This window comes from Malania oleifera, chromosome 3 (assembly GCF_029873635.1).
Source record: "Malania oleifera isolate guangnan ecotype guangnan chromosome 3, ASM2987363v1, whole genome shotgun sequence".
NCBI lineage: Eukaryota > Viridiplantae > Streptophyta > Magnoliopsida > Santalales > Ximeniaceae > Malania > Malania oleifera.
In genome coordinates, this window is record NC_080419.1 from 33,009,582 (window position 1) to 33,081,670 (window position 72,089).

General features: G+C 36.5%; 1 protein-coding gene across 3 annotated transcripts; it reads left to right on the plus strand.

Annotated features, from left to right (window-relative positions):
• The first annotated feature begins 8,474 nt into the window (after positions 1-8,474).
• On the plus strand, positions 8,475-42,490 carry LOC131150700 (PH, RCC1 and FYVE domains-containing protein 1). 3 transcript variants are annotated; one of them, XM_058101579.1, is made up of 10 exons: positions 8,573-8,792; positions 8,895-9,061; positions 15,687-15,773; positions 32,661-32,750; positions 32,906-32,992; positions 33,101-33,205; positions 35,200-37,296; positions 37,398-37,544; positions 40,245-40,699; positions 41,940-42,490. In XM_058101579.1, exons 2-10 carry the CDS (start codon positions 9,014-9,016, stop codon positions 42,097-42,099), a joined length of 3,276 nt encoding a protein of 1,091 aa, XP_057957562.1. In that variant the 5' UTR covers positions 8,573-8,792; positions 8,895-9,013; the 3' UTR covers positions 42,100-42,490. The 3 variants fall into 3 exon arrangements, with proteins under 3 accessions (XP_057957560.1, XP_057957562.1, XP_057957563.1); XM_058101580.1 differs by having other exon boundaries at positions 8,612-8,801; XM_058101577.1 differs by having other exon boundaries at positions 8,475-9,061.
• The last annotated feature ends 29,599 nt before the right edge of the window (positions 42,491-72,089 follow it).

Here is a 72,089-nt window from a genome sequence, read left to right on the forward strand (position 1 = left end):
AATAGAAACGGTAATAGAAGGAGGCAGTCGACTTCGTCAACGAACGCGGAGAGAAAATACCCCAATAATTTAGCAGAGCCTCGTCGATGAAAACAGGGGATTCGTCGACAAGGGTACAACAGGACCTTGTTGACGAGGGCGAGCTTCGTTGACGAGAAAATACCGAGAGATGCTTTGGGGTAGCCTGAAATTCGTCGATGAGGGAGGAAGTTCGTTGATGAAATTCCTTAAAGACTCGTCGACGAGATGACGTGTCTCATCAACGAACCCAGGGCTATAAATTGCCAAAACTCAGATTTTGATGGAAAAATCAGCGCAGAACTCTCCTCTCTCTCTCTCTCTCTCTCTCTCTCTTTCTTCTACGACTCCCTCCCCTTCTCTCTTCGATTTCGAGCCCGTTTTACACCGGATTAACGATCTCAAGCCACCACGACGCTCCTGGCAAAGTTTTTTACAAGTCTACTAAAGCTAATCGTTGGTGGAGTTGGTTTGGATTTCGTCCCAATCTTAGGGTAAGACATTTTATTCAGAATTTGCCTTTCCCTCTGTTATAAGAAATACAATACACAAAAAAATATTGATGTTTTGTTCTGGGGGATTTGATTTTCAGGGTGTTGAGTGGAGAACTCTGCAGGTATAGGGCCATAATTTAGTAGGGGCTTTTTAGAACTAAGGTAAAGGAAATATGCTACGCTAGGAGTTTTAATAATGTTAACAGAGATTTCATAGACACATATTTATACCAGTTTATTATACAGTTTTTACAGAATATGAGTTTAAATGCTTATGTGACCTAAGTAGATTTTTATGTGATAAAGAATTTATACAACTTTTATCATATATCATACTATACTGAATACACAGATGAAGACAGTATATATAGTTTATATAGTTTTTCTTAGTATATGGAATTATACAGAATATACAGACATAGATATATATTTATAGAGATTATATAGAGAAATATACATGTATATACAACTTTTATACGAATAGTTTCATGAAACAGATATATACATACATATATATATATATATATATATATATACACACACATACATATACATGTATATAGTTTTACTCAGATCAGTATATATATTACAGCTTTATACAGAACAGTATGTACAGTGTTATAGCATGCCATGTTTCCTATTACCATAACATACAGAGTATATAGACAGAGTATACAAACAGATATACAGAGGTAGCATCAAAATGCTACAGATATAGTATACAGAGATTATAGTATTTACAGTACAGAAAGATAACGTTATGGTAATTTTGGAAACATGATGAAAATAGTAAAAGAGTATATATGTATATATGTATATAGTATCAGATCCCTGTGGAAAGATTACAGACAAATACAATACAGATATAGAATATAGAGCACGATACCGTTGCTATATACAGATAGAGTGCAACCACATATCTCAAAGTGTGTGGGTACTGTCAACCGTGCTCGGAGAGGTTGCAGCTCCCCAGTTCACTGGGTGGAGGGGGCGGGTTTGACGAGGTAGTAGCTAGTCCCGAGCCTAGGAGTGGATGCAGTTTGGTTGGACTGAGGTAGTGTAGAGTATACTGACTTATCTGGAGGGCCGACTAGATGAAATCCCGCCTACGGGCTGCACAACCTTGTCATGAGGGGTCAAATCATGACATACAGAGTTCTAGGGATAAAGCATAGTTATGTATATGTATATAGTTTTACAGTATATGATGAGTATAGTATGATATTAGCAGTATGAAGAGTAGAAAACATAGATGATACAGTTATATTTTAAATTGTGAAAAGAAAGATATGCTTTATAGATTTACTATTATATTATAGTTCAGTTGTTATTAAAAAAGTATTCCTAACTTAGTTGCCACACACTAGTAATAACATATTTCCACTTACTGAGCATTGACTCACCCCATGACTTTAACATTTTTTAGGTGAGCCAGCTGGGTGAGCAGATTAGGCTCGCAGATAGAGAGTATTTTGATTACCCTGGTTGTAATGACCCTCAATAAAATATAACATAATAAATCAAATGGTCAACTCGAACCCGTGGGTAACGGGGATACATGTCAAACACAGCGGAATTCTACGCAGCAGTAAACATAAAATCCAAACATCCATCCATAAAGCATAATACCAGAGCTTTGTATAACATTATAAAGTCGTACTTCTATACATCCTCATATACATCAAAATATCTCTAGGGTCACATACAAAATAACTCTGACCCTATTACAAAATCTTACCCTCCTCACAAGATAATCTCACTAGCTTAACGACGGCCTTGACCCGCCGGTTTCTCAGGGGCTCCTGAAAAATTAATTAAGTTTGGGGGTGAGACACTTCTCAGTAAGGGAAAATAAACTAAATACAGCTGTGTGGCAACATGAATATTTAATACATTTAAACGTATACAGTACATTTCATATTTCATAATCGTTTATCATATCATACTGAAAAATCACATACTTTCGTATTTTCTAGTAAGTCATTTCATACATAAAACATCTGTTATATTGATAATACTAAAAACATGTACCCAAGATGAATAGCTAGCTGGTGTCATATATTACCCCCCATGACGGGTTGTGCAGCCCGAAGGCGGGACCTGACAATGGCTAGCCGACCACTGCTGAATCAAATATGTCTATAAGTACGATGGGCCCGCCACACCCTGGTCCGGACTGCTAGGTGGACATCCACACTCTACTGAAAGCCACATCGACTATCCATCTCCCATCCCCTCGTGGGATGATTAGCACTAATCTGACGTAGATATCTGATCTATACATATAGCTACGGTACCGAGCCCCTGAACTGAACTAAACTAACATCCTGGTTGTGATAACATATAATACATGATCATATATATAACAACATTATGGCGTCGTGCCGAAAATATAGTAATTACGGCCTCGTGCCGAAAACATAAATATGGCCTTGTGCCGATAACATAAATACATGGTCTCGCACCAATAACATAAATACGGCCTCGTGCCGATAACATAAATACATGGCCTCGCACCAATAATATAAATATGGCCTCGTGCCGATAACATAAATACATGGCCTCGCACCAATAACATAAATACGGCCTCGTGCTGATAACATAAATACATAGCCTCGCGCCAAAATCGTTTTAGGTATATACATTCTGAAAATACATCATATATCATATGATCGTCAAAACCATCACAACATAACTCATCTTTTCATAATACCTGAAAACATGCTTTGTTCATAAAATATTTCAAATCATAATACATTACACGTAAAATAATATTCATGCCACACATGTGCTGTTACAAATCATACTTCATATTCTAAAATCGTGCTTTTATATCATCTCATACATACATATACATTTTAATTATCATAACAGTATTTTCCCAATCGTACATTCCATTCATAATAAATAGTTATAATATAAGCTTTTCTGAAAATAAACTTACTCATAATTAATCATAATTTATATGAAAATTAACTGCTTTAGTTTATTCCCTTACCTGACTACTGAGAAAGCTCCTAGAATATCCTAGCCTAACTCCCGTAGGATTTCCTGCTCAATATCCTAAAACTGAAAATTCCCAGTTTTAAACATCAATACTTTCATGTGTACATCATTTCCTACAACTATCACAAGACCAAATTTGGCTTAAAAAGCCTTACTTCAACTCTAGGATGATTTCCAACTTGCTTTTCCCCATTATCCACTCCTGCAAATTTGTAAAGAACTTCGCCAGGAGCATCGTGATAGCTTCGGATCGTCGATTCGGCGATTGGTGGAGCCGGAATCGAAGAGAGAAGGGAGAGGATTCGTAAAGAGAGAGAGAGAGAGAGAGAGAGAGAGAGAGAGAGAGAGAGAGAGAGAGAGAGAGTGGAGCGTTGAAAACGATTAAAAATCCCGATTTTTTTATATTTATACTGCCAGATTTGTCAACGAGACACGTCACTTTATCGACGAATCCTTCAGTGAATTCGTCGATGAAGCCCTGTGTTCGTCGATAAAATTCAGGTTTCCTCAAGACCACTCTCGGTATTTTCTCGTTAACGAAGCCCTATATTCGTCGACAAAATTCTTAAAGCCTTCGTCGACGAAACCCTGTGTTCGTCGACGAAGCTTGGTAGCTTTCCTTCTGTTCCTTTTTTCCATTTTTTCTCCCTCTTTATTATCTAAATTCCATTTTACTCGGGTCATTACACTGGTTATAGGGTGAGTTTTTGACCGAGTTTTGTATTTTTGGGGTAGATGATGATGGAGGGATTTGTTTTGTATGGCTATGGTCGATATATACTAGATTCTGGTATCGTATAGTATTTACATATATATATATGGTTATGTGATGTGTGTTCCGCTGCTTAGGTATGGATGTAGATATACATATAAAAAAAAAAATGGTAAGAATTTTGAGGATGTTACACAGTCGACTATATATGTAGTTCAAAAGTGCCTCGATCGACCATACTTATCAATATAGCTGACCGAACTTAAAATATAGTCGTCTGAAACTCTTGGGTTGCCAAATTTTTGAACTGTGGTAACTGATGTTAATGAAGGATAAATTGGATTAAAAACTTATTAAACAATTTTAATAATTCCTTCTATGTCCCAATGGTTAATTTTTTGGTAGAGGCTATATATATACCCTCATTTGCAAAGATTAAGCATTTATTAGTGCCTTGATTAAGAAAATTTCTCTCTAAAATTTTTTGAACTACACATTCTTATACAAGCCTATATACCTCACCTTTTACTCATTCCATTGCAAAATCATATTGAATGAGAGTATTTTGAGATTACCTACATTTCCATTGCAAGCTTATACTCTCTTGTTTGTGATTAAGTGTTGATTTTAAAGAGAGTTAAGCCTAAAAGTTTTTCCCCATTGATTTAATCCATAAATTTATTTTGTGGGGAAATTTTTATAAGCTTGTGAGTCTTTACATTTTTTTTGCAAGACTCTTGAACTTGTCTTGTGTTTTCTTTGAAGAAAATATTTTTGACAAGCTTGTGTTCTAAATATCTCTTATGCTTGAATTTCTAGAAATCTTTTTTAGATATTTGATTATACTTTTGAAATCTTTGAAACCCTATTTGTGGTTGATATATTTATATATATATATATATATATATATATATATATATATATATTGTTTCAAAGATATTATCATAGCACACTCTCACACCTTAATTGCCACACTGACATTATGTTGAGAGTGGTAATATTGTCTTTACTGAGCTTATAGATCTTATCATTTTGAAGTGCATTGGTTATACTGGTACAAACCTGCTTATTGGAGAAGCACACATTTTTGTACACGAAAATTGTATTGATTATTTTTTGTATTCTAGGCATGGCCTAAAGAGGTGATAATCTAGTCCTGAAGGATTGTATGTAATGGTTGAGGTCAGCCCTAGTAATTTGACCTGGTTGTAATCGGTGCCGCTCCACCCGTTAAGTGAGTCGTAGTGGAATTCTCGGCCTTGCGAGCCGAGGTAGGGACGTAGGCACATTTGCCGAACCTCGATAACATATCTGGTGTTATCTTTACTTTACTCGTTTTACTATACTGTGCATGCTTGGTTGATTTACTTGTGCAAATTTAATTTAGTTGTATTTATCAATTTATTTTATATATGCTCTAGATTGACCTTAGGTTTGTGAAATACTGTTGCTGGCTATTTGACCTAGGAGAGAAAAACTTTAAAAATCCAATTCACCCCCCTCTTGGGATTACAGTAAAGTCAACATATGGATATATTAAACGATTTACTTATATAGAGGAATCTATTATGATAAAGTATGTTTATAAAGAAAAGCATGTATGTTGCAGAATATATAAGTATATATATGAGCACATATTTTCATGATTTACTAATTAATTATTTAAAGGTTATAAGTTATGCTACACCATAACTCATATTACCATACATTGACGATAATCTATCCCGTCTTACTGAGAGGTGTCTCACCCCTATAATCTTTTAATATTTTAGGAGATCCAGGGAGCCGATTTTAGAAAGCTTCAGGTAGGATTAGTTAGTGGGGTTTGAAGATAGTGTTGGTGAGACACTAGTATGTGTATGTATATGGATACGTTTGGTATTACTTTTGGCTATAGTATTATCCTGGTTTTAAGGAGACATATGTATATATGATATGGTGGTTCTAGAATTCTAGTATTGTATTCGAAATTTATGTATAAGTTTCTGTTGCATGTTTTATTTGAAATATGGATAGGTCAGCCTGGTACCCACTTCGGATTCAGGATATTATAGCATGGTATCAGAGTTTAATATATGGAAAAAAAATAAATAATACAATAGAATTTTTTGGGATCGTGACAAACCTTGCTAGCACATATCATCATAGGCCTCTTAACTTCTTACTCGCACATTTCATCATAGGCATCCTAACTTCTTGCTCATCTCTGTGGGCTTAGATTTGCACCTAACTCTTTGCTCCCCTCTCTATGCGCATATTTGCTCCTAACTCCTTGCTCTCTTCCTTGGACTCAGATTTGCTCTTAAGTCCTTGTTTATCTCTTCGGGCTTGAATATGTTTCTAGCTCCTTACTCCCCTCTCGAGGCTTAGATAAACTCCTAGGCTGCATACCTTCACGTGCACCCGTCCGACCTCAAATTTGTGCACTACCGCAACCACGAATAGCTATGCTTCACCCTACATTATTGCTCCCTAAGTGTCTTATCTTGGTCATTTTTCAGAACTTAATTTCCAAACTCAAGTTGATGTTTTTACCTCCTTGAGTTTGAGGTGTTAGTAAGGTACAATTATGTGTGTAAATGTATACATACCCACCTTATATAAATTTACCCATGTGATATATATATATATATATATATATATATATATATATATATATATATATATCTACCTTGATTAAGTAACATATACGAACTATGTGTGTAAATACCTATCTTTTATGAATTAAATCATGTCATCCAAGTGTCTAATAACGTTGTATAAATTGAACCCTTTAGGGCTAGCAAAAGACACACCAATTGTTCATTCATTCATTCTTTACAAACTATATTTAGATAACAATTTGATAGAGCATATGTTATATGTATATATGCAAAAGAGGCTTGGCCTAAGAATAAACAATGGGTTAGTCGACAGCAATATATAGTACAAGCTAGATCCATGTCCACTATCTTAAATCATCCATCACAAATGGAGAAGAAATATTTACTATTAAAAGATAAATATAAAGAAATGCAATAAAATAGTGAAACTAATAGAAATAATAGCAATCATAAAATAACAGCCGGACATAAATGCAAGATAAGATTTAATATAAAGGATGAAGAAGTTGCATTGGTATGCAGAATGGTTGCCAATGGAGTGAAAATCAAAAGGTAGATGAAGGAGAGGGATGAAGAAATTGCATTGGCCGATATAACCAAGCATGTTAGACAAAGAATGTTGGGTTCATGTTTTTTTTTACTCGCTCCAATTTGGATTCCGGCCACGCTTCAAGCGTTATTCCAATTTCTAGATGACATGGGCTTTAGAAAGTAACTGAATCACATAACAAAATGCATAATGACAAATGGATGCATATCTACATGTGCTTGTATATATATATATATATATATATATAGAGCAATGACTAAAAAGTAAAGAATGACCTAGGTGAAGGAATGAGAAATTATACAAGAAACTTCTCCCTACGCCTATTCGTGTGTTTGTTTTTTTAATGTTAGACAAATTGATTATACATTTATTAATATCAAAGATGACCAATTTTTTTTATCCTCACCGGTATGGCGCGGTGGAAAGACATCAATATGTAAGAAGGAGTATCGGAGGTTCAATTCTAAGTAAATATACTCACGAAACCAACTGTATCTGTGAATGGTGAGAATTTATTCTGTAAGCCAGCGGGAACTATGGATGGTGAGAGTTCACTCTGTGAGTCAGCGGGATTAATGAATGGTGAGAGTTTTCTGTGAGCCAGCGGAGACTGTGAATGGTAATGGATGTGTCCCGGGGGTTGGGTTGACCGAACGTCCAACTGATGAACGGAAGTCGTGTCCGCATTCCGAACTTTGCCTGATTAGCGAGACTTATGGGGAGAACGCTGATCTGTAAGTTTGGTGCCGTCTTAGGGGGTTCGAAAGACTTGTTAGTGGTTGAAATTTCTATGTAATCAAAGAAAATAAAAGAACTAATTTTTAGTAAATATATAATTAGAAAAATAGACACATGAAGACATGAAGGGGAAGGTTACCTATATTTTTTTTTTGAATAAATACATAAATATGTCGGATGTGTAGAAAATGCAGAGAAAAGTGGGATAAATATATTTGACAATTGATTGAAATGAATAATAAAGCAGAAGATGACCTGCTAAAGTCACAGTGTGTTTTTCCTTATTTACATTTATGGTCTCCACAATTCAGTCTTTTGAAAAGGAAGAGTTGATGGAGAAAAATTCCTTCTTTGTAGTATTAAGAGATTGGAGAAACATGCAGCCACTCCCAACTGAGCCACGTGTCAATACATTCGGGACATTTGTAGAAGGTCAAAGAAGCGCACCAAAATCGCCTCCTTCCCTTGGAGCTGCAAACGTTCCTCGTCATTTTGCTTTCCCTCTCTGTCGGTTTTCCTCCTCTCTCTCTCCCTCTCTCTCTCTCTCCATACTCTCTCTAGATCGCGAAACTTGGATATGCATTGCGGTCAACAGATCTCGCTCGATGAAATTTGTCGAACAAATTCTGATTTGCTTGATTTCATGATGATTATTCACAGAAATATTTCAAGTTAAAGCGGTTGATTTTCGTGATTTGAAGAAAGATTACTTATTTGTTGTTCGTTTATGAAACATTGCCTTTAGCTTGAAGAATTGGGAATTTTGATGATAGGCCAAAGTAAAATAGATATACATCTATGAAGACTGGGGCACGGAAGTCGCCGCACCTGATGCAGTTAGTTGAGACGCGGACGCTTCTTCGGCGGTTTCCGTACGATTGTTTCAGATGGAATGGCAGATCCTGTTAGTTATGGGAATTCTGAGCGTGACATCGAGCAAGTATGTTTCTTCCTTTTGCCCCCCAAAAAAATTTAAATTTCTGTATTCGGTGAATTTTGGATGACAAATGCATATAAGAGGTTGGGAATTATGAGCGAGTATATGCGCTGATAAGAATAAATTAAAGCCGTAAATACCGATATATTATTTTAAAAACTGGGAGTTTGGTTATTGTAAAGAGAGAGCTGAAATTGAAAGAAAACCCAGAGTATTTTCTCTCTGAATTGAACAAGAAATTTATTCTTCAAATGTACAAAATGCAGAGAGGGTTGTCATATTTATACTGCATTGAAAAGCATAACATTATAACAGAAAATAATCATAACAACCATAACAGCTAAGTCTTCTTTTCCTCCTTTTCTGTCTTGAACTTTTCTTTCTTGGATTTCAACTCCATATTGTCAATGTGAGAGGCTATACTCCAACACCCCCCTCAAGATGAACATGTATATTAAGGATGTTCATCTTGCGAAGAGTATGATGAAAAGGAAGGGAGCCTAAAGGCTTTGTGAATATATCTGCCAGCTGCAATCTTGAGGGAATGTGAAAAATTTTAATAATGTTTTGCTGCAGTTTCTCTCTAACAAGATGGCAGTCAATTTGTATGTGCTTTGTCCTCTCATGCTGAACTGGATTGGTAGCAATGGATAATGCTGATTTGTTGTCTGTATAGAGTACTGTTGGCTATTGATGGCTGATGTTTAAGTCTTGCAAGGCATAGAGGAGCCACTGGATCTCACATGTTGTTGAAGCAAGCGCTCTGTATTTTGCTTCTGCAGAAGATCTGCTAATGGTGACTGGCTTTTTACTTTTCCATGAGATCAACGAGTTGCCTAGGAAAATAGCAAAACCTGTTACGCTCCTTCTGGTATCAACACACCCTGCCCAGTCACTGTCTGAGAAGGCCTTGAGCTGCAATTCTGATGAAGAAGAGAAAAATAGACCTTGTCCAGGTGTGGCTTTTAGATATATGAGTACTCTCATAGCTGCTTGGTAATGACTAACAGCTGGAATGACAAGGAATTGACTCAGGACTTGAATCGAATATGCAAGGTCAGGTCTAGTGATTGTTAGGTACAATAATCTTCCAACCAGCCTTCTATAAGCTGAAGGATCTTCATAGAGATCAGAATTTGTTGCAGTGAGTTTAAGATTCGACTCCATTGGGAAGGCAGCAGGTTTAACACCAAGAGTTCCACTGTCTTGAAGTATGTCTAAGGCATACTTTCTTTGACAGATTGATATGCCATTTTTAGACCTGGCCACTTCCAAGCCAAGTAAATATTTGAGTTCCCCCAAATCTTTAATTGTGAACTTGTCATGTAAGAAATTTTTAATCAATTCAGTCTCTAGTAAACTGTCACTAGCTAGTAGAACATCATCGACATAAATTAGGAGTGCTATAAAAGAGGATTCAAATTTCTTAATGAACAAAGAACAATCTGAATTTCCTTGGGTAGAGCCATAATCAAGTAGAGCAGTGGACAGTTTTGCAAACCATTGTCTAGAGGTCTGTTATAAACCATAAAGGCTCTTGAGAAGTTTACAAACTTTGTGTTCACCTTTGGCAGCCAATCCAAAGGGCAATTCCATGTAAACCTCTTCATGTAAGTTAAGTTTACAAACTTTGTGTTCACCTTTGGCAGCCAATCCAAAGGGCAATTCCATGTAAACCTCTTCATGTAAGTCACCATGTAAAAAAGCATTATTCACATCTAGTTGGTGAATATGCCAATTTTTAATTGCTGCTATAGCAAGAATCAACCTTATAGATGTGATCTTGGCTACTGGAGAAAATGTGTCAAAGAAATCTAAGCCTTCTTGTTGAGTGTAGCCTTTAGCTACTAATCTAGCTTTGTGTCTTTCTATAGTACCATTTGCCTTGTGCTTAATTCAAAATACCCATTTGCAGCCTATGGTCTATTTGTTTTTGGGAAGAGTAACAAGTTCTTAAGTTTTGTTTAATTCTAAGGCATTTATTTCATTTTGCATAGCAACTTGCCGTTCAAGTATTTTGGCAGCTTGTTTGTAGGTTTTGGGTTCTTGGGAAGCTGAAATAGATGCTAGAAAAGCTTTATGGGATGTGGATAGTCGATTGATAGAGAGAAAATCAGAAATAGGATAGAGATTACCTAAATTAACAAAACAACCAGTAGAAGCAGATGATTGATTTGCACTTGAAACAGTAGAAACATTACCACAATAATAGTTCTACAGAAAAACTGGCGGTTGTTTAATTCTTGAAGATTTTCTTAGTTGCTGTGTGTCTGAGGTAGATTGGTAGGATTGATTATTATTTTAACAATCCTTAGTATTGGGAAAAGAAGATGAATCCGAAGGTAGATTCTGATTTGTCTGAATGGGGGAAGGAGAATTTTGACTATTTTCTCTCTGATCATAAAAGAAATCTGAAATAGAGTTGGTAGGAGGAAATAGAAAAGAGTGTGTCTCAGAATATGAGATAGGTGGAAGAGCTTTAAAAGGAAAAGTGTTTTCATAGAAAACTACATTTCTCGAGATGAATATCTTGTTTGTATTGAGATCCATTAGCTTATAGCCTTTTATATCGGAGGGGTAACCTACGAAAAGACATTTTGTGACTCTTGGATCAAATTTATGTCTATGATTTGTAAGTGTTGAGGCAAAGCAAAGACAGCCAAAAACTTTGAGATGGGAGAGATTAGGTGCTTTGTTAAAAAGCATTTCAAATGGTGTTTTATTTTTGAGAAGGGGAGTGGGAATTCTGTTTATGATGTGTGCAGCAGTCAACACACAATCACTCCAAAAAGTTAAAAGTATATTTGCTTGAAACATTAAGACTCTGGCAATGTTTAACAGGTGTTGATGCTTCCTCTCTATAACTCCATTTTGTTGTGGAGTTTCCACACAACTTCTTTGATATATAATGCCATGATCATTGCGGAATTGAGTTAGAGAAAATTTTGGTCCATTGTCTGACCTTAATGTTTTGATAGGAACATTAAATTGTGTTTCTACCATTTTATAGAAACTTTTAAGTATAGAAGGGACTTCAAACTTTGCTTTGAGCAGGTAAACCCAATTGCATCGTGTGAAGTCATCAACTATAGTGAGAAAGAATCTGTAACTAGAATGTGAAATAATACCAAAAGGACCCCATATGTCGCAATGAATCAAATCAAACATTTTATTAGAAGTAGTTTGAGATACAGGGAAAGAAAGTTTTCTTTGCTTTGCTAAATGACATATATCACAAACATTTGTGGAACCAAGATATATGGATGATTCAAGTTGTTTAATAAAAGGTAATCTCGAGTCAGAAACATGACCCAATCTGTAATGCCAAAGATCTAATTGAGGTTGAGTAATGACTGAAACAAAAGATGAAGAATTAAACTGTGGTTGTTTGCAGGTAGCCTCTTTTGAGGTAGTTTGAGATAAGTGGTGAAGTCCATGCTTCTCAAATGCAATCCCAATCATCTTCTTTGCTTATCGGTCCTATAAAAGGCAATAAGAATCAAAGAAAGATATAGAAAGATTAGATACTTTTGTTAGTTTGGAAATAGATAGCAGATTGAATAAAAAACTTGGAACACATAGCACATTACAGAAATAATGTGTTCGAGAGGCAGACAGTACCAATATGAGTAGTTGGGACGGAGTTGCCATTAGGCAGATTAATGGAAGTATTAATTTTCTTGGGTGTAAAAGAATATAAGAGGGGTAAATGGATCATGTGATCTGTTGCACCAGTATCCAAAATCATAGAAAAATTATGCTGTGAAGTTGAAGAAACTGAATAACAAGAATGTAGTAGTTTACCATAGAATTGAGAAGTAACAAGATTCGCAACTGGTGTAGGGGATGGATTTGAATTTGCAAGTGCTAGTAGTTTAGTAAATTCTTCAGAAGTTAAAAAAAAAACCTTTGATTCTCATTACTATTTTGAATATAGACCTCTCCAATTGAAATGGCAGCATGGGCATTGGAAGGATTTCGCTTTCCTTTAGGTCCTACCCAACCAGGAGGATAACCATGAAGTTGGAAGCATTTTTCCACTATATGTCCATTATATCCATAGTGAGTGCAGTGCAAGGAAGACTTCTTCTACTTATAATTTTGAGAACTTTGATTGAACAGATGGTTGAGTATTCTGCTTGATTGATAAGGCATGTGTTTCATGGCATACAGAATTGGTTAGTTGCCTTTGGCTCTCCTCTTGAAGCAATAAAGAAAAAACTTTAGCTATGCTTGGTAATGGAGAAACAAGAAATAATTGACTCCTGACTGAAGCATAGGAATCATTTAACCCAACCAAGAACTTTAACACATAGTCAGATTGCTGTTGAAGTAGTAAAAAATAAAAAAAGATGACATGTGCATGATGCCATCTTTCCACAGGTACAAGTTGGAAATGGCCTATAGCCAACATACTCATCCCATAAGGTTTTGAAAGCACTGAAGTATTCAGTGATTGATGAAGAACCCTGAGTTATAGAACTTAAAGATTTTTCAAGATGAAAAATCCTTGGGCCATCGCTTCTCAAATATCTTGTTTTAAACTCATTCCAGAGATCTACGGCAGACGCTACATAGAGCAAACTGTTTCTAATATCTTTAGAAATATAATTCATGAGCCAAGAAAGTACCAAATTATTTGCATGGAGCCAAGCAATATGATGAACACGTTGATTAGTAGAAGGAGCAGTAATCGAACCATCAATAAAAGCTACCTTGTTCTTGACAGTTAGATCCATAGTGATCGATCAACTCCAAGCGATGTAGTTGTCTCCTACAAAGATTTCTGAGACTAAGAGAGAACCCGGATTATCACTAGGATGAAGATAATGTGGGCTAGAAGAATCATCTGAAGGATTTGTATCAGAATCATCTGAGAGACGAGAGGATTGTGAAGAATTGAGAGGATTTGCATTAGTCATTTTGCAAGAAACAAAAGACTTTCGAGAAAATCAAGAACAGTAAAATGTAGAGCAGAATTGAAGAAAATTCCAGAGCAGAATTTTAAAGCAAAAAATTCCAGGGGAAAGAAAAAAAAAATGTATACGGAAGCAAGAATCAGAAAGAAGAAGGTAAGGCCAAAAGAGTTTAACAGGGAATTACAGCTTAGAGAAAAATTGAGAGACAACTGACATCCCTTCCATGAAATGGCTGACAACTTCAAATCTTGTCTCACCCATCCATCTCTTCGGCACCTCTAGAGCAACAAAGCAGTAAGGAATCAGATATGCTCTGATACCATGTAAAGAGAGAGCTGAAATTGAAAGAAAAACCAGAGAGTATTTTCTCTCTGAATTGAACAAGAAATTTATTCTTCAAATGTACAAAATACAGAGAGGGTTGTCATATTTATGCTACATTGAAAAGCATAACAATATAACAGAAAATAATCATAACAACCATAACAGCTAAGTCTTCTTTTCCTCCTTTTCTGTCTTGAACTTGTCTTTCTTGGATTTCAACTCCAGATTGTCAATGTGAGAGGCTATACTCCAACAGTTATTTTGGTGGTGATGTAGGAAGTTCTATCATTAGATGGGATATCAAACAATCCTGCTCAGTTCTATAATCAAAGTGATCTTGCATGACTTTAATGTCTATTGAAAAGTTCATTTTAATCAGCATTTGTTTCATTAATCAAGTTATGCAAATTAAAGTGTACAAGTGAGGAAGACGCGCAAGTGTTAGGATTTTGTAGAGTTGATAATGCATTTATTGGATATATTGCCTTTTTTTTTTTTCTTTTTTTTTTTCTTTTTTTGTGGAGAAGATGATGTCTAAGCCTCTAAGGTCCTTCGGATACTTGGCTAATACACCGGAATAGAGGGCCCGCTCCTCTACCTTTCTCCACGTAAATACCAAGGTATTATACATGGAAAGTCATAACCCACAAAACTTGAACCCTGATTATTTAACAGAGTCTTGAGTTTACTACCCGAGCCACTCTTGGGTTAGAAATATTGATTGTAGTTGCAATAGAAAATTTGCCCCGTAAAAATGGCTGGTTAAAAAAAAAAAAATGTAACTTATGCTTTTTATATGCACCTATACTTTGTATTGAGCTTTGGGGAAAATGTATTCTATGCATTAACATCTAGATAAAAAAGTTAGTAAAACACAGATACAAAATGTGGATAAAAAAGAAGATAGTTACAAAAAAGAAGAAAAGGAACCACCAATTGATGCTCCTAAAGAAGAAAATTCAATTATTGAAAGCCATATATTATTCATTTCAACTCCAATGAGGAGCTTGGAGATTACTGAGATCCTAAGATTAGTGTTTATATTAGTATAATTTTACTTAACATTGATCGGAATAAAGCAGGCATGATGAGCATTGATTGTAAAGGTAAGTTGGTAACCATTTACTAATAGATAATTTGTGCTACTTTTGACATGGGAAGCAGATTTACTAGAACTAATTTGGAAGTTGATTTATACCTGATAATTCAAAATATAGTCATGTATTCTTTTGTTGATAAATATATATTTAAAAGTTAGTCCCATTCTCTTTTATTGATGCTGCAATCTTGAACATTAAAAATTTTCTCTTGGTTATTTTTTTGAAGACTATTTTTCTAATTCTTAGTTAGTTTCTTAAATCATGATTTCTCCCTCTATTTTGAAGGCACTTATTGCTTTGAAAAAGGGTACCCAGTTAATAAAGTATAGCAGAAAAGGAAAGCCTAAGTTTTGTCCTTTCAGAATTTCTACGGTAAGTTTGTTGTTGTTGTTGTTATCATTGTTATCATTGTTGTTGTTGTTTATATTGAGATGTTCAATTATTCTGTCTTAATGCATATGATAGGGTTCATCAGCTGCTTATCTTTCTATGTCAACCATAGATGTTATCATGTTACTGCAGTTGCATAACATTTCTCCAGAATGAAGACTTTCTATTATTTAGACATACCTATAAATTTGACACTCCTGTAGGTTTCTATGCATTTGTGTCTTTTGTTTTCTGACTTCTTTTTTTCGGTAATAGTCTTTAGTGCAGGGAAAGGATTCATGAGAAATGCATATGATAGTTTTTGCACTATCATTTATGAAATGAAATTATATATAAATGTGCATAAAGAGAATTTAATCAGTTATGTACACAAATTGCTGAAAAGAGAATAAGGTGAAAATGCAATAACAGATGTTAGCAACTTGTAATTAAATTTGCTCAGATTGACGTATCTTTTGTTTGTTAATCTCTTATTTTGGGGCATTCATATGATTTCTTGTTTGCAACTGTCTTATTGTGATGACTACAACGGCATCTAGAAGATGCATCTTGGTAAACTTCAAGCTTTTTACGTGTTAGATTTCCTTCAAGAGTTTGTAGTCTCTATATTAAGAATTTCGATATTTCAAGTAAGAAATTGAATGTAGTAATATTGGAAAAATTTATCATTCTCGTTTGTATTGCAGATATAAAATCAGGCTTTTTTTTCATTTTTGAATGTGGATATCATCAGTGTAGAATTGCAACCAACATAAAACTTTTGTAGTAATTAGTTGTTAAAATATTTTAAATAAAATTATTAACAAGAACAATTAAATTGCAGCTAAGCAAGGGATAAATCACACTTTCTCAAAGATTATTAGTGGTCCTATTAGTTATATTGGTACAAAACATTAAAGACAAGTCATACCTCTACCATCTCCAAAACACCAACTTGCTAGTAGCTCTCAAGAAGCTGTGGGGTCTCAAGAGACTGAAGATTTATAGTACTATTTCTTTGTCCAAAACTAGAAATAAGAGAAGAAGAAAAAGAGATTTCACCACTAAGATGGAGGAGATTGGAGCATAAGCTCCATTTATAGGCTTGTGATGAGCCCTCAAAATAAACAATAAAAATGAGTATACTAAATAAAAAATTAAGTTTGAAATTGTAGGATAAATTAAATAAAAAATTAAAACCTTAAAAGTAGAAATATTAGACATGTGTATAAAAATAGAAACTGTAATATAGTTGTAATGCATGTGTAACATGGTTGAGCAAAGATCTAGTAAGCTTTTCATAAAGGGGAGCAATACTAGCAAATTGGAATACAAGCCCACTTATACCCCTGTTTCACATCTTCATGGAATTGTAATATTTTAAAGGTACAGCTTCTCAAAAAGAGGGGAACATAATAAAACAAACTCTTACACTCTTGCCAAGGCAATATTGAGCAAATTAAAGGAATAGAGTTTTTATTAAAATATCCAACAATCCCCACTTATTTTAATAAAAAAAAAGAAGGAAATGAGTAAAAATAGAATATCATTCTTACTGAGGGTGGCACTGCCTTTGGATCCCATTTAGTGTTTCAAGCGCTCCTGTGTTAAAATCAAAATGGACTTAGCCTTAATCAACAAGTACTTAGCACATGCAAAGTTTGTTACACAAGTGATACCTTGAATATAAAATAAGATAGACAACATGCATGTTACAACCATGTACTTAGATCCTTGTTTTCATGAATGGTTTAGAGATTAAGCTCCGGTCTCATAGGAAGCAGCCCTACTTCCACACTATTTGGTGTGCCCATCCCAACTGCACGTACATCAATAAGAGCAAATTAAAACACTACAGAAATTTAAAATATTTCCTCATTGGATAAACCACTAGTAAGCATCCAATAATATAAGAAGGAACACAAAATTGAAATTCTTTTAGCTTTCTACCTATACGATCTATGATTCGTCTACCTCTTATTTCAAGTTTCCTCAGGTATTTCAATTTCATTTTTAAGCTTTAGTCACATTCTTCTTGATAGATATATTCTGCATTTTGTCTCTAGTTAGAGTTTTATTATCGGTTATGCAATGTTTTTGTTAGATCTTGCATGTATAATGTTAATAACACATCATCAAAATTAGCACTTATGACTCCATGTTTTATAATCTGTTTTAATATTCCATTATAATATTGACTATACACTCTTCTAATAGCAGCTATAGTATCACAATGTATGAAGATAAGTGGTACAAGTTTATACTAAACTAGTAGAATCAACCCGCACTTTGCGCCAAACATGCATATGTACTTCAATAATTAGTTTTAACAATAATATTAGAGTTTAACACATTATTTTACATTTTTTGTTCAACAGATTGTGAAATATTGATAATTTATATGAGTAATATAATATTTATAAAAATTAAAATATTGATAATTTATATGAGTAATATAATATTTATAAAAATTACATGTAATACATAATATTTAAAAATGTTACAGACATGTACATATGATATAAATTTATTTGCACCATACTAATTTAAATGTCAAACTAATTGAGAAAAATAAAATACAAATATAGACCATACTAATATTGAATGATAATTAAAATATTTTAAACTTGAGTAAAATTTAAATATTTTATTTTATAGCATATGGAAAGTTGAACATTTATTAAATTTACATGTGTTTATGTATTTATATATATATTTATATATAATTGAAATATTTTGTTATTGGAAAGTTTTGGTGGAAAAAGAAAAATTGTATTCTATTGTATATATTATATTGAATATTTTAAAAATAATTCCAATAACTTATTCTAATTTTAATGTATATAGTGTATGTAAACAGGAATGTAACACAATATATATATTTTTATATTTTTTAAAAATATAAATTAAAATTAATTCTATAATTTTAGTGGAGAAAATTTATTGTATTGTATATATTTTATCGAATATTTTAAAAATAATTCCAATAATTTATTCTAATTTTAATGTATATATTGTATATAAAAAAAATGAACATGGTATATGTACTTCTATATTTTTGAATAATATAAATTAAAATTAATCATATAATTTTAGTGGATGTAAAAATAAACCAAAGATAAAGAAAGTAAGAACTTATAATTTAAATTAATTTTATAATAAAAGTATTAAGAAAGAAAATGATGGAAAGTTGTTAAGTTGGGACCAATTTAAAAAAAAAGAGATTATTTTAGTGAAATTCATTGATATTGAGATTTTTTTTAATTTTGTCTCATAAAAGAGAGAGAGTAGTTTAAAAAATAATTAAACAAATTAATGAAGCCACATGGAGAGAGAGAGAGATAGAGGAATTTAAAAAATAATTTTAAAATTTTAGTGGGACTCACATGGGCCAAATAGAGTAGTTAAAAATAAATTTAAAAATTGCAGGGCCTGCATGAGGCCCCCCTGTCTATATTGGAGAGAGGAAAAAAAAATCAGTGTTATAATAAAAAAAAATGTGGGACCTGCGTGGGCCCCTGCCTTTGCCAGGAAAAAATCAAAAATTTGAATTTAAAAGAAATATTGGCAGACCTCGTTCTCTACCCTGAGTGAGAGTAAAGCAAGAGAGAGAGAGAGGGGGAGTGAGGACAAAAGCTTTAAAAAACAAAAGAAAAATTTGGATACAAAAAAGAAAAGGGAAAAAAACCAGTGCCATGTGTCAGTACTGGGGTTGGTGCTATGGTTTAGGTTTCATATATATAGATATAGATAGATAGGCACTTAAAATATTAATTTTTTAACCACACTACCTCTTGATGAAACACAATAACCTTGCATCTAATAATGTCAGTCTCTATAAAATTTTATCCTAATTTCCAATCTCTTTAGGTGGCTATGTTGGATGATAATGCACCATCATGAGTGCCACTCCCCAAAAGAATTGTCATGAGATGTATATAACAAGAAAACCCCCCAAGCAATTCTTGCCAAGAAAACCTCAATTTTTAGCAAACTAATGTAAGTATTTGACAAAAACACTGCGACATAATTCAAATAAAGCAGAGAGCACAAGAAAGTCTAAAGAAACCTACCAACATACCATTTTTGTTCCAAATTCAAATCTTAACCTCCACAATTTAACAATTACATGTTTTATGACTTATTCTAGCCATAGTGCTATTTTGGCACTTCATAATCAAAAGCCTTTAGTCAGCTTTCACAACCTTACTTCATTCTCTTAGACCACCCATTTTACAACAATTAACTGTCATTAATCATTAGCATTTTGAATCTTATAATTACTGGCGCCAACTTCAGAACCTCCAAGGGTAAGCACCTTCACGACCATTTTTAATTCTTACTAACTTCTATGTTATCATTGTTCTTATCCTTATTAAACCTAGCATTACTTGATCTCATTTGGAACGTATTGCAGTTGGCTCCCAAAAAAATTTTGCTCCTACTTATACAAACTTCAACCATATCTTATTCATTCTTAGTAAGAGTTAACAAACAATTTGCAAGACAAAGCACAACCTACTTTCAAAGCCTCCACTTATTGTTTCCTTGAAGTGCTCACACTTATTATTATTATTATTATTATTATTTTGGAAGAATTAAGAACTAATATATTTATGAGAGGAAAAATAGCCAATGAACAAAATTCCCTGTTGGCTAGAGCTAAAAAATTAGGCAAGAAATCAAAACCTTTAAGGCTTGTACATATATTTTTTACATAAAACTAATTTGGCTAGTAATTCTTTCAGTGTTTATAGTCCTCCTCTTAAAAAATAAGCAGATTTCTTGCTTTCCAACAATGTTAGATGCAAGTGATTCAGACAAGCCTACAGAGATCCTCAAAGCAAGTAGTGCATAATGTAGCAATCCAGTTTAAATTACTCTTCCAGCATTGAGAAGCCCCTTGATTGTTGAACTCTGCAGCGACTGCCATATAGATTTTCCCAATATATTGACCATCAAAGAATATCTGACCCCTAGTTTCAGTGGAAACTGAGCAAGCCCTGCAGTTTGAGTCATTTGTTCCACCACCCCCCAAAAAAACCAAAATTTGCAACTCTATCTAGACTCTAGAGTATTAAGCCTTTTAAGAATTGCCAACAAGGAAATAAATGAAAATCTGGGAACACAATGCAGGTAGCCGAACCATACCTCTTGAATTGTTAATTGAACTGAAGTTTTGCTTGCTAGAAAATGCTAACTGAAACCAAACTGCTTAAAACGGTTAACCAAAATTTAGTTAATCGATTTTTAGATCAATATCCAATGGTTAACTGAACCAAACCGTTAACACAATTTAAAATTTTGAAGTCACAAAAAATAATACTTTTTCTATTTTTTTTTCTTTCATAATAATCATGTGAATTTAAAATATTCAGCAGTAAAATTTAAGTACCAATTTTAGAGCAACACAAAATTTTTACTATTAAAATCTATATAATATGTATTATATATATTTATATTAATATAGTTTAGTTCAATTAATTGTGGCTATTGAATGAGCCAAACCAAAACCAAACCGAGAACTGAAAAAATTAAAAATTTCGAATTGAAATCGAACCAAAAAAATGCTTAACCGATTTTTTGGTTCAGTTTTACAATTTGGTTTGATTTCTCAGTTTCTTACCCACCCCTAAATGCAGGTTTCACACCAATTAGTCATCAAAATATCTAAGATATTTGTATTTTTTTTAAATCAATTCCCAAATCCTTAATCCCATAATTTTCTATACTTGAATTTTGAAAATTCAGTCATTTTTCAGACTTTGAGGCGCTGGAATGAAAAGTCAAACCAATAGATAACAATGGTCCTCTATTGTTTTGACCTAACTTTATTGATTCTACAAGGTGGACCATAGGACCATAGTGCACTAAACTGCGAAACCATCCTAAATGAGACTAGTGCTAGAACAATCAATTCAATGCCCGTAATGTTAAGTTGAATTAGTATGGAAGTTATATAATCTCACTATAACATTTATTTTTAGCAATTGTATTATTCGAAATTTCAAATTTTATCCTAACCTTCAATTTTATATGAATGTGTGTGTAGAATTTTTCATCATGTCAACCCTAATTACTATCAGCTTAGCTGCACTCACCCAGAAGAATTTGTTATCTGGGAATCTCCCAAACACCACCTTGCTTTTTATTTATTTATTTATTTATTTTTATTTTTTTGGGTGCTCGGTAAGAAATGGGGAGCAGTGGGCAACCAACATAGCGACCCCTGTGCATTACTATAGGGGCTCTCCCCTGCTACAGAATGTCTGGGTTGAGTCACAGCTACCCGACCCAAGGACCGGGACCGTCACCACAGCCCACTGAAGCTTTAGTGGTTTAAAACCTCTCTGCATGTTCCAAGGTCAGGCACTATCCAGCAAGCAGTTTCGACTTATGACTCAAACCACTGACCTTAGAGACATGGAAGATAAGTCTGTACCAACTAGGCTACCACCTCGGTGCCCAAACCCTGCTATAGTTTCTAAATACTGATACTGCATTAGATTCCAAATTTTCCTTGGATTTCTATTTTATATGAATATACACACAATCTTAGTTTTTTTGTCCTGGCAAACCCAGTTGACCTCATCCTAGCTGCACTTGCCCCAAAAAACATCATTCCATCTCCAACTTCCCTTGCCAAAGAACACGTTAACCTAATTTAGAAAAGTTACAATACCACCTTCTAAATAATAATAAAATTTTCCTAAAATATAATTAAATGATGTAATTGGTAATGTGAGATTATTGGAATATAAAATTCCTTTGTGAACTAAGCATGGGTATATAATCACATTATTGGAATATTATATTCGTAATACACTCACATTCTGTGAACCAAACGCCCCCTCAAGGTTTGGCTACTTCCTCTCCACAGCTCTTAAAACACACTTGAAATTGAAAGCTCCGCAAATATATGCCAGGAAGGAAAGTGGGATGCCTGCACCCGCAGTTTTCATTTTCATAATCAAGAACAAAACAAATAGCGCCATCCTTTCTAGTCAATTTAATACCAATTTGAAGAGATTTTCTTTTAGAGTTACGCGTTGACCCTAACACAAAATCTACCAATCATATTCGACTTCTAGAGATCCTTTGACCTAGGTGAAAGTATGCCTAAATGTTCAGAAATCTAATTTCTCAAATCTAATGTTGATTCTAATCCATACCCTTTTCCATCACTCTTACAAATCAACATCCATATAATTGTTATAGACACAAATCCAAGGACTTGCCTTTGAACAAAAGAGGTGTAGAATGAACCTCACCTCACACCCCGAATAGAAATTGGAACAAACGTCCAATCCCACATGCATTCACTAATCCTATGTTTCGGGAGAGGCCTTGGAATTTGTGTGAATTTAGACAAAATGTAATACAAAATTGTATTGAATCCAATCAAATCCAAATTCAAGGCGTAAAATCTATGCTGCCAAACGAAGCATAAATTGGCTTCAATTCTTGAATATTTGGAGGTTGCAACTTATTCTTCTACTTTGTATATTTTAATAAAATTAGTGGTGAAGTAAAATTATGAATTCAAAATTTTCTGGATTACAGGCTGAGAATGGGGATTGAACTAGAGGGGCTATATATGCATTGGAAATTTTGACATAGTCATAATTAAAACATAGTATGGATTTGAATATTTGTTTCTTTATTAGCAAGAAAGAGTTTGATGTAGGACGGGAATGGTTGACCTATGTCCTATGGTTCTACCCTCACACAAGCACATGCACTCAAAACACTTTAACTTAAGAATTAAATCAACCAAACGTAAACACCATAAATCATGTTTTAGTTCACATGTTGTCGGATTTTGAAAAGGTGTATGACTTGTCCAGCAATTAAGTCCCAATTGGTTCCTTTCATAAAGGAATCAAGTTATATGCTTAAAAGTTTCTATTTCAAAGATTCAAGAATTTATGCTCTATGTTAGCAAACTAATATTCATTCAAGTGATTTAAACTAGCAAGTACCAATGTTCCAATCTATGGATTCAAAAGGGTTATTCTAAGATGTGATTTAATTTACTAGCAAGGATCACAGAATATAACAAGGATTCAAACACAAGTGCTGAAATTACCAAGAGAATTGTTTGGATGACTTGACTTTATTCCACACGTAGTTAGATCACGCCGTAAATCCTTTGTACAAGCTTTGAAACACCAAGACGAACGCAGCTATGGAGTGTCGGGGAAGTGACCGTGTGGGTGTATGTTGGTGGTGGCTGTGTAGTGTTGATGGAGGAGGGGATGATGGAGTCGCTGGATAGATTAGTGGTCTCTCACCACTTGATCTCTGGAGAGAAAGCCGTAGTCTCACACTACTTACTCACAAGGAGAGGAACAAGCTTTACAAGCTCAAGTAAATAAATGTTTCTTCTGTATTCACCTTTAACTTTCTTTATCTTACAATGAGAAGGATATATATAGGCATAGCATGGGAGACAGCATAAAACACTCTCAACAACTCTCACACTAAAAGACAACCTAACAACTAGTATGGGAGACAAAGCATTAAACACTCTCAACCTAACACAATTAAAACTTATTAAAAAACAAGGACTCCAACTCATAGGCACACAACTCAAGCTTAGTTGTCTTGCACTATTACAATACAAATTTGAAACTTAAACATGTGCCAAAAGGGAAGGCCAAATCCGTGTGGGGCCTATTAGGCCACGTGGGGCCTACATGGATCTTGAGTTGGACTTTGCTTCAATACTTCACTTGGGTCTTCAAATATGGTCTTCAAGCACGTAATAATTTTGAAATAGCATATCCAAGCAAAATATAAATTAAAACAATAACAAAGTCTTCACATAAAAAAAAATCCTCCATCAAGGAAGTAGAAGATCTTCAATTGATCCCATGTGTTCCTGCAAAACGGATATAAATAATAGTGGGCTTCTGGAGGTCGTCCACGCGTCACCATGTCGGCAAAGGAGTGGACATCGGGAGGTCATCCATGTGTCATCATATCAGTAAAAGGAATACACAAGGCATGTTGATCCCATCATATCTCTCGGGCCCAAAAGAATTCTTCTCTAAAGAATTAGAGGCGATGTACTGGGAATACAACTCCGAGTTGTGATGAAGGAGGTCTTCTTTAAGTATCCAGCTCCTCTCGGAAAGTGGCTTGTATCTCCACTTGACCTAGAACTTTTGGTATTATTCTGCTCGTGTGAATGTTGTCTTGTCATCCAAAATCTCATCAAGTTTCTTTGGTATGGGTAAAGTTGGAGGCAAAGGCAACTTTGGGGTTTCAGGTTCAAGAGGAGTGGGGAATGGGGTAGGATCACCTGCAGGGTTAGAATTTGAAGGCTCCACGAAAGATGCTGCTTCAAGAAAAGGGGTTAGATTTTCAACATTAAACACAGTGCTTATGCCAAAATCAATTGAAATATTAACCATGTAATCATTAGAACTAATTTTCTTTAAAATTTTGAAATGTTCCATTTTTTTTGCATGCAACTTTCTTACCTTTTCTAATGGAATCTGCTCAGGACGAATGCGGACCATAACCATATCGCCTTTTGAAAATTCTTACAACCTGTGATGTATATCAGTACTACATTTACAATGTAAGTTAATTGACTCACTCTAAAAATGAGCAGCACAAAGGCTATTCCAAGTGTAGGAGTTCTGTCGTGTACTAATTAGCCCAGAAGGTCAGATCGTCTCCTCAGGAAATGCATATCGGTTTCAAACTCACGTAAAATAGAAAAAGAAAATAAGAAAACAAATTTTACTGAACACTGTTCAGATTCGTTTTTCTAGATTGTTGAAAGTTTATGACTAAATTAAAATAACACAAAACATAAACTAAGAATCTAACATGCATAAAATTAACGACAAGAAACGGGTACGGTAAATAAACGACGGGAAAATTAACACAATTAATATTTCTTGCTCAATGATTCATCCACACAATAAGATAAAAGATAACAAAATTAAATGTGGCACACAATCCTACGATTAAACATTCAGACAAGAAATAGATCCTAGGTTTGAGCATTCAACCATAAGATCCTCAATTAAATACCAACTTAAAAACTAAACTTAACCCAACAACTTAAATAATATACTAAAACACAATAATAACTAAAATTTCAAATAAACCGAACTTAAGATAAATAGAACCCAACAAATACTCAAATTCTAAAGAAAGATTTTAAAAAGAACAAACCGAACTTAACAATGAAAAATAATCCAAACCAAAATTCATTCCAACAATGATATTAAATAAAAAGAAAAGACTCTGAATTTAATAATGTAAATAATCCAAATAAAATTTAAAATTCCAACAGAGACTTTAAATAAAATAAAACTGAAAGTAACAATAATAATAACTTAAACAATTATTTAAATGTAAGAGAGAGAGAGAGAGTAAAGAGAGAAGTAGAGATGAGAGAGAAGAAGAAAAAGCCATGTGGAGTGCTGCAGTAGTTCGGGTTCTCCCTCCCAACACAGCCCCTGTGCGGCGCTGGTACCAAAAAAGAAAAAGAAGACCTAAAAAAAAACTTCTCTAAAACCTAGCCTCTTCTTTACATTAAATGCCCCCAAAGCAACTCTCAATTTGGCTGCCCAAGACTCCAGTCTCCAGCACATGGGCCAGCCCACTCACTTACGTGGTCATGTCAATGCATGATGAAGGCCAGCTCACCTCCTTTCGTTGTGTATTCGGCTGCCCCTCTTTGTGAACCTGCACATGGCCCAGAGAGACTCCAGCCGCTTGCATGGGACCTCCTCACGTGATCACATCAAGCCCAGTCTCCAAGCCTTCCTTTTATGCAATTCGGCCCAGCGCACGTTCCTGCTCCGCATGTTGTCTGCATGGGCCTACATCTTTTGCATGCATGGCACGCGGCCCAGCTTCCCAATGATTCACATGGCCTGCTTCGTTTTTGAAGCCCAGCAGAAACATGCACATGGCTTCTTCACGATCCATGTCTTCCAATTTCATTACACGGGCGAGGATTATTTACATTTTCTCTTCTCCACGATCATGGCCACCTTACTTCTTCACGCACATGGCTTTCTTGGTTTTGCATTCTCGCGCATGCATGGTATGACTTCAATGCATTTTTGTGTCTCCTTTAACTTCCGAATATTATCCTATAATAATTAAACATAAATATTCGTAAGTTTATGGATAAAATAGAATAAAAATTCAAACATTGTGAATTGAGTCCAATGGCTAAATAATGAACATAATTAGGCACTTAATTAAAATTATAATCTTTAATGCATGATTTTAAACGTCTAATTACGCAACTTTGACGCGTAATCATTAATTTTTATTCTTATTTTAGAGTGTAGATCATGTATGTGTTTTTGCAAATGTATCAATCTGCTCACTCACTCACTCTAGACTTCGGTGGTAGATTAGGCATAGATGAACAAGGAACAAGGTCAAGGACATATTGGGTATCTTTTAAGGGAGGTAACTCACTACGTGGCTTAGAGATGACATCCTCACACTCAGAAAGTATAGGTGATACTTCCAATGGTGTTTCGTGCTTAGGAAGGGGTGCCTTAGTCTCATTAGTTTCTGTCTTTTCCTTCTTCCTTTTCTCACCACCTTCCTTATCAAGCGCCAAGTTCCTAGTGAGACATTGTTCAGAAAGGTGTCCTTGTTTATGGCACCTGAAGCACACTGCACTGCTAGAACTCTGGCGAGAGGATCCAGTCATGGGTGCTTTTCCTTTGTCCATAGGTTGTTGGACTATGGGATTGCTACCTCTAGAAGTTACTTGACTCGTGTTGGTGGGCTTAGTCTTCTCATACGATGTGGCTTGTCTTTGATAAGTGTCAATGGAGGTGTTTCCAAATTTCCTTCCCATTTGAGCTTTACTCATTTGCTCATAATCATGTGCCAAATTAAAGGCATGCTTAAGTGAGTCAATGTGATGGGGAAACAGTTCTCTCCTTAGTTCAGGATTTAATCCTCTAGAAAATCAGGAGATATGTAGACTAACAGTTTTGTAGACACTACATCTTATAGACAACTCATCGAATTGACTCATGTATTTTGAAACAGTCATGCTACCCTGGCACAAGCTGTAAATCTGATCCATAAGGTGCTCTCTATGCCTAAAGGGTACATACCTCTCCCTTAACCTATGCTTCATTAGATCCCAATGCTCAAAGGGTCGATGATCTAACCTCACTTCCTGCCTCTTGACATTCATCCAATGGAGCTTGGCTTGCCCCATTAACCTCATTTTTGCAAACTTAACCTGACGAGGGTTAGTCATCTTATTCCAATCAAAATAGGAATCCATCCTAGTCAACCAATCTTGGAAGACTTTAGGGTCCATCTGCCCATCATAGGTGGGGTCTTCTATCCTCATTACATCCTTATAAGGATCACGATCGCCCCTTTGGTAAGATCTCCTAACGTGAAGGTTATCAACGTCATAGTCCTTATCATCCCAATGTTGGGTGTTAGCTTTGGTGTATTCCCAAGAGGGGGGTGAATTGGTATTTTAAAAATTTATCTCCTAGGTTAAACTATCCAGCAGTAGTAGATACACAACCTAGGGTCTGTTTATGCAATTCCAAATGCGTAGATAAATATAACGTACGGAAATTAAATCATGCGCAGCATTCACAATATAACATACACGTGCGGTAAATAAATTACGGAAAAATCAAATGCACACACGATATGTTATCGGGGTTTGGCCAATTGTGCCAACGTCCCCACCTCTAGCTCTCGCAAGCCCGAGGATTCCACTAATGCTCACTTAACGGGTGGAGTAGCACCAGTTACAACCAAGTCAATTAGCACAGGGCTGACCTCAACCTACACCTTACCAGGATGGTGCGCCTAGCTTTCCTAACCGGGTCTAAGCCAATCCGGGACTATTCCACAGGGCTAGTCTCCCTCTTCAGGCCCCACGCCTGGAATACAACCAATGATATAAAATTTACGTACAAACAAATGCTTCTTACACAAGGTGATATGTACCACCACACACAATATAATCAATGCACCTCAATGATGTATGAACTATAAGTTCGGTGCTCTAATGTGTACTGAACACTCAAATAAGTATAGATAATCAATCTAGATCAAGAGTGTATATCAAAGCAAGATTTGAAATACAGTATATGAATATTACAAAATCATATCAAGGTTTGAAATATGCTTAGCAAGGTGATTCAAACAAACTCAACAAGATGTTCTCAATATACTAAGCACAAAGAGTGTTTGAATGCAAGCTTTGAAAATGATTTTGCACACAAAATATAGGCTTAAGTGTCTTGCAATGACAATGCAAGAACCACAACCTTTTAAGTCTTCCCACTCAAGATTTATTAAATAAAATTGGTGGAAGAACTTAATGCTATACTCTCAAATAAAATCAACCAAACAATATAGCAAATGAGAGTACTAGTTAGGAAGATTAAGCACAATCACTTTTGAAATACTCACAACACTTAAAAGATCAAAGAGAATGGAGTGTACCAGTATTTGGGAGTAGTATAGGCTAAAAAAGGATTTTTGATTTTGAGAGAATTTTGGCCCTAATCAATTTGCTAATCCTTTCTAATCTAAGCAAATGAACGTGTATATATAGGTAAGGGGAAATTTTTAACCGTTGTGGACTCAATGGAGATAATTAGAAAAGTTTAAAACAAGTTTAGAAAAATTAACCTAGTTTACCCTTTTTAATTTCAGTAAAAATTAATTTTAACCTGAGAGATTCGGGTGGCTGAACCTTAGTTCGGTCGCCTGAATAGACTCAACTCAAAAAGCTATTTTTAAACGTTCGGTAGCCTGATTCTAGGTTCGGTTGGCTGAACCAAGGCGATTTAGACACTGTCCGCACTTCGGTCGCCCGGTCTAATATTCGGTTAACCGAACTTCAGTGTTCGGTTGCCCAAGGCCATTTATAAAGTAAAGGTTCGGTCGCCCGGGTTGGTGAAAAGTACCGTGACACAGGTTCGGTCGCTCGAGGGCGATACGTTCATTTTAGTTTCGGTCACCCAAAACCTGGCCAACCCGCTGACTTCCCAACGGTTCAGGTGCCCGAGGTGTTTTGAACACCTGGGGTTCGGTCGCCCGACCTCTCACAGTGATTTTCATTTTAAGTCCAATTCTGCCCAAGTTAATTTCCCTGATATTATAAGTGATATTGGGGACTTTCTTACGTGCAAGTGTTGGGACCTAGGGTCTCTCTATGACCTTTTTAAGTACGCCAAAAAACCTGGCGTCGGTCGACCGAAGGGTGTGATCCCTAAGGTCTCTCTAAGGTTTTGAGCTTATAGATCCTACATGCATGATATGCAGATTATTATAGACCTTTTCTTAATTAAAATTACACACCCAAATAGAAAATACAATGAATAAATATGCCGGGTCTTCGCTTCTCTTCAAGTGGCTGCATGTCATCAATATGATCCAATTAGTATGATCCTGCACACAAACTTGAAGGTCATCAAATACAAAGAGTATTTGTCATTATCAAAACCGGGAATGACCTATAAGGTCAACATTGGGCATAGGGCTCATGACGTGGGGGTCTCTTAGCAAATTCGTCTTGGCGATTCACTCGCCTTTGTGGAGGGAGGGGAGGACTTTCTCTATCAATCCTATGACCTAGATAAGGATTCTCGACTTGAGTAGACATCCTAGGGGTTGGGGAAGGACTTGAACAACACTAGGGTACCCGAATGGTGTTTGATCACACAAAGTAGGCTCAAGTGTTAACCTAAAACTCAAAAGGTAGGTGGGTTGTTCTGGACAAAACCATCGACTAATTGGGCCAAACCGTCGACTGTTTCAGAAAGTACTGAAATCTTGCGAGCTGCTAATGGATGGGCAATTTCACCCACGAATGCCCTTCAATATTTGGGGCATAACTTTTGCTGGAGAGCTCCAAATAGGGTGATCTTGGTATCAAAAGAAAGCTAAGAGAATTTTACACAACTTTTGTATTCAAACTTTTTGAATATGGGAAGTTTTTGATAGAGAAAATTGTACATCAATTTGGTGGCAGAAAAATGAAGATGTTGGGACTTAGAGGGTTTGCCTAATTTTTCCTAGGCTCTGATACCAAGATGATGTAGGACGAGAATGGTCAACCTATGTCCTACGGTTCAACCCTCACACAAGCACATACACTCAAAAAACTTTGATTTGAGAATTTGATTAACCAACATAAACATTATAAATTATGCTACCTTTCACAAGTTGTCGAATTTTGAAAAGGTGTATGACTTGTCCAGCAATTAAGTCCCAATTGGTTCTTTCACAAAGGAATCAAGTTATATGTTGAAAAGTTGATATTTCAAAGATTCAAGAATTTATGCTCTATGTTAGCAAACATTCATTCAAGTGATTTAAACTAGCAAGTACCAATGTTGCAATTTATGGATTCAAAAGGGTTATTCTAAGATGTGATTTAATTTACTAGCAAAGGTTCACAAAATATAACAAGGATTCAAACACAAGTGCTGAAATTACCAAGAGAATTGTTTGGATGACTTGACTTTGTTCCACACGTAGTTAGATCACACTGTAAATCCTCTGTACAAGCTTTGAAACACCAAGACGAACGCAGCTATGGAGTGTCGGGGAAGTGACCGTGTGGGTGTATGTTGGTGGTGGCCGTGTGGCGTTGATGGAGGAGGGGATGATGGAGTTGCTGGATAGATTAGTGGTCTCTCACCACTTGATCTCCGTAGAGAAAGCCGTAGTCTCACACTACTCACTCACAAGGCGAGGAACAAACTTTACAAGCTCAAGCAAAGAAATGCTTCTTCTAAATTCAACTTCAACTATCTTCATCTTACAATGAGAAGGATATATATAGGCATAGCATGGGAGACAAAGCATTAAACACTCTCAACAACTCTCACACTAAAAGACAACCTAACAACTAGTATGGGAGACAAAGCATTAAACACTCTCAACCTAACACAATTAATACTTACTAAAAAACAAGGAACTCCAACTCATAGGCACACAACTCAAGCTTAGTTGTCTTGCACTATTACAATTCTAATTTGAAACTTAAACATGTGCCAAAAAGGAAGGCCAAACTCGTGTGGGGCCCATTACGCTGTGTGGGGCCCACATGGGTCTTGAGTTGGTCTTCAATTCTTCACTTGGGTCTTCAAATATGGTCTTCAAGCACCTAATAATCTTGAAATAACATATCCAAGTAAAATATAAATTAACACAATAACAAAGTCTTCACATAAAAAAAGTCTTTCATCAAAGAAGTAGAAGATCTTCAATTGATCCCATGTGTTCCTGCAAAACAGATATAAACAATAGTGGACATTTGGAGGTCATCCACGCATCACCATGTTAGCAAAGGAGTGGACATTGGGAGGTCGTCCACTTGTCATCATATTAGTAAAAGGGATACACAAGACATGTTGATCCTCATCAGAGTTGATTTCCTATAATTGACAAGCAGTAATGCTTTCTTAATTGAGTAGAGTAGTAGATTTGGTGCCATTGTCCATGATAATAATAAGTATAACTCCGGTGAACCATATTAATGTGATGTAGGACATAAAATTCTAAGTAATACTTTATGAATGCTTTTTAGAACTTTATATTATGGTTTTCATTTTCGTAATTGGTTATCTCTTATGCTTACAATTTTTTTGCTTAAATTTGATTGACCATGTATAGGAAATGTTCCTGAAAATTTAGTCTTGTGTATCCATACTTAATTATGTGCTTTATGCACCACAGTTTAAAATTCCCATATCCCTTTCTCAGTAACATGCACTTGCGTGGATCTCTATGTGCATGTGTGCATGCACATTTATATGCACATGGTGCATAAGACCTATATCTCAAGGACAGTCATAATATATTTTCCAAAACTTCAACTACTTCAATGTTTGGTCACAGGATGAAAAAACATTGATCTGGTTCTCGCACGGAGAAGAAAGGAATTTGAAATTATCTTCAGTGGCACGAATTATCCCTGGACAAAGAACTGTGAGTTGAATACTTCTCTTTCGTAGCTAATTTGATAATTTATTTTAGTGATTTATTCAGCTTATTTTTTTGTATCACCCTGGCAAAATTTTTGTTTCCAAAGGTTAGATTAAAAGTCACTAATATTTTCCCTTTCTTTTTTGTTATCCTTACAGCCTGTGTTTAGAAGGTATTTGCGCCCTGAAAAGGATTACTTGTCATTTTCACTTCTATATAACAACGGTGAAAGATCTCTTGATCTGGTAAGTGATATTAAACCATCAGAATTATTTTACTACTTCTGCGAGCTTTTTCCTGCTTGATGATAAATTTTAGTCTATTAGTTATGCTTTATTGTTCCTAATTTATAGATCTGCAAGGACAAAGTTGAAGCAGAGGTTTGGTTTGCTGGCCTCAAGGCTTTAATTTCTAGTGGCCAACATCATAATAGGCGTACTAAGAGCGATATATCTGACGTAAGATTTTTCATTTCAGTATTAACATGTATAAGTAGCCATTCGATTCCTTTTTATATTATAATTAGTCATGAAATCACCTTAGAGTATATTTTACATATATTTTACTTTTTGTTGCTTTCTTTGCCTTCAATAGTGTTAATTTGATAAATCGTGTTTACTGCATGAAAATCCAAAATTGTTTACTAGCAACTTTAATTTGAGCTATTACAAAGTTATGTGTCATGAGAAAAATTTTGCAGTCTAAGCCATACCTCTTACTCGCTTTGTGCAATTATTTCTCGAATCGATTACATACAACAGGCCTTCTTTTGTTTTTTTTTTTTTTTTATGTTCTCATTTTTCTCCATTTGGTGTTATAAGCTATCCTTACGTGCAAATTTATTGGTCCTTAGTTTTGTTATTTACTTGTTTATTTATTTTGAGAACTCTTTCATCTCACACTTGCATCTCAAAAGTTCGTTAAGTGTATATTTATTGCACCACACATTAAGTGCACTCCTCCCATTCATCCATCCTGCTTGACTCTATAGTCGTTACAGTCTTTGAGAGATCTATCATGCCAAATATATTATATTTTTAAAAATAAGCCATCTTTTTTTTTTTTTTTTTGTCACTATATTAAGTGAATCAAATTAGAAAAGCAGCAACCACTAGCGTGAAAATATCGCCAATGACTCAATTCATCCCTGTCTATGGAAAAGTCTTGCATTATATATTTGCATATACTAGCTGTCATGACCATGCATAGCAGATACCCTGTTGCTTGAACTTGTGGTCATTAAATCAAAACAAATATATATATATATATATATATATATATATATGTATGTATGTATGTATAAATAAATAAGATTGCAAGTTATTATCATTATTTGGTCAATAATTAATTTTTTTTTATTAATTTGGTATATAATTTTCCAATAGTAAGCTAGAGTCATTTAATCCTTACTGATAGAATCAATAAGTGAGTGTGATCCCATCCTAAGGAGATGTTAATGAAACTATGAACATATGCTTGAGAGGTATTATACAAATGATTTTTAATAACTAATTGTTGAGGGAGTAATGAAAAAAATCTTTTGATAAAGACATCAAACGCTATTTCCCCTCATACATTGGCATCATTTTATTAAAAAAAAAAACATCTTTTATTGTCCTCTTTTTCCTTTTTTGAAACTATCCCCCAAAAAAATGCCAAACTACTGATATACCATTTATGAAAAAATAATTAAAAAATTTATTCAACTTTTATAACTTCCTATAACTACTACTTAAAATTATTTTCCTGTGACCATCCTCGAAGTTTTTGAACACATAACCATCCTCAGTTTTTAAACTCGTTCTTTAATACATAATCTAATATGCAAATGCTCGTTGCTAGCAATATATGACATTTCATTCCTTATGAGCGCTTAAATATCATAACCCCTTACCCCCACAGACACATACTCAAATAGATGATCTTTTTTCTTATTTGTCCTTCATCTGAAGTTTTTATTTACAAGGTAAAGTAGTCGGTGTGTAGGAAATTAATACTCAAACAATTAAAATGCCAGTATTTTTAAAAAATATATATATTTTCACATTACATAGTAATTAGTTATGTTAACATTAGGGAGTCACCGTGATACTGAAATGCAAGACAATTTAACTTAACATTAGCGTGCATCTATTGTTAAATGTTACTCATGTGGAAATTGTTGGCTTTGATCCAATTTGATCTGATTATTTCCTTTATATTATCTAATATTTTGTGTTGCATGTGTTTCCATGTTGTCATATAGCTCCAAAATAAAAATATTACAGGGCCGCAAAGTAATTCCTTGGTACAATAGTCCACATAGAAATTTGTCATTTTTCAACATACAAGCACTTGGGTTGCAAGATGATAATTTAGTATATTTTCTTTCCATGCCCATGAAAATATTTTTTTAATTGGTGTTAAAATGCTCAATAACTAATCCAATCTATTTTTTATGTTTCAATTTCAGTTGCAAGACGGTGGTGATTTTGTTCAGACTGGTCGTCCTTTTGGTGCAGCCTTAGAGTTCACTTCAAGTATTTCACGTGGTAGAGTATCAATTGAATACAGTTCTCGTGAATCTTCTGTGAGTCTGGGAAGCTCAGATGTGGGGTCAGAACGTGCAAATATGCAATTAAGGACAAGTACTGGAGATGGTTTTCGTCTTAGCATTTCAAGCACTCCTAGCTCTTCAAGCCAAGGCTCTGGACCTGATGATATAGAGTCACTAGGTGATGTTTATGTATGGGGAGAGGTTTGGTCTGATGGAGTTTCAACTGATGGATTTATTAGCCCATTTCCTGCAAAAATTGATGTGCTCACTCCTAAGCCTTTAGAATCAAATGTTGTTCTGGATGTTCATCAAATTTCTTGTGGCGTTCGACATGTTGCCCTTGTTACAAGGCAAGGTGAGGTTTTCACTTGGGGAGAGGAAGCTGGGGGTAGACTTGGTCATGGAATTGATAAAGATTTTAGTCGCCCTCACCTTGTTGAACATCTAGCAGTTACTAATGTTGATTCAGTTGCATGTGGTGAGTGTCATACATGTGCAGTGTCTACATCTGGAGATTTGTTTTCTTGGGGTGATGGTTCCTATAATGCTGGGCTTCTTGGTCATGGAACTGATGTTAGCCATTGGATACCAAAAAGGGTGTCTGGTCCTTTGGAAGGGCTTCAAGTTCTCTCAGTTGCATGTGGTAGATGGCATTCAGCATTGGCAACTTCAAATGGGAAACTGTTCACATTTGGTGATGGATCATTTGGTGTTTTAGGCCATGGGGATCGAGAAAGTGTTGCGTATCCAAGGGAAGTTCAATTATTAAGTGGACTAAAAACTATTAAAGTTGCATGTGGAGTATTACATACCGCAGCTATTGTAGAGGTTATGAGCCAATCCGGTGCAAATATATCAAATGTATCATCAAGGAAATTATTCACCTGGGGCGATGGTGACAAAAACCGTTTGGGTCATGGAAGCAAAGAAGCATATCTTCTTCCTACATGTGTGTCTGGCCTTATTGACTATAACTTCCATCAGATTGCATGTGGATATAATATCACTGTTGCCCTCACTACTTCAGGTCATGTTTTTACAATAGGAAGTACTGCATACGGACAACTAGGCAGTCCACATGCTGATGGAAAGTTACCTTGGCTAGTACAAGATAAATTGGTTGGTGAATTTGTTGAAGAAATATCTTGTGGGGCATATCATGTTGCTGTCCTAACATCGAGAAGTGAAGTATTCACATGGGGTAGAGGTGCAAATGGGAGATTGGGACATGGAGACATGGAAGATCGAAGTTCCCCAACATTGGTTGAAGCATTGAAAGATAGGCATGTCAAAAATATTTCATGTGGCTCAAATTTCACTGCTAGTATATGCATTCATAAATGGGTCTCTGGAGCAGACCAATCAGTATGTTCTGGTTGTCGGCAGGCATTTGGTTTTACTAGAAAGAGGCACAATTGTTATAACTGTGGTCTAGTGCATTGTCATGCTTGTAGCTCAAAAAAAGCATTAAGGGCGGCATTGGCTCCGACTCCAGGCAAACCGCATCGTGTGTGCGACTCTTGCTATGCAAAACTTAAAGCTTCTGAGGCTGGCAATGCCTCTAATATTAATAGGAAAATAGCAGCACCTCACCGCTCAATTGACATGAAGGAAAGGCCTGACAAAGGAGAGGCAAGATCTTCGAGGATTTTGGCACCACTGACCACAGAACCAGTCAAGTACCTTGAAGTCAAATCAGTAAAATATGGGTCCAAATATGATTCTCCTTCCATCATCAGAGCTTCACAAGTTCCATCCCTTTTACAACTAAAAGATATCTCATTTCCAAGTTCATTAAGTGTTCTCCAAAATGCGTTGAAGCCGGTTATTTCCGCAGCACCACAACCTCCACTCTCTCCTCAACCAGTAATCAACTCAAGACCTGCTTCTCCATACTCACGGAGACCAAGCCCTCCACGATCTGCCATTCCTGTATTTTCTAGGAGTGTCATTGATAGCCTCAAGAAGACAAATGAAATTTTAAACCAAGAAGTGTCTAAACTACAAAACCAAGTAGGATATACATATTTTAATAGCTGTGTAGGTTTATGGAACTTATTCTAGAAGCTCCCTTCATAACAATTTTTTTTTCTTATGTATAATGATGGCTACAGATTAAGAGTTTGAAGCAGAAGTATGATGTTCGAGATGTGGAGCTTCAAAATTTGCGTAAAAATGCTCAAGAAATTGCTTCATTGGCTACAAAGGAATCTTCCAACTGTACAGTTGCGAAGGAAGTCATCATGTCTGTTGCAACACAGGTATTATTATTATTATTATTTTATTTTTTGTCATCTTTACAATATTAGGAACACTACTTGCAGCAACAATTAACCCCCGGGGGGGGGGGGGGGGGATGGGATGGAGAAACTTGTTATATTACCTCTTCACTTTCAAGGATAAGCTGTTAGATTATAGCATGTCCACAATTGGATGCATAGAGGTGAAAAAATGACAAATAACATCCAACATGGAGATTATATGATTTTTAATGAATATATAACAAATGTTTGCAACAAGAATCGAACCTGGACCTTTAGCAACCATGGGTATGGTACTATGTTTGATTACCACTTGATCAAAAGGCTTAAGTGGGCCAAACATATATACATATATACATATATATATATATATATATATATATATATACGCACCAACCTTTAACTAACATAAATATAAGGTTGCCCTTTGCATCCAAAGATATATTTTTTCCTATTTTTGCAAGAACTAGTATAATGAGGAAGTTACATGTCGTTGGGGTTGGAAGCATGCTAATGATTCTAATTTAAAATTTTACAAAAGCTATAACAAAAATGTGCCCAGGCGGCTTAACAAAATAAGTAAATGATGTTTTACTAATATATGTTGTGTATGTGGATAGTAAGAATTAAAGAACTATCATAAAAAAATTCTTGCCTATAAATAATTGAAAAGAAATATATTGTTGACAAAATAAGTGTACCATAAGTATGGATGTAAAGATAGAGGGAGAATATGGCATGTTCAAGTTATGTGGTTGACCAACAATATATATCATGTTATTCAACCTTCTCCTCTGTATGTTCATGTGAAGAGGCAAACATATGAACTTGAGTGAATGCACCAACACAAAGACCGCAATAAGGGGAAAAAATCATATGGCTATACTTGAACAAAGACCTATTGGAACAAATCTCTAATACCAACTTAAGTTACCATTTTGACCTAAAATCTTTAGTTGTTTGGTGATGAGCCAACAATTTATACGAAGCTATTAAAGACTCCCATTGTGTGTGAGCGTATATTGCATATGAGAGACAAATTCATGGACTTTTGCACATGCAAAAATACCAGTTAAAAAAAAGCTCACTATGATAGACATAACAAAGGATAATATGATATAAGAAAACTCACGTCATGAAATAAATCTCTGATACTGTCGTAAGTCACACTTGACCAAAAAGTTAGGTGATGGGCCAACATTTATCAGGCCATTCAACAATGACAAAGTGAAAAATTTAGGAGGATTACTCGAGCTAAATTTTTCCTCTAAATTTTATATCTATACAATCAAGCGGTCATCTCTAAAAGTATTATCCAAGTCAAATAGCCATATGCATGACTAAGGGAGGGGATTTGAATTCAACTTTAGAGTTGAAGATTTATCTCCATCGTAATCCAACATTTTTAGCTTGGAACTATACATCCTTTGGACCTTTCAAGCATCAAGCTACTCAGCTAGCCCAATACAACTTGCACCATTAACCAAAAGAGTGCATAGAGTTTTTATGCGTGGTAACAATGTATCTTTTTAATTGTGCCTTAGACTAGAATGCCTAATGGGCTAGTGACCTGGAGTGGTTAAGGATCTATTAAATTGCTTAGGCCCTAAAGGTATCAAGTATCAATTGACCCAAAAGGCTTTCTTCTACTCTTTAGCTTGGTTGGTTGAAGCAACCTTGTTAGCTCAAGACTTTTTATTTTTTCAGAAAGTTAAATGTACGAGGACCAACCATTGTAATTTCACAAAAACTATTATAGTATAAATATTTTCATTCCTCGTTTGGAACTTCTATTTATTTAGTCATACTTCAATTGCATGCACTTACGTGTCCATACATAAAATATATTAACATAAATGTAATATTTTAACATACACAAATTTGTATACATGTTCATGGATTAATGTTAAGGAAATTGTGTCTTTTCCTCTTATTAATCTAACTTTAATTTAATTTATTTCTTTAGAGGACTTCATATCCTCATCTTGTTTGTTTATACCCCTCTCTCTCCATGAATGTATGTATGGGTCAATAATTTTTTTTTCTATCAAAGGATAAAAATAATTCAATTTCAAAGCTACTTAATTTCAACCTTTTTTATAAAATCATGAATAAATCAAAATCTAGCTATGTTGAGAAAGAAGGTTCTATTCTTGTTAAAATGAAATTTAGTGGTGCACTAGTTTCTGATGCTAATCATGTGGTGAATATGTGGGATTGCATAAATACATGGTATGTGCATAAATACATGTGTTGTCATCTTGAAAGCACAAAAGTTTTAATATATATATGCACACATGCACAAGCACACATTTAAGGGCTCCGTTACCTTTGTTTTGGGTAAAGTTGTCTTTCTTACATTGCATCGGTGTTGCATAAGTAGGTTTTTTAGATGGGTTACTAACTAATTCATAGAGAGATTAGAGAGCCTTGATGTTTAATATTGTTATGTTTCTTTTATTTATTTATTTATTATTGTTTGTTTGGATGATGCTTTGACACCCTTATTCACTATTTTATCTCTTCTTTCTTTATTTCTTAATGAACTTCTTTGTTTATCAAAAAGTAGGACATTGATGCCTAATGGCCATAGGATATAGTTGTGTTTGTCGTTATGCATAAAATTGAATGTTTGTCATTATGCATAAAATTGAATCACTCTAATTGGTTTGCAATCTTGTTTCTTTACTGTTATTTTAGTTGAATGAAATGTCAAAGAAGTTACCTCCTGAGGTCCATGATTGCGAAACATTCAAAGCTATGAATGCTCAAGTTGAAGCTTTTCTACATACAGCTGGAACTGAAGCATCTAAAGTTTCTTCATCCTTATTGGCAAATTTGGATTCTGATCAACAAAATACAGTAGGAAAAACTCCCTTAATGCAAGATCATGGGATGGAAGATCATTTAGATGCTGTTGGAGCTGCTGATCTATCACAAAATGGTGAAAGTATACTTCAGGTTACTAGTAAATTGCCTACTTCTGATGCAAGAGTACCTCAACAAGGTACAGAAATTAGCTCAAGGTTGCATGAAGCATCAATAGTGAAGAATGATGGAGAGAAACAAATTATTGAGCAATTTGAGCCCGGCGTTTATGTAACTCTCATTCAACTTCGCAATGGAGTTAAGATCTTCAAGCGCGTCCGATTCAGGTACCTAATCAGAGGGTGATATAATTTTTTAGCTCTTGCATGCATGCAGATAGCATGTATAAGAAAGTGTGCTTTTAGTTATATATACGTGTGTGTGTGTGTGTGTGTGTGTGTGTGTGTGTGTGAACAGTTTAAACTATGATTTCTAAATATAAGGTGAGGGCTAAGGGGGTCAAATACCATTAAATATGGGGGGCAACCTCTATTTTCCATTGTTTTGATAAAATATTTTTAACAAAAAAATAAGGAAAGCTATTGCATTTCTATGATATATGACTTCACCTTTATGTGCTTGTATATGGAATTTGTTGTGATTTTTTCTGGAGAAGTTTTCAAATTTATAATGGAAAATTTTCTATTGGCTCTCAAATTTTAGAAAATAAATAAATAAACTTACTACAAATCCCCCCCCCCCCCCTCTTTCTGAGTTAAGAATTTTTATTTGGCCAAAAAAAGGACCATGTTGTGAAAAAAAAGAAGAAGAGAAAATACATTTAATTGGGACATTTGTTCATAGGATGGTTTCTGAGATGATTTAATGATATTGTCTGTTATAAATGTATAATCAGAATAAAATTTCAAGTGAAATTACAAGTTTTAGAAACAAATCTCAACAATTATAAGAAATAAAATTGGTTGTGAAATCATGAAGAACCATAACTAAATCTAGTAGCCCCATTTTATTAATTTTTGTTGTCCAAAAAGTATTACTGTAACTACTTGGGGTTGATAACCAGTTTGTCCCCAGTTTGCCTGCTACATGACGTATCCTTTCTAAAACTAAAGCCAATTCTTTACATGGTGAGGCACAAAACATGATGGGGTAAAAGCCATACATAGCATATAAAAAGAGGCATTATTTTATTGAAGAAAATTTTCACTTAATATTAAAGAAATATAATAGCATTGCATTTGCCTGTATTTGATCTTTCAATGTTCCTAATTTTTCTTCACTTCATCTCAACTTTATTTTATTTTCATTTCAAAGTTGAGCACAAGGAATAAAATATTTTTAGTGACAGCACCTCTAAAAAAAAAAAAATCATTATTTTAATCAAATGTTTATTTCTTTTGAGCTTGTATGTTTCCTTAACATATGAAATCTAGTTCTACTTGCAACGTAATGCATGTACTCCATTATATATATATATATATATATATATATATATATATATATATATAAATTTTATCTGTGGTATCTCCTGTTTTATATTTATTTATAATGTTTATGTTTATGCAGCAAAAGAAGGTTCGACTCCCATCAGGCAGAAGAATGGTGGAAAGAGAACAAAGACAGGCTACTTAGGAAGTACACTCTCCCATCAACGAGTGGTGTTCCAACCATCACTCAAGCACGCGGTGAGGAAAATGAAGAAGCAGCACCATCTTCCCAAACATAATTTTGTAACTTAGTCTCCTATCGAAATGTAGAGAATGGGTGGAAACCACAACCCCATATGGGACAACATTTTGAATATGGTGAGCATTTACCTTCTTGTGTTCAACAGATTGCAGAAGTGGAGCAAAGGCTTTCACTTCTCAATAAAATAGGAAAAAAATTTTGTATTCCATGTATAGGAAAGAGAATGGGCAATATAAAGATCATATCAAATAGGAGTCATGCTTGGCTGTAATTTTTTTATTCATATTATTCTTAGCTGTCGTTGTATTGTTTAGGCAAATGCTAATTTTCAATACTGTATTTGTATAGCAAACGAGCTTGACATGTTTAATGCTCTAACCTTCTATTTACAAGCTTACTGAGCATTCAAAAGTACAATGTTTAACTACTTTTTTTCTTTTTTCCTTTTTTAAAAGATAGTATGGTAATTAATGTGACCAACATAAGCATGCTCTATTGCTTACAAGGAGGAAGTCGTTCAATGAGAAGATGGTAGGAGACGCAAAGGCGTACATAGGATGACATAGTTCAAACAAAGATATATACAACTAGGAATTTAGGTAGGGTTCCACAACGATAAGCATCCGCTGCCAAACATCTTAATTGAGCCTAGCTCATTGAACAACTTAGTATAGCATGGGGGAAGTTAATTCTAGTTAATTTTGGGAAATCAATTGGTTAGGTGATAATGAATTGATTCCCACTTTTTTCCTCAGCAAGTTTGTTATAATAGAGACGTGCTGTTGATGTAGGTTCTTATATGGGGATAGGGGGTAGTGTTACATACAAGTAATATGGGATGTAGAGGAGACTACTAAGAGAGGAGAAACAGGAAATCCTTAGGAGCTCAAGCTCCAAGTGGCACGAGGCTGAGAATTGAGGGCTAAAAAAAGAGATCCCCTAAATAGGGTCAGAAGGTTGGTTCATGGGTTCCCCTCCAACATCCACATTTGGATTTAAGAGGTTTTTGAAAATGTTGGCTTTCATAAAAGAGGGATTCACTCATTTAGGCGGCGTATGAATGGTCAATTTTATCATATAACACTAACTAGTTTAGAAGGGAACTTCTTGGGGCTTATGGAGGGGTTTCTTGAGAATTGAGGACAGCATTGTTGTAAACAAGTTATGGATATTTTGGAGAGGACCTGAAGAGATGAAAATTGGGCGATTCCCAAGAAGCTCAAGCATGGATTGTGGCGGGTGGAGATAATCTAATGATTGAAGGGATCCCCTAAACTAGTGGAAATCCAAGTTAAGGGGTGAGAGAGGGAGTGAGGGATTAACTGTTTAGTGTCAAAAAGATCCCCTTTGAAGCATAATAGGAGAGGCAAAATGTTGCGAGATGCCATCCTCCAATAATAGACTAATATGTCATATCTTAATTACTAAAAATGGTGGATGCTTAGTTAATTTGGTCATGACACATGATTAGGATGAGAGACAATATAAAAGAAAACATATTTCACGAATGACATGCAGACCCTTGAGCAGCTTAAGAAAAGGCTAAACAGTAGGGACACCGTTTAGCGAACCTTGATTTGAGCCCACTAAATTAAAACTCTCTATAACATCCTAAGATCGATATTGGTAGAAAGGTTTGCCACATGTTTCTACTGCCATCCAAGCTCGCACTACTAATCTTAACTTCCTACAAGAATGCAAATATAATAGAATTAATAATTAATATAATTATTATGCACATGAAAAATTGATGTTAGTCATCAATTTAATAATCTAGAACATAATAGTAATTTTACGCATTTATTGAGCTTTATATGAAATTTTTGGTAAGAAGAAATTTTGTGGTATTAAAAATAAAGAGATAGATGGATTTCTTTTGGAAGTAGAAATACTATATATATATATATATTCCCAAACCTATACTATTTTTAGAAGGAAATGGAATAAAGTAAAGGGGCTTAAGTAGCAGTGTGTCTGCAATGGGATGCTTCAATTATCAAAGAGATGGTTATCCAATTTTTCTACAATCTTTTGTAGAGGATGAGAATAAATTTATGGGGACTATCTAGAGGATGATTTCCCCATCTAATTAAAGTGTCATAAGCTTATTATATAGTTTGTAAAACTGATTATGTGGGACGGTGTAGGAATGGATTATGGTAAATGGATCGTTTAAACAAATAGTCTACAACCCATGTTTTTTAAAAAGCTGTGAAATTTGGTTGGTAATTCCAACTCGATCAACCTTTGTAATGTAGTTTAAATTTACAACCTACTTATGAAAGTTACGATAAATCAGGTCAAAATATTTTACCATGTCTAGTTGGTTCAACCTAATGCATTTTGTTCGAAGGAGGAAAATTGCATATAATATCATTATTTTTCTAGAATTGTAACCTAAAGTTAAGGAAAAATATTTGTATATATGGTTCTCTAGCTTGATCTAGAGAAAGCCTATGAAAAGCTTCAACAAGATTTTATCATTAGTTATTTTTATCCCCCAAAATAAAATTCAAGCAGGAAAGCAATATCGGAGTAGGAATGGAATTAGTATTGCAATGTCATTACTGTGTTTGGTTAGCCACATAGAATCATTGTTGGAATGTAGTTTTTTTTTCCTTTCTCATGTTTGATATTTCTGGAATATGGCAACAAAGCAAGTCTTTTCTTGAGATTTATAATTATTATCTATATCATATAATAGTGTATAAATACCTTTACTTGTATCATCTCTAAAGTACACAGTGTTCACGGCTCAGCTATTGAATAAAAATATCATTGTTGTTCGTGCTTTAATTTTTCTTCACTTGATTGTACTATTTGCAAAATCTGCAATATGCATCCTGAGTCCAAAGCAGATTTCAGCATATAGAGAGTCTCAAATGACTGGGCAACAAACCTAACCCGGCCAATCTCCTTCAGTTCCTCCTGTGATGATGAGATATCAAAAGATCCTCTAGGATGCTTCCATCTACCATGTGTGGAGGGTAAGGGACAAACTTTTGTTCAAGGATGAAAATATTAAGCCTGATCTAATAGCAAAGCTGATCATTACTGACACTAAAATTAGACTTGCTAGTCTAAAGGGCTCTGCCTTCTCTCTCCAAATTGATTTAATTTCTCTATTATAATGTTTTGTATCCTATTTTCTGTCATCAATAAAACCAGCATTTGGCTCGGCTGGACAGTTCAAGTGGTAAGAGCGAATTTGTGACTTTAGAGACCCCAAGATCATGGGTTCAATTCCTCCTTGAGGCATTATGCCGGTGAATTATCAGGGGTGTGTTAATGGATGGAAGACTTTCATTTTTCTCGGGTTTGGTGTCACACCATAATATCTAATGTGGCGTGATGGTAGCTGGAGTTCCCAGGTTATTGAAAAAAAAAAATCAACTTTTGACTTCTTCCTAAAAGATTATTAAATTATAAATTCTCAAATTTAATTATTAAATTTTTATTTCGATTAAAATTATAAAATATAAATATTGTCATCAGATACAATTAGGATACCAAAGAAAAGAAAAATCTTTAAAATATAAAATATTATAAAATAGGATTTTTCTAATTTAAATTATGCAAAATACTAAATTTTAATATTTATATAATGCTATAGCTAAATAATATAGGGAAAAAAATAATTTGACTTCTATGAAAATGATATAGGCCTTTTCTTAAGGTTTAAAAAATTCCACATTTCTATTTTGAGGTTTGATAAATGGATGTGGCTCATCCTGGAGGTTTAAAAAATCACAATATGTTTCGTTAATATTTACAAAACTAAAACAAATTAAAATCTTAATTAAAAAATATTCATTTTCATCCTTAAATAAAATAACATTATAAAAATACATTTAAAATAATAAAATTATGAAATAGTATACATTAGAAAAAACTATAATAAAATAAAAATAAAAATTATTATTATTTTACTTAATTTTTATGCTTAAATTTCACTTCATAATAAAAATGTTATTGTACATGACAATTGAAAAATAGTTAAAATATTTTGTAATTGGATTTATTATTAATTTTTAAAATTTATGTATAATTTTATTTTAATTATTAGATTCATATGATCTTTTTTTAATTTTAATTTAAGAGTGTATCAAATGAATAATTTAATTCAAAAAATTAATTTTGGATATTAAAATTTTTGATAATAGGTTGCGAAAATAAATAAAAACCATAAAATTTAAGTTTCTTCACAAATAGCTGAAAATCGATAATAGAAAAAAAAAAAAAAAAAAAACTAGTAACATAAACAAACACATTTTTATGAGTTGTTTCTTTATTATACAAAAATCAAAATATAGAAAATAGAAAATAATAACAATACCAAATCAACCCTTAACATTTATATTTTGAAATAGTTATAATCCCCTCCCATGCTTGTCAGCATTTTTTGACTAACCTTTGGAGTTCAGGTTAATATTTATACATATATTTTTCATTAAATTTTATTTTATAAAAATCTAATATATGACTTTTCCAATGAAAAAAATAATAAATGTATTGCAATCTCTAAATTGGGATTTGCTTTTTAAAATATTTATAGTTATTATTTTTTGTTTATTTATTTAATGATCAATTAATGTGCTCTTTTTTTATTTTAAATAAATTTAATATTTAATATTTAGGGTACTTCTAGGTCGATGATTTTATTTCTATAATACAAATTTTAGAAATTATATTATTTACATAAATAATGTTAGACACTTTGTAATAATTTTGAAATGTGTTAGAAAAATTTACCTATTTTATTTTGGTATTTTTATTTTGGTATATACTTTTTATTTAGTATTTATAATATAACTATTTGTAGCTTTTTCTTTATCAAGCTGATTTGTTTAGGCTCAAATCTTAACCTATTTTAAAAATAAAAAAATATAATTTTCTTAGTTTTTTTTTTTTCAATAAATGCCTCGACTCACTTTTAAAAAATATATATATATTTTTTCATACAAAATGATTTACCTTATTTTTATTTTATATATGATATGTATAGATATACTGTAATAACCCGAGGAAATTTCAGCATCTCGTCGACGAACACAGGAGATTCGTCAACGAGGATATAAGAGGAGCTCGTCGACAAGGACCAGTTTCGTCGACGAGAAAATACTGAGAGAGGTTTTGGGGCAGTCTGAAATTCATCGACGAGTGAGGAAGTTCGTCGACGAAATTCCTTAAGGACTCGTAGACGAGATGACAAGTCTCGTCGAAGAATCCAGGGCTATAAATAGTGAAAACCCGGATTAAATTGTAAAATTTGGCGCAGCAATCACTCACTCTCTTTCTCTCTTTCTCTCTAAAACGCACCCCTCTCATTCTCTCTTCGATCCCGGTCTCGTTTTACGCCGGATCGACGATCTAAAACCACCACGACGCTTCTAGTGAAGTTTTCTACAAGTCTGCCAGAGCGGATCGTCAGTGGAAAAGGTTTGAAATTCGTCCCAAAATCAGGGTAAGGTGTTTTGTTCAAAATATGTTTCCCCTACATTTATAAGAAATGTTGTAGGCAAGAAAATATTGATGTTTTGTTCTAGGGGATGTCGTTTTCAGGAGGTTGAGTGGAGAACCCTGCGGGTGTAGAGCCAGAGTTCAGTGAGAGGCTTTTCAGATTTAAGGTAAGGGAAATATGCTATATTTGGAGTTTTATAATGCTATCAGAGATTTTACATGTATGTATATACCAGCTTATTACTCAATTTTTATAGAATGAGTTTTAAATGCTTGTGTGGCCTGAGTGGATATTTATTTGATAAAGAACTTATAAAGTTTCTACAGTATATCATACTATACAGAATACACAGATATAGACAGTATATTAAAGATATTTATTCTAAACAACATATTACAATTTTACTCAGATCAGTATATTATAGCTTTATTCAGTACAGTATATACAACATTTATAGTATGTCATGTTTCCTATTACCATAACATTCAGAGTATAAAGACAGAGTATATAGACATATTATACAGACAGATATATAGAGATAGCATCAAGATACTACAGATATATGATACAGAGATTACAATATTTACAGTACAGAATGATAGCGTTATGGTAATTTTGGAAACATGATGAAAACAGTAAAAAAGTATATATGTATATATATAGTATAAGATCCCTAAGGAATGATTACAAACAAATAAAGATATAGAATACAGAGCATGGTACCGTTGCTATATACAGATAGAGTGCAACCACATATCTTATATAGTGTGTGGGTACTGTCAACCGTGCTCGGAGAGTATGCAGCTCCCTAGTTCACTAGGTTGAGGGGGGCGGTTAACGAGGTATCAGTCAGTCCCGTGCCTAGGAGAGTATGTAGTTTGGCCGGGCTGAGGTAGTGTAAAGTATAGTGACTTACCTGGAGGGCCAATCGGGTTAAGTCCCGCCTATGGGCCGCACAACCCTGTCATGAGGGGTTAAATCATGTCATACAGAACTTCAGGGATAAAGCACAGTTATGTATATGTATACAGTTTTACAGCTTTTGTTGTATATAGTATGATATTAGCAGTATGAATGATAGAAAGTTCAAATGATACATATATTTTAAGCTACTATACATGTGATATTTGAGTTTTATAGATTTACCAAATTATGCAGTTTTACATACTATTATTATAGTTTTACGACTCGGTCGCCACACACTAGTAATAACATATTTCCACTTATTGAGTGTCCTTTCACCCTATTATTTTACCATTTTTTAGGTGAGCCAGTTAGGTGAGCAGATCAGGCTCGCGGATAGAGTAACTTCTTGATAGCTCTGGTTTTAGGGTGAGTTTGTGACTGAGTTTTGTATTTCGGGATAGGTGATACTAGAGGGAGTTGTCTTATATGACTATGGTCTGTATAAACTAGATTCTAGTATTGTATAGTATATATGGTTATACGATTTATGTTTTCATTGCATAGGTATGAATTCTATATACAGGATTACCCTGGTGCCTGCTAAGGGCCGATTTCATAGCAGAGGGTATCAGAACAGTTAATATATATATATATATATATATACATATAATAGAGAAGGAAAAAAAATGAAATGATGATGATGATGTAAATTTTGAGGTCGTGACAATTTGGTATCAGAGCCTAGGTTGTTAGGTTCTGTAGACCTTAGAGTGCAGCGGGAAACAATACTAGAATTTAGGAAAAGAATTTGAGGTTTTATTTTGTGATCTGGATACGAGACTTTCGTGGTGGTTTTTGTGTTTTTCCTAAGGTGACGACTTCAGGAAAGTCATAGTAAACTATCGACGAGTTATGTATTTAGGTTATGGGATGTGATTTGGGGTTAGGTTCAAGAGGGATGGTTAATAGAGAATTTGGAGTTTTAGTTGAACAAGTGGGTCTATAGGTAAATAAGATTCTAAAACGGTGTTTTATATGGTTGCAGGATGGACCCAGGAGGCAGTAGCGCTCATGACAGTGGTGATGATGGAGTGGGTTCTTCTAGAGCAGGAGATGGAGATTTAGATGCTGTGCTACATAGTGTGACTCAGCAGGTTATGGCTGAAATAGCACGGAGCTCTAGAGAGCAGGGAGGTCCATCTCCAGTTCAAGGGTGTACCATAGAGAAATTTATGAAGATGAATCTGCCAGCTTTTTTTGGGTTGACTGAACCTGCAGTTGCTGAGAACTGGGTGTATGAGGTAGAGAAGATTATGTCAGTACTTCACTACACCGACAAGAAGAGAGTCTTATATGCTACGTATAGATTGGCAAGGGAGGCTGAAAGATGGTGGGCAGCCACCAAATTGTTGGAGGAGCAGAGGACGATTCCAATACCGATGACGTGGGCTCGATTCAAGGACTTGTTCTTTGATAGATACTATCATGCCTCAGTCAGAGAGGTTCAAGTACAGGAGTTTCTGAGCCTGTCCTAGGGATTATTGACTGTCTAGCAGTATGTGGAAAAATTTATCAAGCTCTCGCATTTCTGCCCATATATTGTCCCCAATGAAGTGAAGAAGACTAGAATGTTCGAGAGGAACCTAAGGCGAGATATTTACAGGTAGGTGGCGGTACTGAGGATTCAGGATTTCTCAGAGTTGGTTGACAGGGCTAGTATAGAAAAGGAGAGTCTATCTAGAGAGACAAAGACACAGAGTTAGAGGAAGAGAACTCCGCCTTCGAGTTTTCAGGTAAGTCCCAGCCGAGGCCCTTGGAGAGGAGGTAGATTTGGCGGAGGCCAGAGACAAATGGTGGAGCATAGTAGATTTCAAGGCAGACAACTTCCCACCATTTGTCTTAGATGCGGACGGAGACATCCTGGTGAGTGCCGATTGGGGGAGGATGTTTGTTATCGCTGTGGGAGGTTGGGTCATATGGTTCAATCGTGTCAGATGCCATCAAATTGTGCATAGGCTCCCAGACCGTTTCAAGGTGGATATCAGGTGACTCACGGAGGACAACAAAGAAATATTGCGCCGGTGAGGGTCTATGCGTTGACACCGAGAGACGCTGAGATGGCTGGAGACATGGTCACAGGTACCCTTACTGCTTTACCATATAAAATTGTTGTTTTGTTTGATATAGGTGTCACCCACTCTTTCATATCGGCGGGGTATGTCAGAATAACTGGGGTAGAGACTCAGCTACTAGATGTAGAATTATCTTTGAGTACGCCGATGGGATCAATGGTAAAATACAGGAAGGTTCTGTGGAATTTTCCAATAAGTATTCAGGGGAGGGTGCTGTTAGCCAATCTTGTGATCCTTGATATGCAGGGGTTTGATGTGATATTGGGCATTGACTGGCTAGCTACTCATCATGCTAGTATAGATTGCCACCAGAAGGTTGTTATTTTCAGACCCCCAGACGAGCAAGAATATAGATTCGTGGGTTCACGTGTACGTGCCTCACCACAGCTAGTGTCAGCTATTCAGGTGAGGAAATTGCTACAAGGGGTTTCTAGGGGTATGTCGCATATATTAAAGAATTGCCAAAAGATGAATTGAAACAAGCTAACATACCAGTAGTGAGGGAGTTTCCAGATGTCTTTCCAGAAGAATTGTCTGGTTTGCCACTTGACCGTGAGATTGAGTTTGCTATAGATTTGTTGTCGGGATCTGCATCGGTATCTAAAGCACCGTACCATATAACTGCAGTCGAGTTGAAAGAATTGAAGGATCAGCTACAGGAATTGATGGACAAGGGTTTTATCAGGCCTAGTGTGTCGCCCTAGGGAGCGCTAGTTCTGTTCGTGAAAAAGAAATATGGAACCATGAGATTGTGCATCAATTATAGGGAGATAAACAAATTGATAGTCAAGAATAAATATCCTTTCCCTAGGATTGATGACTTATTTGATCAGCTTCAGGGGACCCAGGTTTACTCTAAAATTGACCTGCGGTCAGGTTAGCAGCTGATGAAATTTAGAGCAGAGGATATTTCGAAGACCGCGTTTCGTACCAGGTATGAGCATTACGAATTCTTAGTGACGCCGTTTGGGTTGACTAATGCACCAGCAGTATTTATGGATTTGATGAATCGAGTGTTCCATCAGTATTTGGACCAATTTGTGGTTGTGTTTATTGATGATATACTGGTCTATTCAAGGAGTTGTGAGGAGCACGAGCATCATTTGAGGCCGGTGTTACAGATATTGAGAGAAAGGAAATTGTATGCAAAATTAAAGAAATGTGAGTTCTGGCTAAGGCAGGTTACTTTTCTTGGCCATGTGATTTCTGAAGCAGGTGTATCAGTTGATCCAAGTAAAATAGAGGCAGTGGTGAATTAGGAAAGGCCAGGTGGCGTTCAGGAAGTCAGAAGTTTTCTAGGATTAGCAGGCTATTAATAGCGCTTCGTAGATGGCTTCTCCAGACTATTAGGTCCGTTAACACGGCTTACAAGGAAAAATGTGAAGTTTGATTGGACCAACGACTATGAGCAGAGTTTTCAAGAGTTAAAGTGGCGGTTAGTTTTAGCTCCGGTATTAGCTATTCCATCAGGGAAGGACGGGTTTGTAAAATACAGTGATGCCTCTTTGAAGGGTCTTGGATGCGTGTTGATGCAGCACAGCAGGGTCATTGCTTCTGCGTTTAGACAACTTAAAGAATATGAGAAGAATTATCCTATGCATGATTTTGAATTAGCTGCAGTGGTGTATGCTCTCAAGATCTAGAGGCATTATTTATATGGTGGAAAGTACGAGATTTTCACGGATCACAAGTTTCTGAAATATTTCTTCACCTAGAAAGAGTTGAATATGAGGTAAGGAAGGTGGCTAGAGTTTATTAAAGACTATGATTGCACAATTAGTTACCTCCCAGGAAAAATGAATGTAGTGGCAAATGCTCTGAGCATGAAATTAGGGGGACCCGTACTGGCAGCTATGGAGATTCAACACTTAATTCTGATGGATTTGGAGAGGCTTAGTTTAGAGTTAATAAAGGAGAGTCCTCAGACAGTCATTGCCAGTCTAGTGGTTCAGCCTACGCTTTATGAGAGGATTAAAGTAGCTCAAGGCGATGATGCAGAGTTGGCAGCAGTAATGGCTAGAGTACGAGATGGCCAGGGTGAGGAATTCAGTATATCATATGACGGAGCCCTGTGATTCCATAATAGGCTTGGTGTTCCTGGAGATACTGAGATCAGGAGAACTCTATTAGAAGAGGCTCACAAATCCCTATACACCATACATCGAGGTAGCACTAAAATGTATAGAGATCTGCGAGAGTATTTCTGGTGGAGTGGAATGAAGAGGGAGATAGCCGAGTTTGTTTAGCAATACTTGATGTGTCAGCAGGTTAAAGCTGAGCACCAGATTCATCCCAAAATGGAAATAGGATCACGTTTCGATGGATTTCATTACGGGATTACCACCAGCGTGACAGGGGTTGAATGCGATTTGGGCGGTTGTAGATCGTTTGACAAAGACCGCTCATTTCATTTTGATTAAAGTCGGCTATTCCATGGACAGACTGGAAGAGATATATGTTTAGGAGATAGTTCGTGTTCATGGTGTGCCGGTATCCATAGTCTCCGACCAAGATCCTCGGTTCACTTCACGATTTAGGACGAGTTTTCAGGAGGCTATGGGTACACAGTTAGCATTCAGCACTGCGTTCCATCCCTAGATAGATGGTCTGACTGAGAGGACGATTCAAATACTAGAAGATATGCTTCGTGCTTGTGTGCTTGACTTTGGAGGTGGCTGGACTCAGTTTATGTCGTTAGTCAAGTTTGCCTACAATAACAGCTACCAGGCTAATATCGACATGGCTCCATACGAGGCATTTTATGGTAGGAGATGTCGTTCTCCTCTCTTCTGGGATGAGGTAGGCGAAAGGCGAGTTTTGGGTCCAGAGATAATACAACAAGCGTCCGACAAGGTCCGACTAATTAAAGAAAGAATCAGTATAGCACAGAGTCAGCAAAAAAGCTACGCAGACACTCGCCGCCGAAAGTTAGAGTTTGATGTGGGAGATCGAGTATTTTTGAAGATAGCTCCTTTGAAAGAAGTTATGAGGTTTGGAAAGAAGGGCAAGTTGAGCCCTAGGTATATTGGCCCTTTTGAGATACTAGAGAGAATAGGGTCAGTTGCCTATAGGTTAACTTTGTCGCCAACTTTGGCTCGAATTCATGACGTATTTCATGTTGCTATGTTAAGGAAATACGTCCTAGACCCATCCCACATAATCAGCTATGCAGAGATAAAACTCAAGGATTCACTAGCTTATGAAGAGACGCCAGTGCAGATTTTAGACAGAAAGACACAAGAACTGCGTACTAAAAAAATTCAGTTAGTGAAAATTTTGTGGAGGAACCATGCTATAGAAGAAGCCTCATGGGAACTTGAGGATGAAATTAAAAAGAAATACCCACATTTGTTCCAAGAGTAATCAAATAATGTAAATAGTTAGGTAATGTTTCTTTTGTAGGTACATGTACAATTTAGTTAGTAAGTAGTTTTTAATTTTATTTGTGTAATGTCCCAGAACATAGAATGTAACCACGGTATTCCTCTGCCATAAGTGAGGGCAGGTAATAAAATAAGTAGACCCTTTTTTTTATAGAATGATGGATTATATAGATGGTGTTTAACCCATATAGTAAATTTCGAGGACGAAATTTTATAAGGAGGGGAGATTGTAATAACCTAATGAATTTTTAGCACCTCGTAAATGAACACAGGGGATTCATCGACGAGGATATAAAAGGAGCTCGTCAACGAGGACAAGTTTCGTCGACGAGAAAATACCAAGAAAGGTTTTGGGGCAGTCTGAAATTCATCGACGAGTGAGGAAGTTCGTCGATGAAATTCCTTAAGAACTCATCGACGAGATGACGTGTCTCGTCGATGAATCCAAGGCTATTAATAGTGAAAACCCGGATTAAATTGTAAAATTTGGCATAGCAATCACTCTCTCTCTTTCTCTAAAATGCACCCATCTCCTTCTCTCTTCAATCACAGCCCCGTTTCACACCAAATCGACAATCTGAAGCCACCACAACGCTCTTGGCGAAGTTCTCTACAAGTCTATCGGAGCGGATCGTTGGTGGAAGAGGTTTGAAATTCATCCCAAATTCAGGGTAAGGTTTTTTGTTCAAAATATGCTTCCCCTACAGTTATAAGAAATGTTGTAGGCAAGAAAATATTGATGTTTTGTTCTGGGGGATGTTGTTTTCAGGGGGTTTAGTGGAGAACCCTGCGGGCGTTGGGCCAGAGTGTAGTGAGAGGCTTTTCAGATTTAAGGTAAGGGAAATATGCTATGTTAGGAGTTTTATAATGTCATCAGAGATTTTACATGTACGTATATACTAGCTTATTACTCATTTTTTATAGAATGAGTTTTAAATGCTTGTGTGTCTTGAGTAGATATTTATTTGATGAAAAACTTCTACAGTTTCTACAATATATCATACTATACAGAATACACAGATATAGACAGTATATTAAAGATATTTATTCAGAACGGTATATTACAGTTTTACTCAGATTAGTATATTACAGATATTCATCCAGAACAGTACATTACAGTTTTACTCAGATCAGTATATTACAGCTTTATTCAGAACAGTATATACAACATTTATAGTATGTCATGTTTCCTATTACCATAACATTCAGAGTATACATATAGAGTATATAGACATATTATATAGACAGAGATAGCATCAAGATGCTACAGATATATGGTACAGAGATTATAGTATTTACAATACAGAATGATAGCGTTATGGTAATTTTGGAAACACGATGAAAACAGTAAAAAAGTATATATGTATATATATATATAGTATTAGATCCCTGAGGAATGATTACAGACAGATATAGATATAAAATACAGAGGTACCGTTGCTATATACAGATAGAGTGCAACAACATATCTCAGATAGTGTGTGGGTACCATCAACCGTGCTCGGAGAGTATGCAGCTCCCCAGTTCGCTAAGTTAAGGGGGCGGTTTAACGAGGTAGCGGCCAGTCCCGTGCCTAAGAGAGTATGCAGTTTGGCCGGGATGAGGTAGTGTAGAGTATAATGACTTACCTAGAGGGCCGACCAGGTTAAGTCCCGCCTATGGGCTGCACAACCCTATCATGAGGGGTCAAATCATGTCATACAGAGCTTCAGGGATAAAGCACAGTTATGTATATGTATACAGTTTTACAGCTTTTGTTGTATACAGTATGATATTAGCAGTATGAATGATAGAAAGTTCAGATGATACATATATTTTAAGCTACTGTACATGTGATATATGAGTTTTATAGATTTACCAGGTCATGCAGTTTTACATACTATTATTATAGTTTTACGATTCGGTCGCCACACACTAGTAATAGCATATTTTCACTTACTGAGTGTCGTCTCACCCTATTATTTTACCATTTTTCAGGTGAGCCAACTAGGTGAGCAGATCAGGCTCACGGATAGAGTGATTTCTTGGTAGCTCTAGTTTTAGGGTGAGTTTGTGACTGAGTTTTGTATTTCGGGATAGGTGATACTAGAGGGAGTTGCCTTATATGACTATGGTCTGTATATACTATATTCTGGTATTATATAGTATATATGGTTATATGATTTATGTTTCCGCTGCATAGGTATGAATACTGTATACATGATTACCTCGATGTCTGCTAAGGCCCGAGTTTCATAGCAGATGGTATCAAAACAGTTAATATATATACATATAATAGAGAAGGAAAAAAAAAAAAGAAATGATGATGATGATGTAAATTTTGAGGTCGTGACAATTTGGTATTAGAGCCTAGGTTGTTAGGTTCTGTAGACCTTAAAGTGCAGCGGGAAACAATACTAGAATATAGCAAAAGAATTTGAGGTTTTATTCTGTGATCTGGATACAGGACTTTCGTGGTGGTTTCTATGTTTCTCCTAGGGTGACGACTTCAGGAAAGTCATAGTAAACTATTGACGAGTTATGTATTTAGGTTATGAGATGTAATTTGGGGTTAGGATTAGGAGGGATGGTTAATAGAGAATTTGGAGTTTTAGTTGTATAAGTGGGTCTGTAGGGAAATAGGATTCTGAAACGGTGTTTTATATGGTTGCAGGATGGACCTAGGAGGTAATAGTGCTCATGCCAATGGTGATGATGGAGCCAGTTCTTCTGGAGCAGGAGGTGGAGATTCAGATGCTGTGTTACGTAGTGTGGCTCAGAAGGTTATGGCTGGGATAGCGCGGAGCTCTAGAGAGCAGGGAGGTCCATCTCCAGTTCAGGGGTGTACCATAGAGAAATTCATGAAGATGAATCAGCTAGCTTTTTCTGGGGCGACTAACCCTGCATTTGCTGAGAACTGGGTGCAGAAGGTAGAGAAGATTCTGTTAGTACTTCACTGCACTGATGAGCAGAGAGTCTTATATGCTACGTATAGACTACCATGGGAGGCCGAGAGATGGTGGGCAACCACTAGATTGTTGGAGGAGCAGAGGACGATTCCAGTACCGATGACCTGGGCTCGATTCAGGGACGTGTTCTTTGATAGATACTATCCGGCCTCAGTAAGAGAGGCTCGAGTATAGGAGTTTCTAAGCTTGTCTTAGGGATCATCGACTGTCCAGCAGTATGCGGGGAGATTTATCGAGCTCTCACGTTATTGCCCATATATTGTCCCTTATGAAGTGAAGAAGGCCAGAATGTTCGAGAGGAACCTAAGGTGAGATATTTACAGGCAGGTGGCGGTACTAAGGATTCAGGATTTCTCAGAGTTGGTTGACGGGGCTAGTATAGCAGAGGAGAGTCTATTTAAAGAGATGGAGACATAGAGTTAAAGGAAGAGGACTGCGCCCTTGAGTTTTTAGGTGGGTCCTAGCCGAGGCCCTTGGATAGGAGGTAGATTTGGCAGAGGCTAGAGACAGATGGTGGAGCATGGTAGATTTCAAGGCGGACAGCTTCCCGCTATTTATCTTAGATGCGAACGAAGACATCCTGGTGAATGCCAATTAGGGGAGGATGTTTGTTATCGCTGCGGGAGGCTAGGTTATATGGCTCGATCGTGTCAGATGCCGTCGAATTATGCACAGGCTCCCAAACCGTTTCGAGGTGGATATCAAGCGCCTCACAAAGGTCAGTAGTGAAATGCTGCGCCGGTGAGGGTCTATTTGTTGACGACGGGAGACGCTGAAATGGCTGGAGACGTGGTCACAGGTACCCTTACTGCTTTACCATATAAAATTGTTGTTTTGTTTGATATAAGTGCCACCCACTCTTTCATATCGGCAAGGTATGTCAAAATAATTGGGGTAGAGACTCAGCTACTAGATGTAGAATTATCTCTAGGTACGCCGATGGGAACAGTGGTAAAATGCAGGAAGGTGCTGCGAAATTTTCTAGTAAGTATTCAAAGGAGGGTGCTGTTAGCCAATCTTGTGATCTTTGATATGCAGGGTTTTATGTGATATTGGGCATGGACTGGCTAGCTACTCATCACACTAGTATAGATTGCCACCAGAAGGTAGTGATTTTCAGATCCCCAGACGAGCAAGAATACAGATTCGTGGGTTCACATGTACGTGCCTCACCACAGCTAGTGTCAGCTATTCAGGTGAGGAGATCGCTACAGGGGGGTTGCCAGGGGTATGTCGTATGTATAAAAGAATTGCCAAAAGAGGAATTGAAACAAGCTGACGTACCAATAGTTATGGAGTTTCCAGATGTCTTTCCAGAAGAATTGCCTGGTTTTCCACCTGACCGTGAGATTGAGTTTGCTATTTTGTTGCCGGGATTTGCACCGGTATTTAAAGCACCGTACCGTATGGCTCCAGTCAAGTTGAAAGAATTGAAAGATCAGCTACAGGAATTTAGAGGTTGTTAGCATATCTCCCTAATTAAGTTGATTAACCAATCTCCATGAGTCGGTCAATCTCCATGATTTGTGTAATTAGAGCATGATTTGTGTAATTAGCATTAATGTCATTAATGATTTACTTTTGTGAGCTTGCCTTCTTCACCTATAAAAAGATGACCCTTGCACAGTTTCATACATACAAAGAATATGAAAATTATTTACAACTCTTTCTTTCTTCTCTTAGTTTTAACATGGTATCAGAGCCAAGTTTTGACCGCTAGTTGGTGTTTTTCTTTTGGTTCTGCCACTCTCTAGCCACTGGTATTCCAATACTATAAATCAATTCCGTTGCTCTAGAGTTTTTTTGGCTTGGTGCAAAAATCATTTTGATTTGATACCGTGTGTCTCACGAGCCCAGTCACCAGCAGTTAGACACCGCCGCATTCGTCTGCCATTTGCCATCATCTCCGGTGACCTTCCAACAATTTTCCAGCCACTGTTCGTCGCACTTTCGGCGGAGCTCTGGAGAAGTTGGTTTTCTTTGACTAGTTTTTTGTACTCATTCCATCGATGCCCTCCTTTTGCTCTAAATTGGTCAACATTATGAATTTTTTCTATTATGGCTTCTTTAAATGATGTTGCTCGCCCTATAGAGATTGTTTTGAATGGCTCCAACTACAATGCTTGGGCCCAACAAATGTCAGTTTTTTTGATTGGTCGAGATTATGGCGTTTTGTCACTGGAACAAAACAAGAACCCACAAAAACTGACAAGCAATCCCCAAAATAATTTGATGAGGCTCTTGATGAATGGGAAAGTACTCACTGTAAGATCCTTTCCTGGTTTATTAATACATCAATTCCTTTCATTCAAAGTCTACTTCCTAAGTTTCAAAATGTCAAGCTTGCTTGGGATTTTTTGGCAAAATGATACAACTGTGGTAGTGATGTTGCTCTCGAGTTTTTTTTGGAAACTAGGCTAGCCCAGATGCGTCAGATCCTAGACAGTCTATTGCCGATTTTCATGCTTATGTTTGTAGCATTTGGGATCATCTTTCTTAAGTTGACCTTGCTTTTTCTGATGAGCCATCAATTAAACTTTTTGCTGCATATGGAGATCATTGTCAGTTCATATATTTTATGATGCATATCCGGGATGAATTTGAGAATACTCGAGCATCTTTATTACATCGATCTCCTCTTCTTACACTCGAGGTTGCTCTTGCAGAGCTAATTTCTGAGGAGACACGACAAATGACTCATCAAGTTTATTCTACTGATATGGTCTTGGCTACTGCTCCGTCTAGCTCATCTACTTCGGCTACTCCTGCTGCAGTTGTTGTTTCTTCTAAATCGCGTCATTTCAATGGTCAATGCCACTATTGTAAGGAAGATGGCCATTGTATTTCCTATTGTCCTAAGAAGAAGGCTAAGGATGCTAGGGATGCTCTTAAGGCTAAGGCATCTTACCCTTCCAAGCCTATTACTGTTGTCTCCACCAACTTCTTGACTTCAGATTCATCTTCTGCACCTTCTTTGTCGTCTTTTTCTACAGCTAACCTTGAGGCAATTATCACCCAGGTTCTATCACGTACTTCTACTACCTTATCAGTCTCTACAGGTAACTCTACATCTTGGTTTATTGACTCTGCCTGTTGCAATCATATGACCTCTGATTCCTCTTGAATGACCCATAGGAAGTCTTTAAATCCTATTCCCTTAATTTATACTACTAATGGTTCACATATGTCTATTAGTCATCTTGGTCATGTTTCTACTCCTACTCTTTCTGTGCCTGGCACATATGTTGCCCTAACTTGTCTCTAAATCTCCTTTCTGTTGGTCAACTTGTTGAAAGTGGTTTTATCTTAACCTTTTCTCACAAAGGTTGTGATGTGCAGGATCCAAAGATGGCCAGCTAGTTGGGATCAGGCGTAAAGTTGGTCACCTTTTCGAGCTCACATCTCTGCATTTTCCTAGTTCTTGTTCTCCTTCGTCTCTTACTGCTATTGTGTCTTCTAGTGTTTGGCACTCTCGTATTGATCATACCTCTTGGTCTCGTGTTCAGCCTTTAACTTCTAGTGGTTGCTTAGGAAATGTTAAATTTGAACCTTTTGATTGTATGTCTTGTCAACTTGGGAAACAGAATGTTTTACCTTTTAATGAAAGTAATTCTTTATCTTCTACACCTTTTGATTTGATTCATTCTTATATTTGGGGACCTGCTCCTATTTCTACTAAGGGTGGGTCTCATTTCTTTGTTATTTTTATCGATGATTACTCTCGGTATACATGGATTTATCTTTTGAATGATCACACTGTGTTACTTATTGCTTTTCACGATTTTAAGTAAATGATAAAAACTCAATTTGATCGCAGCATTAAAGTTTTCGGTTCAATAATGCCCTGGAGTATACTTCTACCCCTTTTATTGAAGAAATTAAAGAGGCAGGCACCTTGTCCCATCGATCTTGTCCATCCACCTCCCAACAGAATGGTTGTGCAGAACGTATGCATCATCATATTCTTGACACTGTTTGCTCTCAACTTTTCTCGGCATCCCTCCCAGAATCCTTTTAGGGAAAAGCCGCTCTTACTGCTGTTTACACTATTAATCGGGTTCCAACCCTTACTCTTTCTAATAAATCTCCATATGAGGTCCTTTCTGGAAAGGTACCTGATTATTCTCTTCTCAAAGTATTTGGTTATGTTTGCTTTGTTTTACTCCCACCTCATTAACATACAAAACTTGAACCTTGCTTTCGTCTCTATTACTTTCTTAGTTATGGCATTGAACACAAGGGTTATCGGTGCTATGACCCCATAGCCAAGTGTCTTCGAGTCTCTCGACATGTTTAGTTTTGGGAACACAAAATGTTCACTAGTATCTCTTTACTTTCATCCAAGTGTCCCTCATACTCTCCCATTTTCACTAACCTTGCCATAGATCCCTCTCCAAATTTTTCCTCTAATGTAGGTCATAACAGCTCATCAGGTGATCACTCCATGTCTGCCTCTCATGAACTTGGACTGTCTAATGATCATGCCATCGCATCCATTCTTCCTGAGTCCTCTGATTTTGATGTCCATCGTTCTAGTAGGGTAAGAGCACCTCCTACATATCTTAGTGATTACCACTATTTTTCTACTCTTGAGTCCCTTCACAAGCCTCGCAATTATTGTGAAGCTTGTTCTGTTCCTGTTTGGCAGCAAGTTATGTCTGAAGAACTTGACGCACTTAACAAAACTCATACTTGGGACCTAGTTGACCTACCTCCTAGAAAGATTGTAGTTGGGAACAAATGGGTGTATAAAAGGAAAATGAACTCCGACGATTCTGAATTATGACATAAAGATCGTTTAGTGGAAAATGGCTTTACTCAGGAGTATGACATTGATTATGAGGAGACATTTGTCCCTATTTCTTGTATTACCTCCGTTCGCTCCCTTTTGGTTGTTGCCTCTGCCCGACGATGGCCTTTATTTCAGATGAATGCAAGAATGCCTTCTTACATGGTGATTTGGCTGAGGAGGTATATATGCAGCCTCCTCCAGGGTATCCCCATCCTCCTAGTAAGGTTTGTCGTCTCCGACGTGCATTATATGGGCTTAAGCAAGCTCCCCATGCTTGGTTTGCCAAGTTTAGCCCCATTGTTGCATAACTTGGGTTTGCTTCTAGTCCCTATGATTTAGCTCTTTTTACTCGTCACACTAATACTGACATCACTATTCTACTACTTTATGTTGATGATATGATCATTACTGGTGATGGTACTTTTGGTATTCATGAGCTTAAGTAGTTTCTGTGTCAGTAGTTTGAGATGAAATACCTCGGTTCTCTTAGCTACTTCCTCAGCTTAGAGGTATCCCTTATCTCTGATGGCTACTCTTTGACTCAAGCCAAGTATGCTTTTGATCTTCTCACACGTGCTGGTCTCACTGATTGTAAGATAGCTGAAAGTCCACTAAAGCCCAACATCAAACTTCATCCCATTGATGGGGAGCTCTTTCCCAATGCCACTCGTTATTGACAGCTAGTTAGGAGCTTGATTTATCTCACTGTCACTAGACCAGACATTACCTATGCAGTGCACCTTGTTAGCTAGTTTATGTTGGCTCCTCTTTCCATTCACTATGCAGTTGTTCTTCGCATCTTACGCTATGTGAAGGGAACATTATTTCATGGGCTTCATTTTTCCTCTCACTCATCCTTGATGTTACAAGTTTATTCTGATGCTGATTGGGCAAGGGACCCTATTGATCACCGATCTACCACTAGTTTCCTTTTTCTACTTGGTTACTCTTTTATCTCTTAGCGGAGCAAAAAGCTGACTGTTGTTGCTCGCTCTAGCATTGAGGCTGAGTATCGGGCCCTTACTGATACTACTTATGAGCTTCTTTGGCTTCATTGGCTTCTCCAAGATATAGGTGTTCCTCAGCCCTCGAGCACTGTGCTTTATTGTGGCAATCATAGTGCTGTCCAGATCACTCATAATGATGTCTTTCATGAATGCACCAAACACATCAAGACTGATTATCATTTTGTGCATCATCATCTTCAGGAGGGGACACTTCACCTCTTGTCAGTTCCTTCGGCAGATCAGTTGGTTAATATCTTCACGAAGGCTCATCCACCTGGTCACCATCGTGCTTTAGTTTGCAAACTCCACTTGGCATCTTCGATACCACCTTGAGTTTGAGGGGGGGTGTTAGCATATCTCCCTAATTAAGTTGATTGTCTTTAAATTTGGAAAGGAGGAGGACCTAGAATGTATCCTGCAGAAGGGACCATATGCAGTATATGGAAGAAATTTGCTACTAAAAAAAATGCGTAAAAGATTCCTATTTGATCTTGAACACAAAACAATTCTTCCTATTTGGGTGCAACTTAAGAACCTACCTATTGATATGTGGACTCCAACAGCCTTAGAGAGAATCTGCCTTGAACTTGGAAGACCTCTGTGTGCGGATAAGCTCACTGCTCAATGTGCTAGGATTTCCTTTGCTAGAGTCCTAGTGGAGGTTGAGGTAGCAAAGGATATTAAACATTGTGTTAAAGTGTGGTTACTTAAGAATAAGGAGATGACCAAGAAGTGTTCTATGAAAACCTCCCTATGTATTGTTCCTTCTGCATAATGGTGGGTCACTCAGTAAATTTTTGCAGTAGCAAGAAAGAAAAAGAAGGAAAGGAAAATGCAAATGTTAAAAAAGTTTATGTAGTTAAGAATAATATTGTTGGGAATGAAAACCAAATGAAAATTGTGGAGGATAAGAAGGTGAATGAGGGAATACATATGGATGTGAATCTAGTTATGGAGCAGATTTCCTTGGCTTCTCAAGCTAGTATCAGCAATACCATTGAGGGGAAGGGCAATATGAAATTGGATGCTGGATTACAGGAAGTTAGAAATGAAAAGTAGAGTAGAACTGATAAACATGGTCTCTCCCCTTCCTCATCCTGTGTGAGAAAAGCAGAAGGATTTGGAAATGATTCTTTGGGTGGAAAAATTATGGTGACAAATAGAGATATGGAAAGTTGTGAGGGAATTCTCTATCCTGATGTTGATTTTGGAAACAGATTTTAGTCTGCTCCTGAGGCTGGTTTCTTGGGTGATTATGCTGTTGGGTTGGGAGGTGACAACAATACAGTCGAACACTATCTCAATTCTAAAGTGGATATTCTTGGTGAAGAAGGACTTCCTAATCCTATCGTCGATGGGGAATGTTAGGATGATAAGGATGTGGAGAGTACTGAAAGTGGAGACTGCGATCTCTCTCATCTTGGAAAGCCTGATCAAGTGGCAAATAAAGCTCATGGTGGATGCAATGTATCACCTCTGGAAGCAAATAATCCTCCCTTCACTAATATGGGTTTGGAGGTGATCTGTGCACTGCCTGCTAATGGTGGGTCTTCAAATCCTCCCAAGAACAACCACCAAGCTCAAAAGAACAATAGTGAAGAGTTTATTTAGGTGAAAAGCAAGAAGGCTATGAAAAAGGGGGGGGGGGGGGGCTATAAACCAAGCAACAAGGAAAAAGGGGCCAGGCCCCCTACTTGCATCATGAGGATTATTGCATGGAACATAAGGGCTTCAATAGTCCCTTAAAACAAAATGGGGTTCTTTACCTCATGAAGAAAAATAAGATTGATGTCATGTGCATTATGGAGACTAAGCTGTCATCTGAAAAACTGGAGAAACTAATGAATGGAAAATTTAGAACATGGAAGCAAGCCAACAACTTCGAACATCATAGAGGAGGGAGAATCTTGTGCTATGGAATTCACAGAAAGCTCAGATACATAGAGTGAGTATGAAAGCTTAGGTAATACACTGCAAGGTTACTTGTTTAGTTACTTCTAACTATTTTGCCTTGAGTTTTGTGTATGGCTTTAATTCATTTGTAGCAAGAAGAACATTATGGTAGGATCTCACTAATTTTAGCCAAACCTCAGATCCTTGGTTGGTGTTGGGGGACTTCAATTGTGTCCTTTCACCAGAGGAGAAACAAAATGGTGTGCCTGTCACAACTTATGAGGTAAAGGATATAAACGAATGTTTTAATGAATCTAGACTCAGGGATTTGAACTCTTGTGGAATTTTTCTTACATGGTCGAATGGAACTGTTTGGTGTAAACTAGACAGAGCAGTGGCAAATCCTAACTGGGTCTTATTTGAATATACTGCTCATGTTGAATTTCAGTTTCGTGGTTTACTGTCTGACCACTCTTTATGTAATGTGACACTTTTTGAGGAAGAAAACATAGGTACAAGGCCATTTAAATTCTTCAATATGTGGGTGAACCACAATGAATTTCAAGAGGTGGTAAAGAGATGCTGGGAGCTTAGATTCCAAGGGTACATGCAATTCAGGGTTGTTAAAAAATTACAGGCTCTGAAATCCCCCCTAAAAGACCTAAATTATTTACACTTCTCCCCCATATCTATGAGAGCTGAGACTGACAGGGAGGAAGTAATGGATTTACAGCAACTACTACACGATGCACCAGGTAATGAGGAACTCTAGAGTAAACTGGCAGTGAAAAAAAGAGAAGCTAACAGAACAGCAGAGGCTAACAGGCTTTTCATGGCTCAAATTGCTAAGGCCAAATATTTAAAGGACTGTGATAGGCGCACATCCTTCTTCCGTGCCCTAATGAGGAGAAATGTGAGAAGAAACCATATTGCAGCTGTAAGAAGGAGTGATGGGAGCCAAACAACTTCTCAAAAACAGGTAGTGGAGGAATTCCTAAAGTTGCTACTAGGTAAGGAAGTAAACTCTAATTCTATTGACCTGAGGGTGGTTGCTAGGGGGAAAGTTATCAATGGTAGCCAAGCAATTCAAATGACACTTCCAGTGACTGACCAAGAGATAAAAGATGCAGTGTTCAGTATTGGTGACCTCAAATCCCCGGGTCCCAATAGCTTCTCTGCTTGTTTCTTCAAGAAGGCTTAGGATATTATTAGGAATGAGTTCTCTTTGGCTATTAAAGAGTTCTTGAATCTGGTAAATTGTTAAAACAGATAAATCATACAGTTATAGCCCTGATCCCAAAATCAAAACATGCTGACATTGTCCAAGATTTTAGACCTATATCATGCTGCAATTTGATGTATAAAGTAATAGCTAAGGTGATTGCAGGAAGAATTAAGCCATGCCTTAAGGATATTGTAAGCCATGCACAGTCAGCTTTTGTCAAGCAAAGGAGTATGATTGAGAATATCTACTTAGTACAGGAAATAGTAAGGAAATATGCAAGAAAAAAAGTTTCACCTAGATGCTTTTTAAAGATTGATCTCAAGAAAGCATATGATTCTAGGTCATGGAAATTCATAAAAGAGATGATGGAGCAACTAAAATTTCCCTGGACTATGATAAAGTGGGTAATGCAATGTGTCCACCCCTACTTTTTCCTTATCTGTTAATGGAGGCTACCATGGTTTCTTTGAGGGGAGGAAAGGCTTAAGGCAAGGAGACCCTATTTCCCCTTTACTATTTGTGATGGGAATGAAGTATCTTTCTAGACTCCTTAGTCCACCCTAGATGTGAAATGCTAAAGCTGACACACCTTGCTTTCGTTGATGATATAATATTATTCTCTTAGGGTGACTCAAATTCAGTTAAGTAGCTACTGGATTGCCTTGGAAAACGTTCGAAATGCTCAGGTTTAACAGCTAATAACCTGAAGTCAAACTTTCTGCGTGCTGGAATCAAAGCAATAGAGTTGGAACAGATTAGATGTCTAATAGAATTTTAGGAGGGGAACTTTCTTTTCAAGTATTTGGGAATTCCACTGGCTGCTCCAGACTTAATAAAATGCATTATGCCCCTCTAATCAATAGGATTTCTGAACTCCTCAGTGACTGGCCGAATCACACAATCTTATATGCAAGAAAATTGGAACTTATAAAATCTGTTATCCAAGGGGTAGAGTGCTTCCGTTTGGCTATCTTTCCTTTTCCTAAATCTGTTATTGACCACGTAGTGAAGTTATGCAGATCTTTTCTTTGGGGAGGGAAGAAAAAGCCCCCAATTGCTTGGAAGGAATTATGTCTTCCTAAACATGAAGGAGAACTGGGAATCTTTTATCTAAATGCATGGAACAAAGCCTTACTTACTTGAGCCTCATGGAATATTCAAAGAAAAAAAGATTCACTATGGTCTAAATGGATACATCAGGTATACATAAGGGATGGAAATCTATTAGGGGGGGGGGGCGCAGCCCCTAAGCACGAAGACTCTCCTCTCTTAAAAAAAAATGATGGAGTTGAAGAATCATATCATACAGAGCTATAGAAACCATGGGGAAGCTGAGAAATTTCTAAATACATGGGTGGTAGAGGGTCAACTGTCTATAAAGCAGGCTTATAACTACTGGAAAAATAAAGGAAGCTCGGTACACTGGTTCAAGAAGGTATGGAAATGTGGAAGTATTCCCAAACATGCATTTACTCTTTGGATGGGAATAAAGGGAAAGTTAATGACAAATGATAGAATCCTAGTAGAAGGAGTGAACCTACAATGTGTGCTTTGCAATTCAGAAATTGAAACTAATGAACACTTGTTCTTCAAATGTAAATTCACAAAGGAAGTGTGGGATCAAATTAGAGAATGGCTGGGTATTACAAGAACTATGTATACTCTAAAAGCTACCCTAAAGTGGCTTCATAAGGAGGCCAAATGTCACGCCCCAAACCCATAGGTGGGTCCCAGGTGTGAATAAAGTAACTTAACCTGTCTTTGTATCAATTTAAAACATACATGACACGATACAAAGGAGGGTCCAACCCCGTGGGGTGAACAGATGCCCACATACATACACAGAATCATCTATACTCATTCAAAATACGCAGTGGAAAACGGTCTTTTATACATAACAAGTATCATACCAGATTCTATACAAACTAGGATATACATACCCATAATGCAACCATACCCTAGGTGTCTACAAAAACCATCCCGACAACCTAGACCCAAAACTCGTACCTAACAGGCACTAGCAGTAGCTAAACGACGCCCCTCGCTTCTGGACGCTAGGATGCTAGTTTCGGCTACCCAAAGGACATGAAAAAACATTTGTATATATTCGGGGTGAGACACCTCTCAGTAAGGGAGAAAACAAGTTCTATTAGTGTGTGGCATACCGGTGTCATTTTATGTACTTCATAACACTATTAAAATACGATACAGTTCGAAACATATCCATACAGTTTCATACATATACATACAGTTCCAGTATTTTCTCAAAACCATTACAGTACATACGATACCCAAAACATATATACATACATACATACATACGGTTAGTGTCGACACACTAGTTCACAACTACACAAGGTCATCTCGTCTCACAGCAATTACATTGCTACAAACGCAACTACGTTGCGATGAACAAGGCCCAATAGTGATTACATTGCTCCATACGCAACTACACAAGGTCACCTAGTCTCACATCAATTACATTGCTACATACGCAACTACAATACGACGACTCAGGCCCTATAGTGATTACATTGCTACATACGCAACTACACAAGGTCACCTAGTCTCATAGCGATTACATTGCTACACACGCAACTACGAAGTGACGACCTAGGCCCACAGTGATTACATTGCCACATATGCATCTACACAAGATCACCCAGTCTCACCACAATTACATTGCCACATGCACAACTACGCTGCGATGACTCAGGCCCACAGTGATTACATTGCTACATACGGTGTAGAACACACCCTTCGGTGACCATCCGGAACATACTGGTGATATTTCACACCCCGGATATAGAGTCGGCCACTCTCACCCACGGTAGTTAACCGATACATGGCTGTTTTACAAATCCCTGGAATCATTTTGGAACTCACGTTCCTATACATTTCAGCGTGCGGTAATAAGCCGCCACATAGCTGTTTTACAAATACATAAAACAAATACATACAACCATACATACCACACTTATTTGGTTTACGACAAATCATATCGTTTACAATTTCAAGTATACAGTTTATGCAAATATGGATTACGGTCACCCCAATAATTCAGTTTCAACAAGAACAACAATTTTCCAGACAAAGTATAGATGATACCCGAAATCCCCAATTTTCCCAAAAACTGTAACCCGAAAATCCTGCATTTTTACCCGATAGATTTCCCCAAATAAGTAACTAAAACATACATACAATCGTAGCCTATAGGCTTACCGATCCTGATTTCAAAAATGGACTGATATAAATAGAATCCCCTTACCTTAACCCGAAATCCAACTAGAAACTCTACGGTCCCCAAAACTACGAACCGAGACTCCAAAACCTACAAACCACAGTACTGTACATGCTTAAAATTCGTACCACTACACATATACCGAATCAGAAATGAAAATCGAACCTTACCTCGATTTTAGCCCGAAACTCAAAATCCTCTAAAATGAGATTCCGATCCACTAGAAACGTAGAGAATCCTTCGCTGATCCTCGTAGTAACTTTGGATTTGTGATTCCGGCAACAAACGGTGAGGCAATCGAGGAGAGAGAGAGAGAGCTTCGAATCTTAAAGAGAAAGAGAGACTATTTAGGGAAACTAGCCCCAAAGCAACTAAAAATATCCTTTTAAAGACCTTTGACCTAGGGAATTTCATCGACGAATTGGTGTTCCTTGTCGACGAAGTCTTCAGGGATTTCGTCAACGAGAAAGAGATTTTGTCAACGAATCCTGATATTTCCAACTTCTGCCTCTCGGCTTTTCCTCATCGATGAACCTCTGAATTTCGTCAACGAGAAGCCTTCTACCTTCGTCGACGAATTATGGCCTCATTGACGAATTCTGTAGAATTCCATTTTTACCCCTCTTTTACATAATAAACCCACATCTCACGGTTCGGGTTCTTACAATCTCTTCTCCTTACAAAAATTTTGTCCTCGAAATTTACAATCTCTTATTACAAACACATTCATACTACTACATACATACTCACTCTGAAGCAAAATAAAACTGTCACGATACATATATACCTACTCTAGAGAATACGGCGGTCATTTATACACAGCTCCGTTACGATACATACATACATACTCTAGAGAATACGGCGGCCATTTATATGCAGCCTTGTTACGATACATACATACATGCTCTAGAGAATACGATGGCCATTTATATGTAGCCCTATTACGATACATACATACATTCCCTCACTTATAGTGGAGGAATACCATGGTTACATACATACGTGACCTCGGGAGCTTACAATACAATAAGACTCTCCCAAAGACTAACCACCAAATACAATACGATCACAGAGTGTTACATACATACATACGTACTCATACCACCCTATTATCCAAATACTACTCAAAACAACTACAAATACTTCCGGCGTATTTTCGTTTCCAGTTCCCAAGAAGCTTCCTCAACCTCGTGGTTCTTCCATAATACCTTTACTAACGGTATCTCTTTGGTACGAAGCTTCTGAATTTTACGGTCCAAAACCTGAACAGGTATCTCCTCATACACTAAAGTATCCCCAATTTCCAACTCATCGTAACTAATAACATGAGATAGATCCAACACGTACCTTCTCAGCATGGATACGTGAAACACATCGTGGACCCTCGAGAGTGCTGGGGGTAGTGCAACTCTGTAGGCTACCTGACCCACTCACTCAAGTACCTCGAATGGTCCGATATACCTTGGGCTCAACTTGCCCTTCCTTCCGAATCTCATCACTCCCTTCATCGGAGCGATTCTAAGGAATACTTTATCCCCTACCTCGAATTCCAACTCACGGCGGCGAACATCCGCATAACTCTTCTACCGACTCTGAGCCGATCTAATCCTCTCCCGGATCAAACCTACCTTCTCAAATGCCTGCTGTATAAGTTCAGGTCCTAAAACCTAACGTTCACCAACCTCATCCCAATACAAAGGAGATCGACACCTCCGACCATACAAAGCCTCGAACGGTGTCATCCCTATACTAGCCTGGAAGCTATTGTTATAGGCAAACTCCACTAGTGGCAGAAACTGAATCCAACTACCACCGAAGTCTAATACACAAGCCTGTAACATATCCTCCAAGATTTGTATCATCCTCTCCGACTGTCCATCAATCTGGGGGTGGAACGTTGTACTGAAAGTAAGCTTCGTCCCCAATGCTTCCTGCAAACTCTTCCAAAATCGAGAAGTAAACCTCGGATCTCGATCTGAAACAATGGACACCGGAACTCTGTGCATTCTCACTATCTCATGCACATATAGGTCTGCCAATCTACTCAAAGGGTAGCTAACCTTCATAGGTACAAAGTGAGTAGATTTTGTCAACCTGTCCATAATTACCCAAATAGCATTTTGCCCGTGAAGCGCTGTCGGTAATCCGATAACAAAGTCCATGGAAATGTGCTCCCATTTCCACTCTGAAATAGGCAAGGGTTGCAACGGCCCTGTCGGTCTCTGATGTTCAGCTTTCACCTGCTAACACATCATAAACTGCTCCACAAACCGAGCAATATCCCTCATTATACCACTCCACCAGAAAGACTCGTGCAAATCCCGATACATCTTTGTACTACTCGGATGTACCGTATACAAAGAACGATGCCCTTCCTCCATAATTGTCCTTCTGATCTCATCGTCGCTTGGAACACACAACCTGGTCCCAAATCTAAACACACCTGTCAGAGATGTTAAAATCCGCAGCCAAACCCTGCTGCACTTTTCCCACAATCTCCGCTAATTCTGCATCATTAGCCTGCACGACTTTAATATGCTTAAACAAAGTTGGTTGGATTACCAAGCTAGTAATGAAAGTCTGATGATCACTAGACACCAACTCTACGCCAAGGCTTTCCAGATCTCACCTGACATGATGCTGAGCTACAACTGCAGTCACTGCTGCATGTTCTGACTTCCAACTCAACGCATCTGCTACCATATTAGCCTTTCGGGGGTGATAATTGATCATGCAATCGTAGTCCTTAATCAACTCTAGCCACCGCCTTTGCCTCATATTCAGTTCCTTCTGTGTGAAAAAGTACCTGAGGTTTTTGTGGTCAGTGAAAATCTCACACTGAACACCGTACAGGTAGTGTCGCCAAATCTTCAAGGCATAAACAACAACAGCTAACTCTAGGTCATGCGTAGGGTAATTCTTCTCGTACTCCTTAAGTTATCGAGAAGCATAAGCTACCACCTTACCCTATTGCATAAGCACACATCCCAAACCTTTCAGAGACGTGTCGCTATAAATCATGAAAACCCCATTCCTCGA

What these genes read in the sequence shown, in the direction of transcription:
- LOC131150700 (XM_058101577.1), top strand. Translation starts at nt 9,014, where the DNA reads ATGGCAGATCCTGTTAGTTATGGGAATTCTGAGCGTGACATCGAGCAA. An exon ending in TTATCCCTGGACAAAGAACT is followed by an intron (nt 32,751 to 32,905) that starts GTGAGTTGAATA and finishes TTATCCTTACAG; the next exon opens with CCTGTGTTTAGAAGGTATTT. An exon ending in TCATGTCTGTTGCAACACAG is followed by an intron (nt 37,545 to 40,244) that starts GTATTATTATTA and finishes CTGTTATTTTAG; the next exon opens with TTGAATGAAATGTCAAAGAA.